Source organism: Pristiophorus japonicus, chromosome 11 (genome assembly GCF_044704955.1).
Source record: "Pristiophorus japonicus isolate sPriJap1 chromosome 11, sPriJap1.hap1, whole genome shotgun sequence".
Lineage (NCBI taxonomy): Eukaryota > Metazoa > Chordata > Chondrichthyes > Pristiophoridae > Pristiophorus > Pristiophorus japonicus.
The window spans coordinates 182,097,808-182,164,900 of NC_091987.1; the positions used below are offsets into that span (position 1 = coordinate 182,097,808).

A 67,093-nucleotide genomic window follows, 5' to 3' on the forward strand; every position below is an offset into this window, starting at 1 on the left:
CAGTGTTACACCCTGTCTGTAAATATGCCAGTGTTACTTCATGTCTGTAAATCCCAGTGTTACACCCTGTCTGTAAATCCCAGTGTTACACCCGGTCTGTAAATCCCAATGTTACACACTGTCTGTAAATCCTAGTGTTACACCCTCACTGCAAATCCCAGTGTTACACCCTCACTGCAAATCCTAGTGTTACACCCTCACTGCAAATCCCAGTGTTACACCCTCACTGCAAATCCCAGTCTTAGATGCTGTCTAGAAATCCCAGTGTTACAATCTGAGGGGGAGAAATTGGTTCATCCCCGAAGACGTGGGGATCGCAGTATGCGATTAACTTGCGCCCATTGTATGCTTTACAGGTAGCACGTTAAATTGGTGTTGTCTGCTCTTTTAAATGATTACTGCATGCAGCCAGCACTCCCCACACTGTTCATTGGCTGCACGCTTAACAGGGGACCCGATATCGCAACTGATTTGTGCTACTTAAAGGCAGCCTAGACCTCTTAAAGCAGAGGTGCATTGTGGCTGCAAGAAGGAGTGGGAGTTTTTTCAAACTGAATCTTTGCTCTAATATATTGAGCAATGTCTGAACATGCGAGAGCGTGTATCATCATCATAGGCAGTCCCTTGGAGTTGAGGATGACTTGCTTCCACTCTAAAAGTGAGTTCTCAGGTGACTGAGGAGTCCAATGCGAGACCTACAGTTTCCGTCACAGGTGGTTGAATGAAAGGGTGGGTGGAGGGCCTGGGTTGACACACGCTCCTTCCGCTGTCTACACTTGGTTTTTGCTTGTTTTCAGCGAAGGGACTAGAGGTGCTCAGCACCCTCCCAGATGCTCTTCCTCCATTTTGGGCGGTCGTGGACCAGGGATTCCCAAGTGTCGGTGGGGATGTTGCAATTTGAGTGTCCTTGAAGCCCACCTGGGGCTCGCTTGCCGTGTTGAAGCTCCGCGTAGAGCGCTTGCTTTCGGAGTCTTGTATTGGGCATGCGGACTATGTGCTCCGCCCAATGGAGCTGATCGAGCGTGGTCAGTGTTTCGATACTGGGGATGTTGGCCTGAGCGGAAACACTGATGTAGGTGCATCTATCCTCCCAGTGGATTTGCAGGATCTTGCGGAGGCAGCACTGGTGGTACTTCTCTAGCGTTTTGAGGTATCTGTTGTATATAGTCCACGTCTCTGAGCCATATAGGAGGGCGGGTATCACTACTGCCTTGTAGACCATAAGCTTAGTGCCAAATTAGAGGTCCTGGTCTTCAAACACTCTCTTCCTCAGGCGATTGAAGTTTGCGCTGGTGATGTTGAACCTCGTCGCCAATGTCTGCTCTTGCTGACAGTAGGCTCCCGAGGTATGGAAAATGGTCCACACTGTCCAAGGCCTCTTCGTGGATTTTGATAATCAAAGGCAGTGCCGTGTGGCGGGGTTAGGTTGGTAGAGGACTTTTGTCTTACGGATGTTTAGCGTAAGGCCCATTCTCTTGTACTCCTTGGTGAAGGTGTTGACGATGGCTTGGAGTTCGGCCTCCGAGTCTTTAAGACACTGCACTTGGCAGAAGAGGTGGAGAGAAGGAGAGATGTCCTGTATCTAAAGAGGGGCAGAAGGCCCTCCAGACAGATGCTTAGGTGGCAGTGGGAACAAGTAACGGCGGAGATCCATGCCAGGTGTGTTGCTCCAAGAACTTGGATGTAGTGCAGGAAGAAGTTTAATGATCTCACATGAGTAGTCAAGGCGAGTGAGTTCACCTTCAAATAGCAAATCCTACTATCTGCACCACTAGCCTCATCCACTGCTCAATTCACAACACCCCCATCACCTACCTACCAGCAATCTCTATCAATCAGTATTCAAACCTTCAATTCATATGTTTTACCTCACATTTAGCCAGTGATGGTTAAGGTGAATGTGCACAAAGGCCCTTACCAAGATGGCGTCCGCATACTTCCCATTAGAAGTGTACACGCGCATCTCTGATGCCATTTTCGAGTTCTAGGAGGGCACGTAGCACCTCAACATCGAGCACGACAGAGCCCAATTTCTCCCCCACTGAATTTCAATGTTACTCACCGAATGTCTTTAAATTCCTGTGTAACACCCTCGTGTCTTACCATTCCAGTGTTATACACTGACTGTTTATAAATTCCAGGTTTGCTCCTTGACTGTATTTATATCCCAGTGTTAAATTCTATAAACTGATGCTCACTTTCTGCTCCCAGCAGCACTGCTCTGACTCTACAGTCAGGAACTACCTCATGAATCGCAGTGGTGTGGTGGTTATGGTGCTGGAGATCAAATCTCACAATGGCAAGGTGTGAAAATCAATTCAATCCACCTGGCAATTGTGGGCTAGTACGAGAAAGATTACCTTGAAAACTGTCAAGCAAACCTACTGGTTCACTAATGTCCTTCGGGGCAGTGAACCTGTCATCTGGCCTGCAGGTGACTCTGTTCCATGCCATATTGTTGATTCTTACTGCCTTCTGACGTAGATTGGCAAACCACTCAATTGTACAAATAATACTAAGTCTACCACCATCTTCTCAAGAAACAAGTGATGGACAGTAAATGCAGCCTTGCCCACATTCTAAGAAGAAATATTTTTATAATCCACTATATGGAACAAGCATCATAAACAGAAAATGCTGGAAATACTCAGCAGGCAGCATCTGTGGGGAGAGAAACAGAGTTAACGTTGCAGGCTGATGACCTTTCGGCAGAACTGGAAAAAGTTAGAGATGTTACAAGTTTTAAGGAAGTGCAGAGTCAGGGAAAGGGGGAGGTGAGGGAAGGAAAGAACAAAACTGAAGGTCTGCAATAGGATGGGGAGGCAGGAGAGATTAAATGACAAACGGGATGATGGTGCAATCTGGAAGAGGTGCAAATGGGAATAGACGAATCATCAACAGCTGCAGTCTGAAAAAATGGGGCAGATGTTAGAATAGAATCAATTTCCCCAGGAGTTGCCCCGTTTTTTTTTTGAGTAACTTAAAAATCGCAAATTTCCCCATTTAACTTGTTCCAGTGTAAGTCAGTTAGTTAGGTTTTTTCCTAGTTTAGTTTTTTTCTCTCCAAAAGGGGACGTGACCAGCCAATTACGCCTGTTTTGGCCATAGAAGCAAATTTGGCCAGCTAAAAGTTACTCCAAACTAACTTAGGCCAGTGTATGTGGCTATTTTTGTAGGCACAGACAAACCTTACCAACATTTAAGAAATCAGCGCAGGTAGCCAGAAATGGGGGTGGGGGGGGGGGGTGGGGGGTTGGGAAGGTGAGTTAGAGGATTCTAAAGCAGTAAACACCTTCACAACATCAGCACAACATCATCAAAGATAAATCAGCTACTGAAAATAGAGCAATCCTACATTGCCGACTGCAGAACGCACCTGCTAGCCCTCCCGCCAGGGCTAGGGGCGGCAGGCATGGATGACTGTAGGGGTGAGGGATTTTTACTTATTACAGTTGTTCTTAAATGTTGTGTGGTCCAAATGGAACATGTTTCAGTTTGAATGTAAAATATCTTTTATTGGATATTTTACAATGCACTTCAACAACATCAACAATAGCAAAGAAAGGCTACACCCATCCCTCACCCACATCTCGGGAAAGTGCACTTCCTCATAAGGTCGGTGATGGTGGTAGTGCGGGGGGGGTGGGTGGGAGCCCGGCTTGGGTCTGACCAGTGTCTGGTGCATGGATTGAAGTGGGAGTGGCATTTGAGTATCCGGCCTTTGTGCCTTATTGCAGCAGCTAGCTCCCTCATGACATCTGCCATCATTTGCACATCCTCTGAAATGCCGCCCTCAGGTTCCATCTCAGTACTGATATTTTTCACGACAGTGTCGCTACCTCATCACACACCCCACTGACGGTCTTGTAAGGGCATTAGTCTCCTCACCCAATGACATAACCTGATTAATATCTGATGAAGGCTGCATCTCAGGAGAGACTGGTTGGCTTCTCCTTCCCTTCGCCGTGGGTCTGCCTAGTGGCACCCCTCCAATGTGAGGCGCAGGCTGGGACGCTGGGGCACTGGGTGTTCCAACATGCATTTCACCACCGCCTCTGGGACCCACATCCTCGGAAGGTGTGAAACCATAGAATGTCACCGCGGAGCTCATAGAGGTTTCTGGCATGTGATGCCCTGTAATGGACTGATCCATATCACGATCAGCATTCTCCCATGAACACATTTCCATGTCCCCTCCTCCCCCCCACCCGCCTTGGTCTGGAGCGCACGCATCTGGATCTTCTGGTGGATCTTCAGGATGTTCAGGATTGTCATCTTCTTCTGCAAAAGACAACAGAACAATCAAATGGTTAGCAGCACAGGAGGGGGCAGGATGGGTGGCATGAGTCGTCTCACGCGTAGCAGGCCAGTAAGCAGATTGATTTGAAGGGCGACGATGCATTTTAATGACTCACACTCACCCTCGTGTGTGGGTCCAGCTTATGTAGAGCTGATTCTTCTTCTGCAGGTGTGGCTCAGCAAGGCAGCAACCCTCTGTTCCAGGGGTGATAGTTGGTGCAGATTTGGCGGCCCTCCTCCTGTTTTAAGTCTTTCCCTTTTGTTGTGGGCCAATTTCTTCTGCAAAGATGAAAATATAACTTTTCACACTGATGGGTAGGACATATACAGATGGTCACATTTACAATTGCAATTCCATTTAAAGATGAAGATATTACTTACGCTCACTATTTGACCAACCTCCTGCCATTTCTTTTTGCACTGGCTTCCCGATCTTGCGGTATTCACCCCTGCGGAGTATTCTTCTGCAACTAGGTTCCATCGTCTTCTCATTTCTTTGGGTGGAACTTTTGTGGGACCACTCTTACTGATATCCAGCTCCAGCCATTTGTCCTCACAGTGACTAGTTTCTCCTCTTCCTCATGGAGGAAATTCTTTGTTCTTGTTGCACGCTCTTACGTCATTCGTCTATTGGACTTACACTCAGGTAATCTTGAAAAATCACAGTTCTCACCTTTCTTCCACCTATGCATCACTCCTTTCCACTCCCTCAGCCACCCAAAATTCACTATTCACACCTTACCTTTATATATTGTCCATTGCCAATGCTGCTGAGGCACTAAGGATGCTCTCCCTTTAATTGGCCAATTGCCAAGCATCCTGCTCCATTGCGCATGCGCACACGCTGAAATGGATGTGCGTCCCCCTGCCAGCATTGGGGGCCCGCCCCTCCCACCGGCTGTGCTGAGCAAGCGCGACCCAAGCTCCGACCCCCGCAGGTTTCTCAGCGATATGCCACGGGACCACAGGGATCCAGTAACGACCAAATTATCCGGTAAGTTTTCAGCGCGTTTTTCCCCCACGCAGTCGGTGTACCACGGCTAACTACGCCACTCTAAGCGGCTGGTGAAATTTGGACCCATAGACTCATAGAATGGTTACAGCACAGGAGGCCATTCCGCCTGTGCCGGCTCTCTGCAAGGGCCCTTCAGCTAGTCCCACTCCCCCGCCCTTTCCCTGTAATTATTTTTTTTCCTTCAGGTACTTATTCAATTCCGTTTTGAAAGGCACAATTGAATCTGCTTCCACTACCCTTTCAGGCAGTACATTCCAGATCCTAACCACTCGCTGCGTAAAAAAGATTTTCCTCATGTTGCCTTTGGTTCTTCTGCCAATCACCTTAAATCTGTGTCCTCTGGTTCTCGAACCTTCTGCCAATGGGAACAGTTTCTCTCTGTCTAGACCCCTCATAATTTTGAACAGCTCTATCCAATCTCCTCTCAACCTTCTCTGCTGTAATGAGAACAACCCCAGCTTCTCCAGTCTATCCACGTAACTGAAGTCTCTCATCACTGGAATCAGTCTTGTAAATCTTTTCTGCACCCTCTCTAGGGCCTTCACATCCTTCTTAAAGTGCAATGTCCAGATCCTTACACAATATTCCAGTTGAGACTGAACCAGTGTTTCATACAGGTTCATCATAACTTCCTTGCTCCATGGGGCCGAATTTGGCCATTGCCTGAAACGAGTCGCATCTACTGTTTTCGAAGTATTCCGGCAGCCCCAATGCATGGGGCAGCCAAACCAGAGAAATTCAGCACTTCGTGCTTTTTTTTTTTGAAGCGGGTCGGAAGTGGCCTCATCATCGGGCAGAAGTGGGGGCGGGGCGAAGTGGCCAACAATAGCAGGGCGGAAATGGGGGCAGGTCTGAGCAGCTGACGCTCGAAGTCATCATCACGCTGGTGCATCATAACGTTTCTCCCCATCAGTTAAAAGAAAGGACCACTGTGAAATCTGCAGCCACTTCAGTGGCAAACACTGGGCCACCAGGCTGTCGGCCCAACTGAACCCCCAACCAAAAAATAACATGGCGTCGCCGGAAGCGGGAGGTCCTCTTTAAGGGCAGCCGTCTCACCAAGCCACAGAGAGTGTACCGACAGCAAAAGCAGTCAGTGGCACCACTCCTGCGAGGCAATTCCGGGAAAGGGGCAATATCCCTACAGTGCTACAGTACAGAGGGACCTGAGGATACTTGTGCATGAAACACAAAAGGTTGGTATGCAGGTACAGCAAGTGATCAGGAAGGCCAATGGCATCTTGGCCTTTATTGCAAAGGGGATGGAGTATAAAAGCAGGGAAGTCTTGCTACAGCTGTACAGGGTATTGGTGAGGCCACACCTAGAATACTGCTGCAGTTTTGGTTTCTATATTTACGAAAGGATATACTTGCTTTGGAGGCAGTTCAGAGGAGGTTCACTAGGTTGATTCTGGAGATGAGGGGGTTGACTTATGAGAAAAGGTCGAGTAAGTTGGGCCTCTAGTCATTGGAATTCAGAAGAATGAGGTGTGATCTTATCGAAACGCATAAGATTATGAGCGGGCTTGACGGGGTGGATGCAGAGAGGATGTTTCCACTGATAGAAGAGACTAGAACTAGAGGGCATAATCTTAGAATAAGGGGCCGCCCATTTATTACTGAGATGAGGAGATATTTCTTCTCTCAGAGGATTGTGGATCTGTGGAATTTTCTGCCTCAGAGATTTGTGGATGCTGGGAGATTGAATAAATTTAAGACATAGAAACATAGAAAATAGGTGCAGGAGTAGGCCATTCGGCCCTTCGAGCCTGCACCACCATTCAATATGATCATGGCTGATCATGCAACTTCAGTACCCCATTCCTGCTTTCTCTCCATACCCCTTGATCCCTTTAGCCGTAAGGGCCACATCTAACTCCCTTTTGAATATATCGAACGAACTGGCCTCAACAACTTTCTGTGGTAGAGAATTCCACAGGTTCACAGTTCTCTGAGTGAAGAAGTTTCTCCTCATCTCGGTCCTAAATGGCTTACCCCTTATCCTTAGACTGTGACCCCTGGTTCTGGACTTCCCCAACATCGGGAAATTTCTTCCTGCATCTAACCTATCAAATCCTGTCAGAATTTTATATGTTTCTATGAGATCCCCTCTCATTCTTCTAAATTCCAGTGAATATAAGCCTAGTCAATCCAGTCTTCCTTCATATGTCAGTCCTGCCATCCCGGGAATCAGTCTGGTGAACCTTCGCTGCACTCCCTCAATAGCAAGAATGTCTTTCCTCAGATTAAGAGACCAAAACTGTGTACAATATTCAAAGTGTGGCCTCACCAAGGCCCTGTACAACTGCAGTAAGACCTCCCTGCTCCTATACTCAAATCCTCTCGCTATGAAGGCGAACATGCCATTTGCCTTCTTCACCACCTGCTGTACCTGCATGCCAACTGTCAATGACTGATGTACAATGACACCCAGGTCTCACTGCACCTCCCCATTTCCTAATCTGTCACCATTCAGATAATATCCTGTTTTTGCCACCAAAGTGGATAACCTCACATTTATCTACATTATACTACATCTGCCTACTCACCTAACTGTCCAAGTCACCCTGCAGCCTCTTAGCATCCTCCTCACAGCTCACACTGCCACCCAGCTTAGTGTCATCTGCAAACTTGGAGATATTACATTCAATTCCTTCGTCCAAATCATTAATGTATATTGTAAATAGCTGGGGTCCCAGCACTGAACCTTGCGGTACCCCACTATTCACTGCCTGCAATTCTGAAAAGGACCCGTTTATTCCAACTCTTTGCTTCCTGTCTGCCAACCAGTTCTCTATCCACATCAATACATTACCCCCAATACTATGTGCTTTAATTTTGCACACTACTCTCTTGTGTGGGACCTTGTCAAAAGCCTTTTGAAAGTCCAAATACACCACATCCACTTGTTCTCCCTTGTCCACTCTACTAGTTACATCCTCAAAGATTTGTCAAGCATGATTTCCCTTTCATAAATCCATGCTGACTTGGACCGATCCTATCATTGCTTTTCAAATGCGCTGCTATTACATCCTTAATAATTGATTCCAACATTTTCCCCGCGACCAATGTCAGGCTAACTGGTCTATAATTCCGTTTTCTCTCTCCCTCCTTTTTTAAAAAGTGGGGTTACATTAGCTACCCTCCAATCCATAGGAACTAATCCCGAGTCGATAGAATTTTGGAAAATGACCACCAATGCATTCCTATTTTTAGGGCCACTTCCTTAAGTACTCTGGGATGCAGACTATCAAGGCCCGGGGATTTATCGACCTTCAATCCCATCAATTTCCCTAATACAATTTTCTGATTAATAAGGATTTCCTTCAGTTCCTCCTTCTCGCTAGACCCTCGGTCCCCTAGTATTTCCGGAAGGTTATTTGTGTCTTCCTTAGTGAAGACAGATCCAAAATATTTGTTCAATTGGTCTGCCATTTCTTTGTTCCCCATTATAAATTCACCTGATTCTGACTGCAAGGGACCTACATTTGTCTTCACTAATCTTTTTCTCTTCACATATCTATAGAAGCTTTTGCAGTCAGTTTTTATGTTCCCTGCAAGTTTCCTCTCATACTCTATTTTCCCCCTGCTAATTAAACTCTTTGTCCTCCTCTACTGAATTCTAAATTTCTCCCAGTCCTCAGGTTTTCTGTTTTTTCTGGCCAATTTATATGCCGCTTTCTTGGTTTTAACACTATCCCTAATTTCCCTTGTTAACCACGGTTGAACCACCTTCCCCGTTTTATTTTTACGCCAGACAGGGATGTACAATTGTTGAAGTTCATCCATGTGATCTTTAAATGTCTGCCATTGCCTATCCACCGTCAACCCTTTAAATATCATTCGCCAATCTATCCTAGCCAATTCATGTCTTATATCATCGAAGTTACCTTTCTTTAAGTTAAGCACCCTAGTCTCTGAGTTAACCGTGTCACTCTCCATCTTACTGAAGAATTCTACCATATTATGGTCACTCTTCCCCAAGGGGCCTCGCACAACAAGATTGCTAATTAATCCTCTCTCATTACACAACACCCAGTCTAGGATAACCAGCTCTCTAGTTGGTTCCTCGACATATTGGTCTAGAAAACCATCCCTTATACACTCCAGGAAATCCTCCTCCACTGTGCTGCTACCAGTTTGGTTAGCCCAATCTATATGTAGACAGTTTCTTAAACGATAAGGGAATAAGGTGTTTTGGAGAGTGGGCAGGGAAGTGGACCCGAGTCCATGATCGGATCAGCCATGATCGTATTAAATGGTGGAGCAGGCTCAAGGGGCCATATGGCCTACTCCCGCTTATGTTCTTTCCCGCGGGCAAATTTCGGGAAGTGGTTGCCGCCTGGCCGGGAAGGGGTCGGCCCGTCCGCGCCGTGGTGGGAAAACAGGAGGAACGATCCCGTACACCGCTCCAAACCTGTACCTCTGCGGATATTCCGCAGCGACCCATTGCCGCCGCTTTCAGGCAGCCACGGACAGGCTTTATAGAAAGGGGCAATTTCAGCCCCTATGCCTCTAGTTATGAATCCCAGGATCCCGTATGCTTTTTAAACCGTGTTCACATCCTGCCGTCACCTTCAATGATTTGTGCACATATACTCCCAGGTCTCAAAAATTAAAATAGAAAAAATTATAATTTAAATGCAAAATGCTACAGTACAGAGGAACCTGAGGGTCCTTGTGCATGAAATACAAAAAGTTAGTATGTAGGTACTGTTATATATGCAGACTATAGCTATACTCTCTGTGTAGTCACTGTATAGTTTCATAAGATAGAGACTTGTTTACTTGATGTACTTTCAATAAGGTTTACACTGTGTATACACTTTGCTGGCACCACAAGAGGGTGCAACTGGTGGTGACCGGGGTTTCTGGTGGCAGAGGCTGTATTAAAAGGTAGCCACCATGCGACTAGCTCACTCTGGAATTACGAATAAAAGACCAAGGTCACTACAATTTAAGTACAACATATTGCCTCTTAGAGTCATTCATAAGTACATTACAGACATAACAGGTACAGCAAGTAATCAAATCAGGAAGGCAAATGGAATGTTGGCCTTTATCGCAAGGGGGATAGAGTATAAAAGCAGAGATGTCGTGCTACAACTGTACAGGGTATTGGTGAGGCCACACCTAAAGCACTGCGTACAGTTTTGGTCTCTATTTAAGGAAGGATACACTTGCATTGGAGGCATGTTCAGAGAAGGTTCACTAGATTGATTCACTAGGAGATGAGGGGGTTGACCATGAGGAAAGGTTGAGTAGGTTGAGTGTATACTCATTAGAGTTCAGAAGAATGAGAGGTGATCTTACCAAAACATATAAGGTAATGAGGGGGTTCGACAAGGTGGATGCAGAGAGGATATTTCCACATAGCGGAAACGAAAACTAGGAGGCATAGTCTCAGAATAAGGAACTGCCCATTTAAAACTGAGATGAGGAGGAATTTCTTCTCAGAGGGTTGTAAATCTGTGGAATTTCTACTCCTCTCACTCATTCCAACCTACCTCCCTCTGAACTTGCAGCACTCCATTCGCTCAGATCTAACCCGAACATTTCCATTAAACCTACTGCAAGGGTGACACTGTTGTTGTTTGCTGAACCATCTTCTACCTTGCAGAGGCACCTCCTCCTACCTCCCTCTGGCACTACTGAACATCAAACTATAATTTCCAAGACTGTCACTGACCTCATCTCCTCTGGAGATCTTTCCTCTATGGTCTCCAAGCTCATAGTCTCCCAACCCCGCTTCTACTTCCTTCCCAAGATCCATAAACAAGACTGCCCTTTTAGACACATTGTTTCAGCTTGTTCTTGCCCCACGGAACAGATTTCTTCCTTTTTCCATCTATTTTTTCTTCCCTTGTTCAGTCTCTTCCCATCTACATCCACGACTCTTCCGACGCCCTCTGCCATTTTACCAGTTTCCAGCTGCCTCCTCTTCACCAGGGACGTTCAATCCCTCTACATCTCCATCCCTCACCAGGACAGATGAGAGCACTCTACTTCTTCCTTGAACAAAGGCCCAACCACGAACACCCTCCTCTGCCTGGCTGAACTTGTTCTTAGTGAACAAGTTCTCCTTTCACTCTAATCACTTTCTTCCAATAAAAGATGTTGCTATGGGAGCTTACATGGGTCCCAGCTATGCCTGCCTTTCCGTGGGATGTGTGGAATATTCTTTGTTCCAGTTCTACTCGGGTTCCCTCTCTCACCTCTTTTTGCAGTACATTGGTGCCGTTTCCTGCTCTCACCCTGAACAGGAAAATGTCATCAACTTTGCTTCCAATGTCCACTCTTTCCTCACCTTCACATGGTCTATCTCCGACTCTTTCCTTCCCTTCCTCAACTTCTCGGTCACCGTTTCTGGGGATAGGCTATCAACCAATATCCACTATTGCCTACTGACTCCCACAGCTACCTTGACTACACTTCCTCCCACCCCGCGTCCTGTAAGGACTCGATTCCATTCTCCCAGTTTCTCCGTCTCCGTCGCATCAGTTCCGTAGCCATGTTTCCAATATGTCTTCCTTTTTCCTCAGCCGAGGATTCCCCGCCATCATGGTTGACAGGGCCGTCTAGTGCCTGTTCCACTTCTGCTCTCACTCCTTCCCCTCCCTCCCAGAACCACGATAGGTTTCCCTGTCCTCACCTTCCACCCCACCACACTCCAGATCATTTGCCAGCATTTCCGCCACCTCCAGCATGATTCCACCACAAAACAAATCTTCCCCTCCCCTCCCCCTTCATCATTATGAAGGGATCTTTCCCTCCGTGACACCCTGCTCCACTCCCCAATCATCCCGAACAACACCTACCCTTTTACCTCCTCCGTTCCCAAAGTCCAGGGCCTCAAACATTCCTTGCAGGTGAAACAGCGATTTATTTGTACTTCTTTCAATTTAGCATACTGTATTCGCTGCTCACGATTCGGTCTCCTCTACAGTGGGGATACCAAACGCAGTGACTGCTTTGCGGAACACTTCTGTTCCATCTGTAAGCATAACCCCGAGCTTCCCGTCGTCTGTCACTTTAATGCTACGCTCCACTCCCACTCTGACCTCTGCCTCCTACACTGTTCAAATGAAGCTCAACATAAGCTTGATGAACAGCACCTCATCTTTCTATTCGGCACTCTGCAGCCTTCTGGACTCAACTTTTGAGTTCAACAATTTCAGATCATAGCGTATGCCACCATTTTTTCCCGACGGCAGCTGTTGATGATTCTGCTATTCCCATTTACACCTCCTCTACATCCATAAGAACATAAGAAAGAGGAGCAGGAGTAGGCCATTTGGCCCCTCAAGCCTGCTCCGCAATTCAATAAGATCATAGCTGATCTGATCCTGGCCTCAACTCCATTTCCCCGCCCACTCCCCATAACCCTTGATTGCCTTATCATTCAAAAATCTGTCTATCTCTGTCATGTATGTAACCAGCATACCACTGTAACCCTTATTCAATTGTAACCCTCATGTAACCACTACATACTGTACATACTTACTAGAAATGCACACCTTGACCACAGGGGGTGTACTTGTGGGAGACACTCCTTACCTGGAGATTCAGGTATATAAGGGGAGGTTCCTCGCAGTGCCAGCACTCCTTGGTCCAGGTAATAAAGGTGAAGGTCACAAAGTGACCGTGTCTGCAGTACGTGCCTCGTGTGATTATGTTTAAGAGTTAAGGACTCAACACCTGGCGACGGGAAACGGGAATCACTGAACCCAGAGGATGGCCACCGGTAGCGCAGAGGAACGTTACTGTGTGGGTGAAGACTGGGACGATTTTGTGGAGAGACTCCAGCAGATCTTTGTCACGAAGGACTGGCTGGGAGAGGATGCAGCTGACAAGTGGAGGGCGCATCTACTAACAAGCTGCGGAACAAAAATGTATGCGCTGATGAAGGACCTGCTTGCACCCCACAAACCGGCCGACAAGTCTTTTGAAGAGCTCAGCCAGCTGATCAGCGAACACTTAAAACCGGGGAGCAGCATACACATGGCCCAGCACCGGTTCTACACACACCGACGTCGGGAAGGGCAAAACATCTCGGACTTCGTGGCAGACTTGGGGCGCTTGGCCAGCCTCTGTAAGTTCTCAGACGCCTTCAGGGGTGAGATGTTAAGGGATTTTTTCATTGAGGACATTAACCTTGCCGGGATCTTCAGGAAGCTCATAGAGACCAAGGACTTAACTCTAGAAGGGGCAGCATTGATAGCTCAAACTTTCATAGCCGGGGAAGAAGAGACCAAGCTAATTTACGCGCGTAGTCCTGGGTCCAACGTGGCGACGGACCAAGGAATTAACGTGATAAACACGGCTCAAGATCTCGCAGTCAGGCAAAGGCATTTTGAAACTGCAGCAGTCAGACAAAGGCATTTTGTAACTGCCCAAGCTGAAACCATCTCCAAGGTGGGCTCCCGACAAGGACAATGGAGAGGGGAGCAGCAATTCAGCCATTAAGGGGACCATTAACACCTGCCAGCAGAGTGTTTAGAAACAACCAAGGGAACAATCAGAGAGCCTGCTAACAGTCCTTTTGTGAACAACAATCTCAGCCAATGCTGGAGATGCAGGGGCAGACATTATGCGAAAAGCTGCAAATTTCAACAGTTCGTCTGTAGGAATTGTAATGCCAGAGGACATTTGGCTAGGGTTTGCAAACAGCCGGTAGCGAGGCTAATTTATGAATCAGAGGAATCAGGCGAGGGGCTTGCAGTGCAGGACAATGCCTTGGGTAAAGCCATAGATGCTGAAGTTCAGCGGGTTCATGTGGCTGACGTCCACAGCTCATACACCAAAACGCCACCCATAATGATGAAAGTTTTATTGAATGGCATCCCGGTGCGTATGGAGCTGGACACGGGAGCTAGCCAGTCCCTCATGAGTGAACAACAATTTGAGAAACTACGGCCACACAGAGCTAGCAGGCCCAAACTGGAACGAATTAATACACAGCTACGGGCATACACCCCATGTGCCTGTTATGGGGCAGCCGAGTGGTCATGCCCCAGAAAGGGAGGGAAACATTCATCAGGGAACTCCACAGAGAGCACCCTGGCATCGTGTTAATGAAGGCCATTGCCCGGTCACATGTATGGTGGCCGGGGATTGACTCAGACCTGGAACACTGAGTTCACAGGTGCACGACGTGTGCCCAAGCTGGGCAATGCCCCCAGGGAGGCCCACCAAGCCTTGGTCACGCATTCACGTGGACTATGCGGGCCCATTCATGGGAAAAATGTTCTTAATAATTGTCGATGCATACTCGAAATGGACCGAGTGCATCATATTAAACTCGTGCACGACATCCATCACCGTGGAGAGCCTGCGCACGGTTTTTGTGACCCACAGCTTACCGGACATTCTGGTCAGTGACAATGGCCCGTGTTTCACCAGCCATGAATTCTAGGAGTTTATGTCGGGTAATGGCATCAAACATGTCCGGACGGCGCCATTCAAGCCGGCTTCCAATGGTCAGGCGGAATGTGTTGTCCAAGTCATAAAGCAAGGCATGCTCTGCATCCAAGGACCCTCTCTCTGCAGTACCGCCTATCGCGCCTCCTGCTGGCCTATAGGTCCCGGCCGCACTGGCTCACTCCTCATGAAACGTACGCTCAAAACGCGGCTGTCCCTCATTCACCCAATCCTGGCAGACATTGTTGAGGGCAAGCGCCAGTCCCAAACCAAGTGCCACGATCATAACTCAAAGGAGAGGTGTATATTAAGCATGCATTAGGACCCAAGTGGCTGGAGGGCGCCGTAATTGGTAAAGAGGAAAACAGCGTCATAGTGGTCAGACTCAATAATGGGCAGATATGCCGCAAACACTTGGACCAAGTAAAGAAAAGGTTCAGCATAGACACCGATGAACATGAAGAAAAACTTGAGATGTCAACCACACCACTGCCGGTGGACGAGCAACAAGGACAATCACCAGCATGCACAGTCCCTGCGGCCAGCCCAGATAGGCCAGAATCACCTCAGGTGACAGAAACGCATGCCAAAGCTCAGCCACCAGAGCCTCAACTGCGGCGCTCCAAGAGAACGTCGATCACCTGATAGACTTAACCTTTGAGTCAAAAAGACGTGAGGGGGGAGGTGTTGTCATGTATGTAACCAGCACACCACTGTAACCCTTATTCAATTGTAACCCTCATGTAACCACTACATACTGTACATACTTACTAGAAATGCACACCTTGACCACAGGGGGTGTACTTGTGGGAGACACTCCTTACCTAGAGATTCAGGTATATAAGGGGAGGTCCCTCACAGGGCCAGCACTCCTTGGTCCAGGTAATGAAGGTGAAGGTCACAGAGTGACTGTGTCTGCAGTACCTGCCTCGTGTGATTATGTTTAAGAGTTAAGGACTCAACAATCTCCACCTTAAATATATTCAAAGACCCAGCCTCCACAGCTCTCTGGGGTAGAAAATTCCAAAGATTCACCATTCTCTGGGAGAAGAAATTCCTAATTTCTGTTTTAAATGTGCAACCCCTTATTCTGAAACTATGCCGCCTAGTACTAGATTCCCCAATGAGGGTAAACATCCTCTCTGCATCTACCCTGTCAAGCCCCCTCAGAATCTATGTTTCAATAAGATCACCTCTCAGTGTTCTAAACTCCAATGAGTATAGGCCCAACCTTTCTTCTTATAACAACCCCTTGATCTCAGGAATCAACCTCCTGAACCTACTCTGAACTGTAAGTATTTCCTTCCTTAAATAAGACCAAAACTGTACGCAGTACTCCAGGTATGATCTTACCAACGTCCTGTACAATTGGAGCAGGACTTTCCAACTTTTATATTCCATCCCCCTTGCAATAAAGGTCAACATTCCATTTGCCTTCCTGATTACTTGCTGTACCTGCATGCTAACTTCTTGCGTTTCATGTACAAAACCCACAGATCCCTCTGTACTACAGCATTTTGTAATAGCTTCCCATTTAAATAATGTTTTTTTATTTTTCCTACCAAAGTGAATAACCTCACATTTTCCCACATTATAGTCCATCTGCCAAATGTTTGCTCACTCATTGAACCTATCTATATCCCTTTGTAGATTCTTTGCGTCCTCCTCACAACTTGTTTTCCCACCTATCTTTGTATCATCAGCAAATTTGTCTACGTTACACTCGGTTCCTTCATCCAAGTCATTAATATAGATTGTAAATAGTTGAGGCCCCAGCACTGATCCCTGTGGCACCCCACTAGTTAGTTTGCCAACCTGAAAATGACCCATTTATCTCTGTTTTGTATTAGTTAGTCAATCCTATATGCACGCTTATATATTACCCCCAACCCCGTGAACTCTTATTTGTGCAGCAACCTTTTGTGTGGCACCTTATCGAATGCTTTCTGGAAATCCAAATACATGACACTAACTGGTTCCCCTTTATCCACTCTGCTCGTTACATCCTCAAAGAACTCCAGCAAATCTGTCAAACATGATTTCTCTTTCATAAAACCATGCTGACTCTGATTGACTGCATTTTGATTTTCTAAATGTCCTGCTACTACTTCCTAAATGATGGACTCCAGCATTTTCCCAATGACAGATGTTAGTCTAACTGGGCTATTAGTTCCTGCTTTCTGTCTCCCTCCTTTCTTAAATAGGGTCGTTACATTTGTTTCTATTGGTGAGAAAGCAGGAATGGGGTACTGAAATTGCATGTTCAGCCATAAACTCATTGAATGGCGGTGCAGGCTAGAAGGGCCGAATGGCCTACTCCTGCACCTATTTTCTATGTTTCTACATTTGCAGTTTTCAAGTCCGCTGGGACCTCTCCAGAATTCAGGGAATTTTGATAGATAACAACCAATGCATCCACTATCTCTGCAGCCACTTCTTTTAAGACCATAAGATGCAGGCTATCAGGTTCAGGGGACTTGTCCACCTTTAGTCCCATTAGTTTGCCTAGTATTTTATCTCTAGTGACAGTGATTGTTTTAAGTCCCGCACCCCAATAGCTCCTTAATTATCAATTATTGGGATGTTTTTAGTGTCCTCTGCCGTGAAGACCGATACAAAATATTTGTTCAAATTCTCTGTCATTTCCCTGTTTCCCATGATTAATTCTCCAGTCTCATCCCCTAAGGGACCAACGTTTACTTTAGCTGCTCACTTCATTTTTATATACCTGTAAAAGCTCTGTCTGTTTTTATATTTCTTGCTAGTTTACTTTCATATGTGATCTTCTCTGCCTTTATTTTAGTCGTCCTTTGCTGGTTTCTAAAAATGTCCCAATCCTCTGGCCCTCCACTGTCCTTTGCAACATTGTATGCCTTTGTTTTCAATCCTTTACTTCCTTAGTTAGCCAGGGCTGGTTCATCCTTCTTTTAGCATCTTTTTTATCTCACTAGAATAAATCTTTATGAAGAGTTATGATATATCCCATTAAATGTTTGCCACTGCTTTTCTACAGTCTTACCCTTTAATATATTTCCCAGTCCACTTTAACCAACTCTGCCTTCATACCTTTGTAATTACCTTTATTTAAGTTCAGGACACTAGTTTGAGAACTAGCTTTCGCACCCTCAAACTGAATTTGAAATTCTACCATGCTATGATCACTCTTCCCAAGAGGATCCTTCACTACAAAATCATTAATGAATCTAGACTCGTTACACATTACCAGATCCAAAATAGGTTTGGCTCCCTGATTGGTTCCACAACATATTGTTCCAAGAAACCATCCTGCATATACTCTATGAACTCTTCCTCAAAGCTACCTTTACCAATTTGATGTGTCCAATCAATATGAAGATTAAAATTGCCCATGATTATTGCTGTACCTTTCTTACAAGCCTCCATTATTTCTTAATTTATACTCTGCACTACAGAGTGGCTATTGTTTGAGAGCCTGTAGACCACTAACACCAGTGACTTCTTTCCCTTATTTCTTATCTGCACCCAAACTGATTCTACTTCTCACTACTGCACTGATCTCATCCTTTATTATCAGAGCTACCCCACCTCCTTTTCCATTCTGCCTATCCTTATGAAATGGCAAATACTCCTGAATATTTCCCAGTCTTGGTCACCTTGCAACCACATATCTGCAATGGCAATCAGATCATACCCATCTTTTGTTTCTTTACTTGTCCCATTATCATCTCCTTTTACCTTGCACCATCATCCCTTTTGTCATTTAACCTCTTCTGCCTTCCACCCTAACACAGACCTTTCCTTCTGTTCTTTCCTCTCCTCCCCCCTTTCCCTGCCTCTGTACTTGCTTAAAATCTGTTACGTCTCTAACTTTTTCCAGAAAGTCATCCACCCCTGAAACGTTAACTCGTGTTTTTCTCTCTCCACAGATGCTGCCTGACTTGCTGAGTATTTCCAATATTTTCTGTTTTTACTTCAGATTTCCAGCATCTGCAGTATTTTGCTTTTGTAAATGGAACAAGCATGCTTGTTGGAAGCAGGAAATGTCAGCACAGTGCACTTCTGATGGCATTTTTTGGAGTAAGATCTGACCAATTAGGAACTATTCGACAGGCTATTTAAAATTTGGAAGTGGGCAAGATCTATGGGGTTGGACGTCCTTACATTTGAATTCTGACAAAATTCCCATCCAAAATGGCGACCTAATTTTTCTAGTTCAGATGCTGAAGAACATGCAATGTATTTCCTTTACTTTCTGATTTTATTTTAAAATTTCAGAATTCATTGTTTTCTTATTTATCTAAACATGTGAATAATATTTTGTGTGTGATACACGATAGAAATAAACCACAATTTAGAACCAAGTTGAGTGTCAATTGTAATGAGTTAAGTGGTAGGCCTCAATTAGTATCCCATTGTCTAATCTCAGCTGTGGATCAGTGGTAGCTCTCTTGTCCATGAGTCAAAAGGTTGTGGGCATATAATCTAGGCTGGTACTACAGTGCAGTATAGTGAGGGAGGGAGTGTTGCACTGGTGGACGTGCCGTCTTTCGGATGAGACATTAATCCAAGGTCCTGTTTGCCCTCTCAGGTGGATGCAATCGCAGCATTGCCAATTCTCACAAGCCCATCACGAGAGGCGTGACTTCGAAGAGAAATAAAGCATGACTCGTGATCTCACGATGGAACGCGTAAATCTTGTGAAAATATGCCGACTTGCGCATCCGTGAAAAAATACGTGATTTGTGTATGGGCAAAAGAAAATATACACCGATTGATATTATTAGTGAAATCACAAACAAGTTCTTTTGCATTTGAAATTTTGCTGAAATGGCTGCCAGAGGAAATCTTTGTGAGGGCATTTACAATGCCATTACAAATAGCGACCAGAGCAATAGATCTTCTGTTCGCTATCATATTTGTCTTAAAATATCTGGGCTAGATTTTTGGATCTTCTCCACTCCGGGCGGTCATCCTCCAGCACCCCGCAGCGATCCTCAGGTCTGGTTGCAACACCGGCATGAGTTTTGATTCTTGCCCGAGGTAAGCCTCAAAGCGCGCCTCGCAATGACCATCTGGGAAATCAGGGTTGTCCAAGCATCCTGTCGACGAAGAGGTAAGTAATGGACTCCTAAGGTAAGTGTTATTGTTTTTTCTTTTAATTTATTTTTGTAATTTGTGTTGTGGTGGTATGGGTAATGTTTTTGTAAAAAGGATCCCCCCGCCCCGGCGTCTCTCGCAGTGGTACCAGCCCAGCCCGGCTCTTTAGCTCGGGCCTTTCCCATCCTAACGCCCTAAGAGAGGTGTACAATGCCTCCCTTAGCGCTGCGCCCCCGGACACAGGGCCCAGCTGCCCAAACTTACTTACTGATGCGCAAACTATTCCTGGGCACTAACTTTCCTGCCCCGTCGCCATTATTGCCCCAAAACATCAAAGATGAAAATCCAGCCCTTGATGCCAGCCAACTGGCCTTTCAGTGGTCATTAACAGGGGTCTTCTCGTAGCAGCTTACAAAGCTGACAAATTTCTGCCTTCTAGTAAACCAGCATTGGCTGATGGCTTCAGCATCTGACCATTCCTAGCTAAATGTGACATTAAAACTGGCTAGGCTTCTGCAGGTTTTAGCCATCAGTTCTAGGTAAGTAGTCCATAAAAGATGCTGAAACTGAAGAGTGAAGTTTAACTAAAGAATATTTCGAACTTGCAAATCGCCTACTGACTGTGTAAAATTCTATATATGTAGTTGGGTTGTAGACATTGATGCTATTTCGGTTTATATTTTGCTTCTGCTTGTAGCATAAACAACATTCCAATAAATTAACAGCTATTTTAACATCTAATTTCAATCTTTCCTGTCTGTTGTACTTTAATTAGACTGCTACAATGAAGAGTAACCTTCATTCCCACAATACAACAGTGACTGCACTTCAAAAATATTTCATTGGCTACAAAGTACTTTGAGACCTCTGGCAGTCATGAAAGGCACTTTCTTTTTTAAACTGGCTTCTAAATTATGTTACCTCGAAGAAGGAAATTAATTGGCCAGAAGTTAACAGCAACAACAGCAACTTTTATTTATATAGCACCTTTAAAGTAGTAAAACATCCCAAAGGCGCTTCACAGGAGCAATTAACAAACAAAATTTGATGCTGAGGCACACAAGGAGAAATTACAGCACATGACTAAAAGTTTTGTCAAAGTGATAGGTTTTAAGAAGCGTCTTAAAGGAGGAGAAACAGGTAGAGAGGCAGAGAGGTTTAGGAAGGGAATTCCAGTGCTTAGGGCTCAGGCAGCTGAAGGCATGGCCGTCAATGATGGAGCAAGAGATCTGAATTGGAGGAGTGCAGAGATCGCAGAGTGTTGCACGAGGTTATGTTCTGGAAAGAGTATGGTCTGCAAGTGATGTGACGGCGGAGCCATCGATCCACCCATTCCTGCTCCTATTTCTTACGTTGTTATGTCAGTAATGAGTTAGTAACGGCCGAATGCACTTCCTGTCCGAGAGCAAAGGTCAGTGAGAGATCGGGTCAAGAAGAAAATATCAACTTAAGATTTCTGTACCAAATCTCATGATTTTAAAGATTTTGTCTCTTGATTTCTGAGCTGGTGGGGTTGGCATTATTGTAAATAATCCCATGGCACTTTTTGAAGAGCAGAGGAGTTCTTCCAGTCTCTTGGTCAACATTTATCGGTCAACCAACACCTAAATCAGATGATCTGAACATTTATTACATTGTTGTTTGAGGGAACTTGCTGTGTGTAAATTGGCTGTTGCGTTTCCTATTACAACAGTGGCTAGTCTTCAAAAGTACTAATTGGTTGTAAAGCACTGAGGTCATTAAAGGCACTATATGAATGCAAGTCTTTCTTTTCTTTCATTATCAATGTAATGCCTTCTCTTCATACTTTGGAAATATTTCTAATGTGAAATCTGTCAGTTCAAAAGCATCAGACATTAATTTTCTCAAATTGTCTTTGCTTTATCTTGGCTAAAATTGCACATAGTGTATTGAGCTCATTTTTCAAGGTGGGGAGAGGTTTAGAGGGAGAGTTCCAGGGAAAGACATGATGCAGCTAAAGGTTCTGCCACCAATGGTGAGGCGAAAGGACTGGGAATGCACAAAAGTCTGGAGTCAAAAGGCTAAAGGATGCAGGTGTGGGTATAAAACTGGAGGAGGTTGCAGAAAGTTGGTTTGGGGTCATGATTTAAGATAACGACAAAGATTCTAAACTTAAAAAGTGTTGGAGGACAGGCACTCAAAGTTAGTTTGTGAAAATGGGGATAATGGGTGAACAGGATTGGGTGCAGAAAAGAGTAAGAGTGGCTAAGTGTTGGACAAGTCAGAAATTATGGAGGTTGGCGCGACAGAGCCAGAAAGAGGGCAATGGAGAAAAATATTCAGTCGGTGACAAAAGGATGGATAAAGGGTTTCAGCAGTGCTGGAGTTGAGGTAGGAACAGAAACAGGTAGTGTTGCAGAGATGGAAACAAGAAGTTGTGGTTTTGGTGTTTGGGGCTCCGGTCTGGATCAGACAGAGGTCAAGATCTTGCATTGTCTGGTTCAGCCTGAATGAGTGGCTGGGGAGGAGCATGGAGTCAGCAAAAAGGAGCAGAGTCTACAGTGGTGGCCAAAGACAATGATAAAACGTATTGTTATTTCTGGACTATCTCAGATACAGCATGTACAATAGAAGAGTTGAGGACTGATTTTAACATCAGGCATCAAACAGGTGGGCAGTGTGTGGAATGCTTGCTTCTTCCTGTTGTTAGGTGGCCCAAGCCATAAATATATATGCTTAACTGTATAACTAATTTATATTAGTCATCATAAACTTAAACTGAGATGCATGGCAGCATGGTGATAGGAATTTTAAAAAGTTTTTTGTAAATCATTTTCAGATGCAGTAATAACCTGTACAGTTTTTGTAAAGAGCTATGACCTGGTAGATTAAATAAAGGCACTAGTGAGGTTTCCTACATTACAACAGTGACCACACTCCAAAAGTACTTCATTGGCTGTAGAGCGCTTTGGGACATCCAGTGATCATGAAAGGCACTATAGAAATCCAAGTCTTTCTTTATAAACAAATTGCCAATCTATATTGGTTTCGGTTTGAAAAAAAACAGCAACTCATAATTTCCTACTAAACCTCATGATTTTTACGAGTTTGTCTCATGATTTATGAGATGGTGGGGTTGTCAACAGAAGAATACAGTACACTTCTAATATATGTATTTAGGTCAACCAATTGTCATCAGAGAAATGGTAAGGTTACTTCAACTGAATTTGTGGTTGATATCTTAATATTTTAGAAAAATAAGCCACATTTATAATTTATCGGAGCCTAGGCAATTTATTATTTATTGGGGCAGGCTCCTCTTTTAATGATTCTAAAGCAGTTATGCTTTACCATAAGATTAAAGTCCCTCTTTGTCCCATGATTCCCCATGGAGCAATTATAGGGGCCATCTTTGAGGAGGGAAATTTGAAATTTAAAAAAAAAAATGAGCCTTCCTTCCACAGATATGTTGGGGAAATGGTACAACAACGATTCAACCTACATAAAACCTATTTAAAAATGATCCGCACTGATTGTTATGACGTAAACTTATCGTGTGTGTTCTTATCTCCAGTTATGTGCAAAGTATTGGGACTGGAGTGCATCATCATCCCCGGCAACCAAATTTTAATTAGATTTTTTATGTTTTAAAGTTTAATTTGTTTTAATTGCCGGAGTTTTTTAGTGTCCCCCTCCCCTTTTATAGGGGGCACTTGGAAAAAAAAATTTGATTTTAGTGCCCAAAAAAAACAACAAAAGAAAATACAAAAGAAAACAAAAAAAAAGGGCAGGTATAAGTGTCTCCCAGATCGGGGGGCACTTGATTTAACTGTTTACTTTGTTCTCCAATCAAAAGAGTGTGCAAAAATTTTTGCAGGCGCCATCTTTGAAGGGGGCAGAGACTCCATGTTGTGCCCCTTGCCCCACAATTCACCAGGCGCCATCTTTGAAGGGGGCATGAGCCTCGCTCCCCCTATGACCTGCTGTCACATAATCTAAAGTACGTACGCTTGCGTTTTCAAATGACATATCGTTCTGAAATGTGCTCGGGCTAACGTTACTGTTTAATATATCTATGTATTTGAACGGCGCAAGGGTCTATTAGAAGAATAGTTTCTGAGAGCATTTAGAATGCACCGAGACCCTGGGACTGAGGTGGGGATCACTTCGGTGACAGAATCCATCTTTGTGGGGGGCACCGGGCCGCGCGCCCCAGATACTCTCAACCCCGCCGCCTGCCCGCTTCCCAATCAGGGTCACACTCCGCGGGGTTATAATCCAGCGCTGGGCGAAGTTTTTGCCTCAGTGAGTGTCGTCGAACGGTTGGGAGCGGGAACCTAATTAAAAGTGGAGTGAAGGCCGCCATTTTCCAGCGGGGGCACGCCGCCTCGCCTCCCCATGTGCTCGGCCAAGGGTGTAACCTACCGGAGTGTGATGGCGTCTGACATCACAGGAAACCTTGACCTGACGAAAGGGGATATTGCTCTGAAGCTCTTTTCTGGTCCGTTGCTTTTTGCGGCGGAATGACGATGAAAGTTCACGCCAGGCCGCCATTTTGGAGCGGGGCGCCGGGCTGAGTGCCGCCCCACAATTCTCCAGGCGAGGCGGCCGCCGCCATCTTTGTGCGGGGCATACGCTTTCCTCCTGCAAATCTGCGGGCTTGTGGAGCGAAGTTAACGCTTATTCGTGGGTGTGAAGCAACGCGAGCGGTTCCCGTGCCGGTTGCGGTGACCAGATTGTTTTGATGAGGTGTAATTACCGCCCAGCGGCGGGGTGCCACTTCCTGCTCTGTGTGGCGACGGCTTGCCCCGCTGTGTCCCACCATGCCCCGGGGCGGGGTGCCCGGATGTGGATGGGTGGACGATGGCGGCGCCCAGCGCAGCGGACTCCCCGAGCCCGAGCTGGCCGAGCGCGGCGGCCTCGGCCCCGCCCGAAATCGCGGCCCCCGCCTGGCCGGAGGTGGTGTCGGCGGCCGGCCAAGCCGCCGCCGACGACTCCCAGGCCCCCGGCTGGACGACCGGCCCGCCGCTACTCGACAACCCGGCGCCCAGCCCCAGCCGGCCGTCCGCCTGCCGCGGCATCTCCTGGACCCCGGCCGAGACCAACGCGCTGATCGCCGTCTGGGGCGACGAGCGGCTCCAGGACGTGCTGGAGGGCAACCTGCGCAACTCGCACATCTTCGACAGGATCTCGCAGGCCCTGCGGGAAATGGGCTACGAGAGAAGCGCCAACCAGTGCAAGGAGAGGATCAAGGTACCCAAGAGACTCTTAACTAGCATACTAACTAGTAACCAGCACTCTGGAGGCAGTGACGAGCAACCAGCGCCTTGCAGCCAGTATTCAGTACCTTGTAACTAGCGTTCTCTGCGTGTTAACTAGTAATCAGATGTTGCAACTTAGTATCCTATAACTAGGGCCAGCACCTGCAACTAACTAATGTTCTACATTCAATAATTAATAATCAAACACCCCACGTAGCAAGTTGCTACCTTACAACTAGTAACTAATACCTGCAACTAACTAATGAAAGACTTGCATTTATATAGCGCCTTTTACACCCTATGATGTCCTAAAGTACATTACAATCAATTAAGTATTTTTGAAGTGTAGTTGTCACTGCTAAATGTAGGACTGTAATGTTCTGCAGTCAGTAACTATCATCCTGCAACTAGTTTATTATAACTAATGCAATTAATACCATAAACCTCATTATTAATCCAGTTTGGGAATTTTATAGAACCGTTCCTCTAGAAAATTGAACAGTTCCTGCAAGTGGTCTCACTCCCTTTGACCTGGAAATGGTACCTACCAGAGTTGCTGGACCAGTCGATTAACAAAGACTACTTTCAGTAATCTATTTCCTTGCTAAATGCACTCTTGATCTGTGCTACACACTCACAAGTTTAATATAAATGTGGCATGTCTATTATGGTCAATGCATCCCCCCCAAAAAAAAACTTGCAGTTGATTCACCATCCAATTGCCCCTTAAATGATTTTATTTTTTTCCTCTATCTTCATGTCCACTCCAAATGTTGATCACACTTTTTTTTGTGAAGCATTTTCTGATATCGCACCTAAGTTTAAACCCGTGACCCCATCTGACTCCCACGTTTTAGTTTGGAATAATTTTTCAGATCTACCTTTTTTCTCTCCTATACTTGTCTCTGTTGCATCCTTCTTGGGCTAGAAAGGCTAGGTTTCTCCAGTCCTAATTTTTTAATTCATTCAACACCAGAAATCAGCCTGATGCCTCTTTTCTGGATTGCATCCAGGACTTGAATGATTTTCACGTGTCACGGTATCCAGAACTGACTGCAGTATTCAAGGTGTGGTCTGACTAGAGTATTGTACAGCTTGACAATTACTACTTCCATGTTTTACCTATGTCGTTAACATGCTATTTGCATTGATTACTGCTGTGCCATGATTCCTTTCAGCTTCACCCACAGTTATTTCAATACCATTAATGTGTGATATTTTTTCTAAATATGTCCATGTTAAATTTCATTTCTTGCTGCTGTGACCACTTCTGTATTTTGTCTCGCTCCTTTTGCAGTTCCTGAGCTTGTGCTTCAGAGTCAGCTGCCCTTATTTTATTATTGTCTGCAACTTTAAGCAGTTTGCATTGCATTTCTGAATCTAAGGTTGTAGGTTCAAGAAGAAACTAGCTTCCATGACCGGTGGACACCACAGGGTATAGAGTGTGTTATAGACGCACGTTGTATTTTTTCTGTTTTATTAACCATATTGTGTAACTGGATTTTTTTTTTGTTATATTAGTGGTGCCCGAGGACACTTGCCACAATGAACTTGAGTTTGTTTGGTGCCATTTGGTGGCAACTTAGTGTTACGCCTATTGGTTCATTTAAAAAAAGGCCCACTGCAGAAACATAAGCACATAATCCAGGCTGGCACCAGTGCAGTACTAAAGTAGCGCTACACTGTCGGAAGTGTCTTTTTAAAGGAGACATTAAATCAAGGCAATGTCTGCCCTCAGGTGGACATAAGGTGACTTTTGGTACTATTCTGATTTTGTTCCGGTGGTCTGACCAACATTTATTACTTAGCCAACACCACTAAAACACATTATCTGATTGGGTCTGTTTCATTGGTGTTTGTGGGACCTTGCTGTGTGCAAATCTCCTGCATTACAACAGCGGCGACATTTCAATGGTACTTCATTGATTCTGAAGCATTTTAGGATGTACTGAGATTGAGAAAGATGATGCATAAATACAAGTTAGTTCTTTCAAGTAATTCATTTTGGTTTGGCCAATATTAATTTTTGATCAAATTTCACAGATAACCAATATATTTAGTTAAATTAAATAAAGGCGAGGCACAAAAGTTTGGCAAATACCAGTGCTATCATTAAACAAGCATACAGTAAGAATAGTTATAATGGGTCAATTAGCCGTTGTAAGGACTTCAGAAGAAATATAATAGCCCCTTTAGTTTTGATTAACAAGTTAATGGTGAGGTGATATCTTTAGGTTTCATATTCTGGTATCAGTATAACATTTATTGAAATGTCTCGGAGGACTTTAAAAAACAGCCTTTTGTCTTATTTGTTATCAGAGAAAGCAAGAACTTGAGTACTGTTCAGGAGAAATAAAAACAGACAGTGGAAACACACAGCAGGTCAGTCAGCATCTGTAAAGAGAATGAACAGTTAATGTTTTGGGGATCTGCTTTCAACCCTTTAATTCATTTGAAGTTCGATCTTGTGACAAATTTAACAAGGTTACATTGCCAAATATAATTGAAATTCTACGCAGACGAATATCTGGATCTATATATTGGTACAAGTATGGATCTCCACTAGATTCTTAATCAGTATAACAACGTGCATTTTCATGCTCAAAGGTTTTCAATTTTTCAGACAAAAGGGAGAGGTGTAATCAAATATAATGGGCACATAATTAATTGGTGAAAATTATAGATAACCTTTCTATTCCCACATTACAACAGTGACTACACTCCAAAAGTACTTCATTGGCTGTAAAGCGCTTTGAGACATCTGGTGGTCGTGAAAAGTGCTATATAAATCCAAGTCTTTTATATTAGTGCAGCAAACAGTAATTTAAATCCATGATCACTGTGATCTGCATACAAAAAAGCATTTTGCTTCTTCGATTAAAAATGAGAACCTGCAAGGAACAGCTTGTATCTTGCACCTCGCTGATCTATTAACCAATGCCCTATATCTCACTTGCCCTCTGCCTAAACTGTTAATTAGTACCCTGCACATCACTATCTCGTCACCTAAAATAGGAAAATAATAAAATAGTGACCAGTAACTAGCTTCCTGTTCCCACCCAGTGGCTTGAACCACTGTAATCCTCCACTTGAAGAATAAACTTGTATTTATATAGTACCTTGCCACACTCAAAATCACTTTACAAATAATGGATTACTTTTTTGGAATGGCGTCACTGTTATGTGAATGAATGAGAAAGTAATCAATTTGCTGATATGGCCCCAAAACTCCCTGCTCTTGTAAGGCTGAGACCTTTTACATCCACCTGAGTAATTATATGGGGTCTCGCTTTAATGTCTCAACTGAAAAATGGCACCTCCAATAATGCAGTTCTCCCTCAGCTCTCTCGATGAAGTGTCAGCTGTAATGAGACTTGAACCTGCAAGCTTCTGACTCAGAGGCAAGAGCGCTGCCAACTGAACCAAGTAACAATTAAACCAGTAACTAGTACCTTGTTTTTTTTTTAATTATTCATTCATCGGATATAGGCATTGCTGGCAAGGCCAGCATTTATTACCCATCCCTAAATGTCCTTGAGAAGATGGTGGTGAGCCGCCGCCTTGAACCGCTGCAGTCCATGCGGTGAAGGTACTCCCACAGTGCTGTTAGGAAGGGAGTTCCAGGATTTTGACCCAGCAAGGATGAAGGAACGGCGATATACTTCCAAGTCCAGATGGTGTGTGACTTGTAGTGGAACATGAAGGTGGTAGTGTTCCCATGCGCCTGCTACCCTTGTCCTTCGAGGTGCCATAATAACCACCTAAACCATTCCGCCGAGGAGCTGTTCAGGCGGGCCAGCGAGGAGGCCCCGAGGTGGGGCGGTGAGGCGAGGCCCGAGGTTGGGCAATGGCGGGACCCCGATTCAGCGGGTCCGGATTTCGGAATATTTTACAGATTCCGGGAGATGACCCTGGCACCGATTGGTCTGATTCCGGAATTCTGAATTTTCGACACTGCACCAGTACCCTGCACCATACCAGCCTGGGCCATACTACCTGTACCAACACCATACATGCATACTGTGTAACTCTCAACTCCTATCAGAGTGGAAAAATAAACCTAAATGCACCCTCTTGTCCAGTCAGAGAATGGTTTGCTGTGGTGCAGGACATTTGAAAGGAAGCTGCAACCACTGTTTAGTTAGTTGCCTTTCGATTCAAAACCTTCCCTTGTGTGGTTTAGATTTGCTGGGTTATGAAAGGAAATCCTCTTTTTGTTAAAGTAAGGAGTCATGAACCTTTAAACAGAAGAGAACAAATATTATAAAAGAATAATACTGATCCTTATCAACTCTAACCAGTGCAAGGTGGTGATAAAGTTAGGACATGGTAAGAGTTTCCAATGATTCTGAGGTAATGTGCACTGTGAAGTGGGGTGCATAGTCCCAGGGTTGAATCAAAGAGCAAGTTATTATTTAAATGAAGAAAGATTGCAAAATGCTGCAGTACAGCGGGACCTGGGGGTACTTGTGCATGAAACACAAAAGGATATTATGCAGGTACAGCAAGTGATCAGGAAGGCCAATGGAATCTTGGCCTTTATTGCAAAGGGGATGGAGTATAAAAGCAGGGACATCTTGCTACAGCTATATAAGGTATTGGTGAGACCACACCTAGAATACTGCGTGCAGTTTTGGTTTCCATATTTACGAAAGGATATACTTGCTTTGAAGACAGTTCAGAGAAGGTTCACTAGGTTGATTCCGGATATGAGAAGGTTGACTTATGAGGAAAGTTTGAGTAGGTTGGGCTTTTACTCATTGGAATTCAGAAGAATGAGAGATGATCTTATCGACACGTATAAGATTATGAGGGGGCTTGACAAGGTGGATGCAGAGAGGATGTTTCCACTGATGGGGGAGACTAGAACTAGAGGGCATGATCTTAGAATAAGGGGCCGCCCATTTAAAACTGAGATGAGGAGAAATTTTTTCTCTCAGAGGGTTGTAAATCTGAGGAACTCGCTGCCTCAGAGAGCTGTGGAAGCTGGGACATTGAATAAATTTAAGACAGAAATAGACAGTTTCATAAGCGATAAGGGGTTATGGGGAGCGGGCAGGGAAGTGGAGCTGAGTCCGTGATCAGATCAGCCATGATATTGAATGGCGGAGCAAGCTCGAGGGGCTGTGTGGCCTACTCCTGTTTCTATTTTTTACGAACCTAACCTTGTGCTGAGGTGATATCGGTCAAAATGGGAGTTGGGGCATTAAAATTGGTTATGAGCTGTTTTTCTGCTGTGGGACAGAAGATGCTGCAAAAGGAGTGTTTTTGAATGATACTTGTTTTTTTAAAGTTAGTTTTTGTCCTCATTTCTACTCGGTACTGAATCAAACAATTTTTGTGTTGAAGAGGGAATCAGTCCCCTCGCCCCGGCCAATCTCTCCTAGCCCTTAGGATATATGAAACTATATATGCCAGATTTCTCAGCCGTAATGTGTGTTGTCTTGGAAATTAGATTTTTTTTTTGTTGGACAGGAACAGAGTGTTCTGTACAACCGCATTCAAACTAGCAGCTCTGAAAATGGAGCAGAGGTGCTACTGCCTGTGAAATAATCAGCATATTTAAAAAATAAATATACATAACATAGTCATCATTAGTTGTTGCAGCACCTACAATTTCAAATTTAATGTGTTACATCTTTCAGAATGCATCAAAACTGTTGAGATAAAAATAAAATCGATCTCATTATACTCCCACTTCGAGCATAACTAGAGGATATGTAAGAGCTGAAATATCTCTTGTTTTTAATTTCCTTTCACAATAATACTGACTTTTGTAGAGGTCTGCAGAAGGTCTACATCATACGAACCATTTGATTGCAATGTTAACACTACAATGACAATTGCTCTAAGTATTATTAGATACCACAATGTCATGTTAGACTAGCATTCCACTGCTAGAAGGTAAATTATTTTTAAATGTAAGCTGTGCACTTCTGTTGTGTAAATAAACTACTGCAGATGACACTGTTGAGTGCCATTTACTCCTTGTGAAGGAGACCAGTATAAATCACTAGTTGTATGGTCTATGTATGTCAAATGAAATAATAACCGAATATACTGGAAGGACACAATAGATTACTGAGCATCTGTAATGAGAGAAGAGGGTTAATGTTTTGTGTGATGACCCCCCATAAGGGGAATGTTTCAGGTGTAGACCTCTGCACCTGAAACATTACCTGGCCTTTTCTCTTCAGAGGTGCTGATGGACCTGGTATGTATCTCCAGCAGTTTCTGCTTTTCATTTGTACACAGAATGGCCGTTGTGTTGAACAGTTCTATAAGCAGTGCCTTGTTCCACTTAATGGCTGCACATAATGCTCTCCAAAGTGGCTCTGCAAGTCGTACCCCAGCCTGACTTGGGCCCAAGCTGCCATTACTTCATCGTTGCTGGGTGAAAATCCTGGAATTAACTATCTAGCACCATGATGGGAGCACAGTACCACAGTGGTTCAAGAAGGCCCATAACAACCTTCTCAGGCCACTTGGGGATTGGCCAAAAATGCACCTTGTCAATGTTGTCCACATCCCCTAGATCAAAACCGTGTACTGTAGCATTGGGTTATCTTACTGGACTAGTAATCCAGAGGCCTGGACTAATGACAGAGAAGTTCATTCAAATCCCACCCTGGTAGCTGGGGAATTTAAATTTAATTAACTAAATCTGGAATAATAAGCTAGTGTCGGTAATGGTGAAACTACCAGATTGTCGTAAAAGCCCCTTTAGGGGAATCTTGCCTGATCTGGCCTATATGTGACTGCAGACCCACAGCAATGTGGTTGACTCTTAACTTCCCTCTACAAAGAAATATAACAACACTGGGAGTACCTTCACCACATGAAATGCAGCGCTTCAAGGCGGCGGCTTACCACCACTTTCTCGCGGGGAATTAGGGATGGGCAATAAATGCTGGCCTTGCTAGTGACGCCCACAACTCGTGAACAAATTTTTAAAAAAGTTTTAATGGGAAATTGCTCCAAATACACACAGCTTCTATGATTTCCATTATCTTGTGTGAGCTTCACTTCCAGACACAACTGTGTGCCATCTCAAAGGGGGCTTCTGCTCTCAAAATGTAGGGGTTTTTAGTCACGGGCGCCCACATCATCATCCTGGTGTGAATATTTAGTTCTGGATTCTGTACGAAGAGGAAATAAGGGTGCAGAGTATGCCACTGTAATTTGCTGTTGATCCTTCCAGCTCCATTCCATACAGAAGGTGGTAAGGGCGGTGGCTATTAAGCAAATTGCTTGGCTTTCTTCTGTCACTATTGTGGGAAGAGTTATCTCCGTCTCCATGGTGTAACACGGTATGATAAATTTGATGTTGCGCAGGAGAGCGATGTCACCTTTTCTGTCTTTCCTGATTTATCTTGGCATGTGTTGGGTGAGCAAGGATAATTCTGAGTGAATCAAGCTTTTTCAAAATAAATCTAAGGCCTGTAATGCAGGACAGCACCAAGCACAGGAGAGCAGGTCAAATCGAACAAGAATGAGTGATTAGGAGATACAAAATTTGGGTTTCCGAATCTGCCTGGTGGGAGGGAGGGAAGACAAAGGGAGGTGAGTTCCGCAGTACTGGGGTCCTGAGAAAGAATGAGTTGTCACGGTGAGATGTGATTTCAGTGCAGTATTTAAAAACTGCTTCTAAGGCCTGACTTCTTTTCATTCCCACACAGACTCTAAAGAGATGCTATAGTCGGGTAAAGGAACGAGGCCGTGGGAAGAGAACCTGTAACTACACGTTTCAGCAACTGGAGCAGGTCTTCGGGCGCGTGCCTGTCGTGTGGGAACCACACACCTATCAGCCTGTCCTTATCGACAGCAGTGGACTCTACCAGGACACAAAGTCGCACACTATTAACCTGGACGAAAGCCGGGAGGCGCAGCCAACTGAGTTGGAAGACTGGGAGATCCAGAAACCGGATTTGCTCATCAAGCAGGAGCTGCTTGTGAACCCGAATCAGGAGCTGCAGGTCTACCAGAAGCCGGATCTCTCGGTCTACCAGGACGCAGATGAGGACGTGGGTGAGCAACCTGTTTGCTTCATACTTGTAGCATAACCAGAGGTTTATAATATCTATGGGATCGCTGGCATTGAAAGGTTCTGTCTGACGTCGCTTCAGGTCTGGTCAGACTTTCTCCAATGTCTCCGTGGGTTGATTTATTGCCTTTGTACGGTACCGAACCATGAAGATCAGGAAGTCACAGTTTTGTCTTGGGAGTGGAGACTCTACACAATCGCGCATCACCACCATCAGGACAGAGGCAATAATTATCGACGCCCATGAATAGGATTGTCAGTAATACTCTCTGGCCACCTGTAACACTGAGTAGGCCTGTCAATACCACCCTGCCTAATCCAAGGGTGTTGCTAAAGCTAATTGTAATGCTTGCTCCTCTGAATGAGATCAACTAAGTCGGCACAGAATAGGGATTGATCCCAAGATGTTTCAGTTACTTGCTAAACTTGAGCTGTAGAGAGGGGTGTCTGGAGCAGCTCTGCATTTTAACCAAACTGGAGTCTTCCCTTCTCTTTTTTTGGTGAAAAATAGACATTGTGAAGGAGTGTGTGATGTGTGTGTGTGTGTGTTAATAGTTGCAACATTCTTTTTCCCTTAATTCAGGGTGCTTCCTCCACCAGCCTTGCTGAAGAAGCGGTTGAATTTATGGCTAGAAGTTGGGTATCGGGTACTGGAGGCCTATGTGTGTCCAACTGGGGTAAAGTTTACACTTCCATGCAGAACCCATCCTGCCGCTCTTTTCCCTTCTATTGTGGCCTCCCTGATCCTGAAGGTGCTGGTTCCTGCAGAAGTACCTTTGAGTTATTGTCCTCAAGTACTTCATCCATTTTTCATATATGATCATACCACCACCAGCAACTGCAAGTTCCCAGCCAAGTCACACCCCATCCCGACTTGGAAATATATCGCCGTTCATTCGCTGGGTCAAAATCCTGGAACTCCTTGCCTAATAGCACTGTGGGAACACCTTCACCACACGGACTGCAGCAGTTCAAGAAGGCGGCTCACCACCACCTTCACAAGGGCAATTAGGGATGGGCAATAAATGCTGACCTTGCAAGCGACGCTCACATTCCATGAATGAATTAAAAAATATCTTGGGTAGTGAATGGCAGCACCCCGATTGACTATGGGAGGCACCATTAGCAAACTTGATCCTGTTCTCGCCTGATAGCCACACACAACAACCTTGGCTAATTTCTTCCCCCTCCCCTCCCCTCCCCAATTCAGTGCCCTGGATTGTGAAGGACATTTCTAGTACTCCTTCATGTCCTTGAATCAGCACAGATCACAGATTGAGCCTGTGAACATCTTAGTGCGAGTAAGGATGATTGGAGGGAAGAGTTATGCTTGTGTGGCAGTTGGCTGTGAGCCCTTTTTAGGTTGTTGAGAGGAAATTAAAAGTATAAAAGAGGGATACCTACCTAAATACCTCAGTTTAAAAAAAACTTTAAAAGGGTCCTACACTTAACAATTCTCTTGACAAGCTTCCCTTCTCCACCCCCCCTCCCCTTCCCCCCACCCCTCCCTCTTCCCCCCCCCCAATCACCACTCTAGTTTTTCTATATAAAATTGTATTTTCTCTGAGGAGATTGTGACGCACAAATCAAATTGGCAGCAGCTTACCCACATTTCTTAAAATAGGTGAGAACACTCAACAAAGTGGTGGCTCCACTTCCACTATGGAGTGCGGGTAAGAATGAGTGCAATTTAAAATAAAACTAAGGTAGGTGTCTCAAATGGGACGTCGGCCCTGGTCAAACCAAACTTGCCAACCTCAGTGAAGCCTGTCTCTGTGGGCCATTTGTCTTTTTTAAACCCATGACTGTTGCAGACTGGGGCTGCTGAGGCAGGTCACCAATGCAAATGTGTTGGTGCCAGTGTTGTAATGTTACATCAGCTGCTGCTCCCATCGCTGCTGCAGCACAAGGTTGCAGAAATTGATACTTTTTATTTTGTCTGTCAGAAATATTCAAGAGCCACCAAAACCAACAGCAAAATGTTACTTTGCGTAACCTACTGTGAGGTGAGTTTCCGAAACGAGCCTTTGAGACAGAAGCTTAATTTTAAACTGTTTCCAGCACACTGATCTACATACATGGAAGCTTAGAAGCGCACCTTTAATCAAAGAAAACATTTCAATACTGTATCTCGTATAGTGCCACAGACTTGTTTGTTTGTCGGAGATTGACCAGGTCACATCACTGGCAGAAATTGTGCCTTTCATTGGCTTTAATACCAATCTATAGCTTCACATGACTAGTGCGAAAATATTGCAAGCTTTATTTGCCTGACAAATGGATTGCCAGTAATTACTCTTTTTTGAGATATGGGTCAAAACTCTTTAGTATTGTGTAATACATTTCCTCTGTGTGTGCTACTCTTAATTCATCACCTCAAATTAAAACGCAAGTATGTATTTCCACAGTAGTGATAAAAATAAAAACTATGATAGAAATCTGAAATGAAACCATAAATCTTCTGGCATCAGCAGTTCCCTCTGTATTCTGGGCTAAAATACTGCAGAACAAAATGCTGGAAATGAGCACGTTGTGGAATTGTATCCTGCACAAAGGTTGACATTTATTGGGTGGGCTCTTTCTCTTCCTTGACATTTTTTTTGGGGGGGCTCTTTCTCTTTCCGATGTGTTGACTGACCTTGCTGTGCTTTTCCAGCATTTTCTTCTATTAATTTCAGATAATCCGGCATTTAAGGCTTATCATTTTGTTTCCTCGGTGGAAACACGTCGTGTATTTTAATAGTTTATGCTGCGCCATGTAATAAAATTATATGGCCAGCATGGTGGATATAAAAGTCGTCATTCCTGAGGCTGAACATGGCCAGTCTGTGAGTTGTCCAGTGACACTCATTCTTTTAACCATCTCGCTCAAAGCCCGTATGGATTTTCCAAAAGGCTTTATTTTATTTTAAACTGATTTCAGCATTATTTTAACACCAAAAAAATGGAACATTCAGATTATCCTCTGCAAAAGTGTGGTTCTAAATTGCACCTCTTGATGGCACCAATAGCTGTAGTGAGTCCAGGCAGGAGGCCCGCTGGTACATTTATCCCCACCAATGCTGTCACTCGGATTTTAGTGAACCGTAATAATGGGCATGAGAAATTTTCATACTGCATCTCTAAAACTGTGGGAAACATCCGGCAGTAAATGCAGTTATAGAATCTGCGTTTCTAAACTTGGGTTTTGTCTGAGAGCATTTTGGCTTGTGGGTGAATTAGTGATGGTGACAGGTCTGTCACTGGTGGTCATGGTAGATTGAGAGGATCACCCACAAAGTATAACGCAACGCTGAAGAGCGCTGGCTTGTTAGATTTTTGCTCTACAGACCATTGGCATAACAGTGCTAAAAATTCCCAGTGACTGCACTGCACCATTTCGTTAACAAGTGTGCCTTTTACAGTTTTTAATATATGGAAATTAACCCCACTAGTTAGGTAATGTGGAGCCCGTGGGTTAGTTAATGTACTCAAGGGTCCTAGGTTTTGTTTACTCAGATTTTGGGATCGCAGTCACTACCTGTGTGTGTGTGTGTGTGTGTGTGTGTGTGTGTGTCCTCTCCTTCCCCTCCCTTGCTCCAAGCAAATAATGTTACTGATTAAAAGTGCAAAAACTGCTCCTATTGATATCACTGCATCTAAATCCATCCATTTTGCTGACTGAGATCAGTAATGATTGGGAAATGGAAACATTCTTGCTAGTGCAGCAGGGCATGCCAGCTTGATGTGTGTATACACTCTGATGCAGGGGAAGCTGTGCATCTGCATCACGTGCAATACCCATGACACCGATGAGGGTACCAGCGGGTCATATTTCTGACACTGCATCTCGTGTATTTGTTGAGACCTGTCTCTCGTGTAATTGCATCTCATTTGGGAGATGTTTTATGCTGTTTCTTTGAGGCGAAGGTTATGTGCACAAGTACATCCTTACTGAAATCCTTATATAGCCGACCCTGGAGTGTTGCGTCGGCAGACAGAGTTCCTTTCAACAACACTTGTTTCTCGCCAGCTGAGGAGAAGAATTATGGCCTATAAGTGGAGTGGGGAAAGCATGGAAAAATGTTATAAACGACTTGGATAAAGCTGCTGTATCAATTTGCAGGAAAGTGTGCATCACTTGTTCTTTTCTAAAGTCGAACAATGGCAAAGAATTCTAATTCAAGAGGAAGTGTAACCTATTGAGTTGCCACTTAATCCTAATTGTTAATACAGACGATATCTGAACAATTACTGCTGCCCCTCAGTTTCTCCCTAGTTTGGAAGCAGAAGAATGCAAATGCCTGGGAGTATCGATGGGAGTATTGAGTCTAGGAGCATGGAGGTCTTATTGCAGTTGCAGAGGGCCTTGGTGAGACCATACCTTGAATATTGTGTGCAGTTTCGGTCTCCTAATCTGATGATGCACATTCTTGCTATTGAGGGAGTGCAGTGAAGGTTCACCAAACTGATTCCAGGGATGGCAGGACTGACATGAAGAAAGACTGAATCGACTAGGCTTATATTCACTGGAATTTAGAAGAATGAGAGGGAATCTCATAGAAACATATAAAATTCTGACGGGATTGGACAGGATAGATGCAGGAAGAATGTTACTGATGTTGGGGAAGTCCAGAACCAGGGGTCACAGTCTAAGGATAAGGGGTAAGCCATTTAGGACCGAGATGAGGAGAAACATCTTCACTCAGAGAATTGTAAACCTGTGGAATTCTCTACCACAGAAAGTTGTTGAGGCCAATTCACTAAATATATTCAAAAGGGAGTTAGATGTGGTCCTTACGACTAAAGGGATCAAGGGGTATGGAGAGAAAGCAGGAATGGGGTACTGAAGTTGCACCTATTTTCTACGTTTCTATGATTGCCTCTTCGTTGACTAGATTGGGCTCCTGTAAAGTGATGATGAGAATAAGGAAGTTATGATGAACCTTTATAAAACACTGGTTCAGCTTCAACTGGAGTATTGTGTCCAATTCTGGTTTGAAGGCCTTGGAGAAAGTGCAGAAAAGATTTACGAGAATTATTCCAGGGATGATAGACTTCAGTTGCATGGATAGACTGGAGAAGCTGGGGTTGTTCTCCTTGGAGCAGATAACATATTAAATGGCCTGCTCCTATTTCTTAAGATCATGGCTGAGAGGAGATTTGATAGAGGTGTTCAAAATCATGAGGGGTCTAGACAGAGTAGATAGAGAAAATGTTCCCATTGGCAGAAGGATCGAAAACCAGAGGACAGAGATTTAAGGTTATTAGGAGAATAACCAAAGGCGACATGAGAAACAACATTATTACTTGGTTAAGATCTGGAATTCACTGCCTCAAAGGATGGTAGAGGCAGATTCAGCTGTGGCTTTCAAAAGGGAATTGAATAAGTACATGAAGGAAAAAAATCTGTAAGGGCTACAGGGAAAGGGCAGGGGAGTGTGGCTGAAGTGCTCTTGCACAGGGTCGACTGGCCAAATGGCCGCCTCCTGTAATCCTTCTATGATTCTAATGGCAGATACGCGGGAAGCTTCTGCACAAATAGGTTGTTGAGCGCTTGCCTTTTACCAGCAGTTTGAAAGCATCAGATTGCAGGGCCCTGGACGCCTGATAGGAGCTAGTATAATATTGAGATTATGTTCTGTAGACTACACTTCTCCTTTAATATTCTTTTGCTCAGGTTTTCTCAAGTTTTAAAATCCGTAGAAATTAGTTATAGTTTTATATGGTAATGATGAGGGAAAGCTGTGGAGGAGCTAATGAACTTGGCCATGTGAGGAAGATGGGTTCACATCCAGCTGTTGCAGCATGCTTTCCTTAATTACTCTCCTGATATTGTCCAATCCCCCCCCCCCCCCCCCCCCAATACTCTGTCGCCCTTATTTCATTCCCTGCTAATGACCACAAATCATGTCAGCATTCTCTAAACGTTGCTTTTGAAGGGAGATGGGAGAGAGTTCTTACAATGTTTAATCTTTCACTTGGTGACAGCTGTCATTGGGAGAGTGAATATTTGTAATGTTCCTCATGTGGAGTTTTTGAAACAGTTCAAAAGTGCTGCTGTGGGTGGACTGGAACAGATTTATTCAGTTTGCCTGAGTGTGTCGGCAGTACCATTTCTTAATTATTGGTCTGCAGAACTTTTTCTCGCCCAACTTCAGGGAGGGTCTGTGGCCAGAATTATGGGTGACAATCTGAGCAGGTATGCAGTATAAACAGGATGAATTCAGGAACGAGGGAGCTGGCTCGTTGCAGACTGCTTCTTTTGGCAGTGGCTCCATTACCTAACCTGGGTCTGAGGCAAAACAGTTGCAACACTGGTGAAGCAGAATGTAGGGGCACGGCTTTTTGTTCTGTGTAACTCTGACCTTTGACATGGGCTGCTGTCAATCTGCTGTATCAGCCAAACTCATTTTGTGCAGTTATATCTTGGCTTCAACAGTCTGCTTATCAGTTGGTGCCATGGTACCAGCCACCTAGCTTGAAAAATGTAACCAAAATAAGGTTTCCTTTTGGAGAAAATGATTCTGAAGATCCAGCTAGCTGTTTTAAAAGTTGCAGGAGAGTTTTGTATGTTGCAGGTTTTGCTATTTCCCAACAGCAAGGAAAGAGACCCGATTTCCACCCCACGGGAAAAGTAGATTGTGTGAACTCACCTTTAATGTGCTGCAACAATTGGTCGATTGTCTCCTTAGGAACCTTGGGTGTTGTTTGTGTGTTCAAGATTTGTATCTTAACTAATTCAACAATTACTCTGTAATCTAGTTAATGATTCACCTCCTCCGTAAGAAAAGCTGCTTACCAACCCAACAAGAGCCGTTGGATTTTATGTAGCGTATCCCATTGAAATCTGTAATTGCGTTGATAGCTACCCCATGCAGCATTTTCACGGGGGACCAGAACATTTCGAGTTTCACCGTCGCAGTTTGCAAGCGTTACCAAAGAGGTAAGTGAGTGTGGAACTGTATCTTTTGGATTCTGAACTGAAGGATTCTCCTGGTGGAACTGAACAGATTTGCTGCTCCATTGCTGGTGACCTGGGCAGCTGTTAACAAGTTTGTGCTGACAGTTTAAAAAAAAATCTCTCGTTGTCGATTTGTAATTTCAAACCCCTTGACTTGTTTACATGGCAGGCATGCATAGAAAAACCTGAGTCCAAGATCTGAGCCGGAGAAGGTATTCAGGCACCTGACTAGTCTTTAGTTTTCACACTTTATTTGCACATTGTGTGCTTCTTTACACATCCTTAAGGGTTAAGAAATATAATTTTTCTGTTTGTTTTCTCCACGCTTCTGGAGGCACTGACATAAATTGGGGTTACACAGGCACCGGCCATTCTTCTTCAACTTAGACAGTGTCAACCAGCTATTCAACTGTGAGGGAATCACAGCTGAAGCAGGTCCTACTTAGACACGTGCATTTTCCAGCAGGAGAAGCAAGATCTCTGGCTTAAGTTTTTTTTCCCCCCCAAGGAGACACAAGCTAATCATGGTGTCCTTGCTGCCACCCTGGCGGAGATTAACTGAACACGGTGTACATATAAGCCGGGACCTTTCTTTTCTGTGTGGCCCAGTTTCACAGTGGATTTTGTCATTGCTAACTTAGTATTGGCAGAACCTATAGTTTTACTACTAGCCTTGGGATTCGCATTGGTCTGGTTTGATTTAATAAAATCACTAATGAATACAGGCATATCATTGGCTTGGCCTCTCTTGTCTTCCTTTAAGACGTTCCTAATAACAAGCATTTAGTGACCCGTCCTAATGTCGTCTCCTTTGGCTCGATGTTGATTTTTGTCTGATTATGCTCCTGTGGTGTGCCTTGGGGCATTTTAATATATTAAAGGTGCTACATAAATGCAAGTAGTTTGGCATGGCTATGTACCTCAAAACTGGAGCTAGCGGAGCCCGCCGCCTTCATTTTTATAAATGTCTGCGGTAATCGGCAGGCGCTGTTCTTTTCCACTTAAGTACGTTGATCTAGATAGCTACAGAGTCCTCCATGTTGTACTCTCAGTATTTCTCATACCCCGGCTATACTGACTTGATGGTTCTGGTTCTGTTTGTGCTGTACCAAAAGACAAATTTGCATTAAAATGTAGTGGACTGTGTGCACGATTGTTTCTTGCATTTCATAAAGGTTAATGGCTATGGAACTTTTGAAGTAAAAGCCGTCGCAGTACCAGATCTGGCATTGTCTGGAGCAAGCATTTTGAGCCGTGTAAAAGAGGGTGAAGTACTAACTAGGTCTGTCACTGGTCCAGGCAGCAGTTTGAAGGGCGAATTAAAATTATCTCGGAAGATCTGTATTCGGCTTACGTACAATTTTCATATTAATTCAAAATCATTTTTGCTTGAGGAAAAATTCAAATTATCCAGTTGTTCAAATTAAGCAATTTAAATAAAATGGTACTGGAAGTAGTTTATGCTTGAAACTTTTTTTTGAATTAGCAGGTGATTCAAATTAAGCAACTTTGAATTATGATATGCCATTTTTTGAGACTGATGGATCTTTCTCTGATTATCAGCATATACATGCATAAATGCAAGCATTTCTTCCCCTCGGGGCAGTGTGAGCAGGAAAGTTAGCAATTTCCTGACCACAGTTATCTCCTGTCCCATTCAGTGATTTTTCCCTGTTTTCTAATGGCAGATCCAAGTTAGCCCAGTGCAGCCTGCTCAGAGCAGCTGCCACAAATCTTTTTTGAGGATAGGGTAAAGCTGGCATGAAAATAGCCCAGAAATGTAGGGCAGGCACAGGATGAGAAAGTGAGGGCACTGCCAGCAGGTGAGCATGACTGGTTTGTGCAGGGAGGGGAAAAGAACAAAAATACTGGAAGTGGAGCTGGAGAGCAGGGAGGTTTAAAAATACAAAGATGGGGAGATACCCGAAGTCAGAAAGGAGGAGGAGAAAGAAGACGGACCTTCAGAGCAAGAGTGAGATGTTGGAAATCTCTCCCCCAGTAATGCTGCAGAGACTAACCCATCGCAGAGTCAGTGAGCAAATCTACAGGCAGGAGCATAAGCCAAAGAACACTTACTGTATTTACTTTTCATCATCATCATCATATCCATCGGAAATGAGGAAGACTTGCTTCCACTCTTAATGAGTCCTTAGGTGGCTGCACAGTCCAATACGAGAACCACAGTCACTGTCACAGGTGCGACCAATAGTCGTTGAGGGAAAGGGTGGGTGGGACAGGTCTGCTGCACGTGCTTGATTTCTGCATGCTCTCGGCAATGAGACTCGAGGTGCTCAGTGCCCTCCTGGATGCACTTCCTCCACTTAGGGCGGTCTTTGGCCAGGGAGTGTCAGTGATTTTATTGATTCAGTGAATCCCATAGAGCGATATTTTGCAATTCTAGCTGAGGCATAAAGGCACTTGAAAGGCTGGATTCGTACCAGATATTCTCATGTTCTACATGACATCATATAGCACCAAATCACAGAAACCCCAGCAACATAACTGGGTTCTATATCAGGCAATCTGGTTGTTGGTACATTCAACCATTCTCAGGAGCTGAGCTTTTTATCCAAGGCAGGCTTCATTTCCTGTAGTCAAAATCCTAGTCTGATACAACACAGAAGGAAGCTATTCAGCCCTTTATGCCTGTGCCGGCTCTTTGAAAGAGCTATCCAATTAGTCCCCCCAACCCCTTTCCCAGCCCTACAAATATCCCCCCCCCCCCCAGTATTTATCCAATTCCCTTTTGAAAGTTATTATTGAATCTGCTTCCACCACCCTTTCAGGCCGTGTATTCCAGACAACTCGCTGCTTAAATAAATTTCTCCAAGATGCCTCTGTTTATTTTGCCAATTACCCCTCAAATCTATCCTCTGTTTCCAGTGGCAGGAGGGTAGGTAACAAGTTTCTCCTTATTTACCCCATCAAAACCATGATTTTGAACACCTCTATTAAATCTCCCCTTCACCTTCTCTGCTGTAAAGAGAGCAATTCCAGCTTCTCTGGATCTCAACAACTTGCAATTATATAGTGCCGTTAACGTAATAAAACATCCTAAGGTGCTTCACAGGAGTGGTTATCAAACGATATTTGACGCATGCCACATAAGGAGTTATTGGGACAGAAGAACAAAAGTTTGGTCAACGAGGTAGAATTTAATGAGCGTCTTAAAGGAGGAAAGAGAGGTTTGGAGAGGGAATTCCAAAGCTTAGGTCCTAGGCAGCTGAGGGCTCAGCCACCAATTGTGGTGATTAAAATCAGGGGTGCGCAAGAGGCCAGAATTGGAGGCAGAGATCACAAAGAGTTATAGGCAATGCTCTCTGTAATTTTGTTTGGCGTCACGTGGCCCCTTTAAGGCGCTGCGCAGGTCATTCGAAATACTGTGCCTGCGCGGTTTTTCTCATTGAAAAGCCAACTGTGTGGTGTCCCCGCGGCCACACAACTTACAGAGAACATTAGTTATAGAGTTGGATGAGGTTACAGAGATGGGGAGGGGCGAGGCCATAGAGGGATTTGAAAACGAGGACATGAATTTAAAATTGAAGAGATTGGCGGACCAGGAGCCAATGTAGGTCAGCGAGCACAGGTCTCCACATAACTGAAGTTCCGCATCCCTGGTACCACTCTAGTAAATCTTTTCTGCGTCCTCTCGAAGGCCTTGACATCCTTCCTAAAGTGTAGTACCCAGAATTGGACACCGTACTCCAGCTGGGGCCTAACCAGTCATTTGTAAAGCACAACTTCCTTGCTTTTGTAACAGAAAATCTGGAAATCTCAATGGGTCAGGCAGCATCTGTGGAGAGAGGGAAACGAGAATTAATGTTTCAAGTCAATGACCCTTCATTAATTCTGTTTCTCTCTCCACAGATGCAGTATTTTGCTTTTGTGTTCCTTGCTTTTATACTCTCTTCCACCACTAATAAAGCCAAAGATTTTGTATGCTTTTTTAATAACTCTCTCAACTTGTTATGTCACCTTTTAAGAGTGTGTATGTCCACCCCCAAGCCCCTCTGTTGCTGCACCCCCTTTAAATATGTAATTTTTACTTGATACCCGTAGCACAGCGATAAAGCATTTGGATAGAAATCATATGTTTAAAGAACGGTGAAATTCAATGTGTTTTATTAATCTGAGTGTTTGTGGGCTACATGTTGCAGTTTATGGTTTTATCTCCCACAGCAACAGATGCTGGAAACCAAATGTAGGAGAATGTGATCTCTTTACAGTCCAGCGATAAAGCAGAAACCTGGTAAATTCAAGCACAGAAGCCAGCATTATTAGATTAATTTATTCAAGGAAATTTGCAATAAACTTAGATTTTAATTTAATATCAGTTGTGCCAAAGTGTCGTCTGTCCGTGCCCGTCTCTGAACATCCTGAATCTAAGATATTATGACCGACCTCTCGTGCATTAAAACAATTTAGATTAAAAATGTATCAATGGCTGGCATTGATTTAACATTAAACCGAATGTATGGTTTATAATATAAAACTTTACTTTTTTGACACGAGGGGAGGAGGATTAAGCCCAGATCACCACCCCTCCCACGGAAATGTGGCATTTCCTCAGGGACAGAGCAGCATTTGGTAGAAATGTGTACAATTTGAAATTTGCTGCCTCCGTTCCTGCTTCTGATTGTACACAGATCCTCATGCAGCAGGAACCAAACTCGGTTGTTTTGTTTTTTTTCTGATGGTTCTGGATTGCAGGTGTAAAGTCAGGCTATTATTCTGCACTTTTTTTAAATTGGATCTCTGCCATTTTGGCTCAAATCAAGCAGCATAACTACGCCATCAGTCTTCTATTTGAACTACTCATTGAACTATTTGACTGGGAGCAGCCATTTTGTGTTTTATCCCCTCTTGAAGCTGCTTTATGTTTCCCATTAGTGGTGGCACTGAGGAGAGGATCTATGCAAAACCTCTGCATAGATTGATACAGATGACCATTTTAAAGAAAGCACAACGGTAAAGCCTGAGAGTAACTAGTAAAGCCACAGATATATCCCTTTATATCGTGAATTACATTCAAGTGAATACACTTCCTCTTTACTGCAGTATGTTGGACCACATTCACATCTGCTTTTCTCTCTTACTCTCTCTCGAATGCAAAACAACTTATTGACATGGGTCTTTAAAGGGGCACTCTGACCATTTGGGGAGGGTAAGAGTCTGAAAAGCGTTGTGTTTATCAACATCAGAGGAAACTTTCTAATTTTATTGATAGGTTAAAGTGGCACTCATCCCATCAGGTGAGACTTTAAACCAAGGCCACGTCTGCCCTCTCGGGTGGACGTAAAGAATCCCATGGAATTATTTTGAAGAAGAGCAGGGGAGTTCTCCCCATTGCCCTGGCCAATGTTCATCCGTCAACCAACATCACTAAACAAAACAGCTTATCTGGTGATTAGCGCATTGCTGTTTGTGCTACCTTGCTGTGCACAAATTAGCTGTTGCGTTTTCTACATTACAACAGTATTTAATTGGTTGTAATGAGCTTTGGGGCGTTCTGAGCTCGTGAAAGGTGCTATATAAATGCAAGTTCAGAAAAGATTAACCCAATGATGTGGCTCGTAAAATGTGCAAGTTATTTTCTCCATTTATATCTCTACAATCATTTCTTCTTGCAGGAGGCGATTAAGGCCTCCAACTCCTGGGCCTCTTACTGATGCCGTGAGCCTGACTGGAGTTGTACAAGGGTAGGCAGCCCATAGTGACTTGGACAGTGACTCTTGAATTGTTTATGTAATCTATCACTGTTGCAGAGACTTGGCTAAAATGAGTTACTTGCTGTATTGAGGGTTGTGGGTGTGAGCTGCCGCACTGCGGGTCTACTACCTTCCATTACACAACAGCCCAGTGTGTCCTCGCCTGTCTGCCTGTTTTGTGGCTCAGCAAGGTGAGTGTTTGGGGAACTAGAACATTTTCCCATTTCAGTCATGTGGTGCCACCATCAAGCACAACCAGATTTAAGTATTGCATGAGTTAGGTGCAGTGTGAAGCTTCCACTACTCTGCCTCCAATTAAATGATTTAACCCTAATCTCAGAAGCACACCTGACACTGCATTTTTCATGTCTCATATTAAAGAAAGAACTTGCATTCTGAGTCGAAAGGTCATGGGTTCAAACCCCACTCCAGAACTTGAGCACCTATTCTAGGCTGGCACTTCAGTGCAGTACTGAGGGAGTACTTCGTTATTGGATGTCCCATTTTCCAGGTGAAACACTAAAGCAAGGACTATTCTGATGGACATAAAAGATCCCGTGGCACATTTTTGAAGAACAGAGTTCTGGCCAACATTTATCCCTCAACCAACATCCCTAAAACTGAGTAGCTGGTCATTCTTCTCAAAGCTGCTTGTGGGGACCTTGCTGTGTGTGCACAACTTGGCTGCTAGGTTTGCCAGAAAAACAATAGTGACTACATTTAAAAAGCTGGGGACATAAAAGGTGCTATTATAAATGTGCGTTCTCTCATTCTGCATACAGCTCAGCATGTCTCTGAAAGTTCCCAAGTGCTTTACATAGTAATGGTACAGCGCCATTCTGTTCGTGGCAACAATTTTGCACACACAAAGCTCCCATAAACAGCAATGAGACAAATGACCACTTAATCTGTTTTGATGTTTGGTTGAGGGATCATTGCTGTGTATGAAATGATACAATGAACTCCGTACTGTGAGCCAGTGACCAGGTGTAACCAGGTCAGTCTTTAATGGCTTCCAGAAGTGAAGATACAAAGGTGAAGTTCAGGTTATATACCGGGCCCAGCACGAGTGTACCTATGACCCTAGTACCTCCAATGGTAGTCCCTCTGTTGGTGGGCAGACCTTATCAACATACATTATATCAGCTTCCCCCCGCCACAGCCCAGCCCCAGTTCTTGGCACAAGTCCATATTTCAAGTTTAGACGGTCCGGAGCCCTTCGCTCCCTGATTGACTGTCTCAGTACAATCCCAGTGCTTTGAGTCTCTCATGACTTGGGGCTGGGCGTTGACAACAGTGGGCCTCTGTACAATTCCAGTCCTTTCCGAGTCTCTCTCAACTTGGGGCTGGGCGTTGACCACAGTGGGTTCTTCTGATGGCTGGACATGAGTTGGTTGGTCGTCTAAGCTCGCAGTGTCTTCTTCCAACTGTTCCGGTTTGTCAGTGTGTCTTAGCTTGATTTGATCAATGGGTTTCCTGCACATCTGCCCATTCTTGAACTTAACCATATACACCCGGTTACCCTCCTGATCCGTAACATTGCCTGGCAGCCACTTGGGCCCTTGACCATAGTTAAGTACATACACTGGGGTCATTTACAGATATGTCGCGTGACACTGCGGCGCGGTCGTGATACCACTGCTGGCGTTGATGTCGGGTTTCGACATGATCGTTAAGGTCAGGATGGACTAGTGAGGGCCTGGTTTTGAGGCCTCCATCAATAGTTCCACAGGCAGGACCCCGGTGAGCGTATGTGGTCTTGTCCTGTAACTGAACAGTATGTGTGACTCTGGTGTCTGCAAGGAACCATGAGTTATGCGTTTCAGGCTCTGCTTGATGGTTTGAACTGCTCGCTCCGCTTGACCATTGGACGCGGGTTTGAACGGGGCTGACCTCACGTGTTTTATGCTGTTGCGTTTCATGAACTCTTGAAACTCCAGGCTCATGAAACATAGTCCGTTGTTGCTGACAACGATGTCTGGCAGACCATCTGTGGCAAACATGGCTCTCAGGTTCTCAATGGTGGCAGTGGAAGTGCTGGATGACATGATCACACATTCTATCCATTTGGAGTATGCATCCACCACCACAAAAAACATTTTACTGAGGAAGGGGCCCGCAAAGACGATGTGGATTCTCGACCACGGTTTGGATGGCCATGACCACAGACTGAGCGGAGCTTCCTTTGGGGCATTGCTTATCTGCATGCAAGTGCTGCACTGATGCACTAAGTCTGAGTCAATGTCAGGCCACCAAACATGGGATCTGGCGATGGCCTTCATCATGACCATACCGGGTAGCGTACTATAACTCCCGTACAAATCTCGCCCTGCCTTGGGAATTAGAACATGATAGTCGGACTGGATGGAAAGCTCATCTTTACGACAGCTGTACGGTTTGGTTTCATCACCCATTTCCTTGGGGATGGTCGACCAGTCCCCGTTAAGAACAGAACGTTTTACAACCGAGAGGGTCGGATCCTGGTTGGTCCCGGTCTTGTCTTGTTGAGCAGTGACGGGCGACCCGTCACACTCAAAGGCATCCATGACCATGAGTAGCTCTGCATACATTGGCGTTTCCACCTCCGGTATGGACAACGGTAACCGGCTCAATGCATCAACGCAGTTGTCGGTGCCTGGTCTATGGTGAATGACATTATAGGCAGATAATGTCCACGCCCACCTCGGGACGACGCGTTGGTATTGATACCTTTATGTTCCGAGAACAACGATATAAGCGGCTTGTGACCGGTTTCCAGCTCGAAGCGAAGCCCAAACAGGTACTTGTGCATTTTTTTTACCCCATAAACACATGCTAAAGTCTCTTTCTCTACTATGCCATAGGCTCTTCTGCCTTGGACAGGCTTCGAGACGCGTATGCAACTGGTTGTAGTTTGCCTGACTCATTGGTTGCTGGAGTACTCAGCCGACCCCATAGGACAACGCATCACAGATCAAAACTAGACTCTTGCATGGGTCATACAGTACCAGTAGCTTGTGGGAACACAACAGATTTCTAGTCTTCTCAAGGCTCTGTCTTGAAGTTCACCTCACATCCAGTCGTCTCCTTTCCTGAGCAGCTTGTGCAAAGGCTCTAATACTGTGCTCAATTTAGTTGAGACGTAGAGCCTCTTCCAGATTGTGCAGGTGCTCGGCGGTGTCACGACCTGTCACTAGGATGTCGTCTTGGAATACCACGGTCTTGAGGACGGATTTCAATAGACTCTCCATGTTTCTCTGAAATATGGCTGCCGCTGAACGAATGCCAAAAGGGCACCTGTTGTAAATAAACAGTCCTTTGTGCGTGTTGATGCACGTAAGTTTCTTTGATGATTCAACCATTTCCTGTGTCATGTAGGCCGATGTTAGATCCAATTTGGTGAACGATTTTCCCATGGCTAGCGTTGCAAACAGGTCATCAGCTTTCAATAGCGGGTACTGATCTTGTTTTGAAATTCAGTTGATCGTAACCTTGTAGTCTCCACAAATCCTGACCGTGCTGTCGCTCTTTAACACCGGAATAATGGGGCTGGCCCATTCATTAAATTCGACCGGTGAGATGACCCCCTCATGTTGTAGCCTGTCTAGTTCGAGCTCGACCTTTTCTCTCATCATGTGTGGGACCGCCCTGGCTTTGTGATGGATGGGCCTTGCGTCTGGGCCTAGGTGAATCTGCACCTTGGCTCTCTTGAAGCTGCCAATTCCCGGTTCAAACAGTGAGGGAAATTTGCTCAGCACTTGAGCACACAAATCATCATCCGCTGATGACAAAACTTTGATATCGTACCATTTCCATTTTATTTTCTCGAGCCAACTCGAAAATAACGATGGGCCATTGCCCGGGACATAGAAACATAGAAAATAGATGCAGGAGTAGGCTATTCAGCCCTTCAAGCCTGCACCAGCATTCGATAAGATCATTCCCTCAGTACCCCTTTCCTGCTTCCTCTCATACCCCTTGATCCCTTTAGCCGTAAGGGCCATATCTAACTCCCTCTTGAACATATCCAATGAACTGGCATCAACAACTCTCTGTGGCAGGGAATTCCACAAGTTAACAACTCTGAGTGAAAAAGTTTCTCCTCATCTCTGTCCTAAATGGCATACCCCTTATCCTAAGACGGTGTCCCCTGGTTCTGGACTTCCCCAACATCGGGAACAATCTAACCGCATCTAACCTGTCCTGTCCGGTCAGAATCTTGTATGTTTCTATGAGATGCCCTCTCATCCTTCTAAACTCAAATGTATAAAGGCCCAGTTGATTCAGTCTCTCCTCATATGTCAGTCCAGCCACCCTAGTCTGGTAAACCTTTGCTGCACTCCCTCAACAGCAAGAACTTCCTCAGATTAGGAGACCAAAACTGAATACAATATTCCAGGTGAGGCCTCACCAAGGCCCTGCACAACTGCAGTAAGACCTCCCTGCTTCTATACTCAAATCCCCTAGCTATGAAGACCAACATACCATTTGCCGCCTTTACCGCCTGCTGTACCTGTATGCCAACTTTCAATGACTGATGAACCATGACACCCAGGTTTCGTTGCACCTCCCCTTTTTCTAATCTGCCACCATTCAGATAATATTCTACCTTCGCGTTTTTGCCCCCAAAGTGGATAACCTCACATTTATCCACATTATACTGCATCTGCCATGCATTTGCCCACTCGCCTAACTGTCGTAAGTCACCCTGCAGCCTCTTAGTGTCCCCCTCACAGCGCTCACCTCCACCCAGTTTAGTGCCATCTGCAAACTTGGAGATATTATACTCAATTCCTTCATCCAAATCATTGATGTATATTGTAAAGAGCTGGGGTCCCAGCACTGAGCCCTGTGGCACTCCACTAGTCACTGCCTGCCATTCTGAAAAGGACCCGTTTATCCCGACTCTCTGCTTCCTGTCTGCCAACCAGTTCTCTATCCATGTCAGTACATTACCCCCAATACCATGTGCTTTGATTTTTCACACCAATCTCTTGTGTAGGACCTTGTCAAAACCCTTTTGAAAGTCCAAATACACCACATCCACTGGTTCACTCTTGTCCACTCTACTAGTTACATCCTCAAAAAATTCCAGAAGGTTTGTCAAGCATGATTTCCCCTTCATAAATCCATGTCGACTTGGACCGATCCTGTCACTGCTTTCCAAATGCGCTGCTATTTCATCCTTAACAATTGATTCCAACATATTCCCCACTAAGGCTAACCGGTCTATAATTACCCGCTTTCTCTCCCTCCCTTTTTAAAAAGTGGTGTTACATTAGCAACCCTCTCGTCCATAGGAACTGATCCAGAGTCGATAGACTGTTGTAAAATGGTCATCAATGCATCCACTATTTCTAGGGCCACTTCCTTAAGTACTCTGGGATGCAGACTATCAGGCCCCGGGGATTTATCGGCCTTCAATCTTGTCAATTTCCCTAACACAATTCCCTGCCTAATAAGGATATCCTTCAGTTCCTCTTTCTCACTAGACCCTCGGTCCCCTAGTACCTTCGGAAGGTTATTTGTGTCTTCCTTTGTGAAGACAGAACCAAAGTATTTGTTCAATTGGTCTGCCATTTCTTTGTTCCCCATTATAAATTCACCTGAATCCGACTGCAAGGGACCTACGTTTGTCTTCACTAATCTCTTTCTCTTCACATATCTATTGAAGCTTTTGCAATCATTTTTTATGTTCCTGACAAGCTGCTTCTCGTACTCTATTTTCCCCCTCTTAATTAAACCCCTTGTCGTCCTCTGTTGAATTCTAAATTTCTCCCAGTCCTCAGGTTTGCTGCTTTTTCTGGCCAATTTATGTGTCTCTTCCTTGGATTTAACACTATCCTTAATTTCCCTTGTTAGCCATGGTTGAGTCACCTTCCCCGTTTTATTTTTACTCCAGACCTGGATATACAATTGCTGAAGTTCATCCATGTGATTTTTAAATGTTTGCCATTGCCTATCCACCGTCAACCCTTTAAGTATCACTCGCCAGTCTATTCTAGCCAATTCACACCTCAAACCACGAAAGTTACCTTTCCTTAAGTTCAGGACCCTAGTTTCTGAATTAACTGTGTCACTATCCATCCTAATAAAGAATTCTATCATATTATGGTCACTCTTTCCCAAGGGATCTCGCACAGCAAGATTACTAATTAGTCCTTTCTCATTACACATCACCCAGTCTAGGATGGCCAGCTCCCTGGTTGGTTCCTCGACATATTGGTATAGAAAACCATCCATTATACATTCCAGGAAATCCTCCTCCGCCGCATTGCTACCAGTTTGGTTAGCCCAATCAATATGTAGATTAAAGTCACCCATGATAACTGCTGTACCTTTATTGCATGCATCGCTTATTTCTTGTTTGATGCTGTCCCCAATCGTACTACTACTGTTTGGTGGTCTGTACACAAGTTCCACTAGCGTTTTCTGCCCCTTGGTATTCTGCAGCTCCACCCATACCGATTCCACATCATCCATGCTAATGTCTTTTCTTACTATTGCATTAATTTCCTCTTTAACCAGCAATGCCACCCCGCCTCCTTTTCCTTTCTGTCTATCCTTCCTAAATGTTGAATACCCCTGGATGTTGAGTTCCCAGCCTTGGTCACCCTGGAGCCATGTCTCCGTGATTGCCAATTACATCATACCCGTTAACTGCTGTCTGCGCAGTTAATTCTCCCACCTTATTCCGAATACTCCTTGCATTGAGGCACAGAGCCTTCAGGCTTGTCTTTCTAACACACTTTGCCCCTTTAGAATTTTGCTGTAATGTGGCCCTTTTTGCTTTTTGCCTTAGGTTTCTCTGCCTTCCACTTTTACTTTTCTTCTTTCTATCTTTTGCTTCTGCCCCCATTCTACTTCCCTCTGTCTCCCTGCATAGGTTCCCAACCATAACAGTAGATCATGAACCACTCCCTCGTACGACACTCTTATGATCACTGGTATGAGCTCTTTGGTGTAGGTAAGCAATTTCGCATTTATCGGACTCCACTTGGGTCTCTGCCTTGGTCTCCCACAGCTTTTCGAAAGTCCTCAGACTCATTATCGATTGACTTGCATCCGTGTCTAATTCCATGGATACCGGCACGCTGTTTAATTTTACCTCCATCATTATCGGTTGGCTCTTTGTTAGGAATGCACGTACGCTATACACTTCCTCCTCGGAGCTCTCAAAAGCCTCAGACTGCACCTCCAGATCCACGCTGGATTGATCATCATCCAATTGGTGTGTAGCATGTTCGCTTGCTCTGCTGTGGACACGTCCACTGAAGATGTCCTGTCTTCGCACACCCTCTGCATACATACTACCTGAAGCGGCACTGATGGGGTTGATGATTGCCCCCGCAACGCCAACATGTTGTGCTCGGATTTGCACTCGATGGCGGGCTTTGAGTGGCTCCCGTTCTCGCATACGCAGTTGAGTAGGCCCTCGATGGCGAACTTTGAGCGGCTCCCGGTCTTGCAGACGCAGTCGGGTAGGCCCTGCCATGTGCATCTCTGCCGGCCGTAGATACAATTTTGTGCACAGTACTTGCCGTGGATTTCCTGTTTTGTCGCGATATCTGCTTCGTGCTTTTCTGCGTGGACATGCAAGCCTGGGCAATGGTGATGACCTTGCTGAGGTCCGGCGTCTCCGCAGCCAGCATCTTATTTGAGATCGCCTCGTGATTGACCCCCATCAGAAAAAAGTCATGCAGCATGTCTTCCAACGCGGGCCCAAATTTGCAAGGCTCTGCAAGACGTCTCAGGTCGGCAACGTTCTGGACGAACGTGCCTACAGAAGCGATATCTGAATGAGGATTCCTTCTGTGGGTTTAAGGTGTTCCCAAACTAGAGCACACAGTTCTTTAATCCTTTTCTGTCGGAAGAGTGGGTGAGAGCAGATTCTTGATGAGTGCATAGATCATGGAGCCACAGATGGTGAGGAGAACTTCCCTGCGCTTCTCTGCATCCTTGTCTTTGATTAGGTCGTTTGCCACGAAATACTGGTCAAGACGATCCGTGAAATCTCTGCAATCCTCTCCCTCATTGAATCTCTCAAGAATTCCAACAGTACTCGATTGTGCTGTGCGTGGGTTCGTATTTGCCTCGTCGCCAGTTGTTGTGTATGAAATGATACAATGAACTCCGTACTGTGAGCCAGTGACCAGGTGTAACCTGGTCAGTCTTTAATGGCTTCCAGAAGTGAAGATACAAAGGTGAAGTTCAGGTTATATACCGGTCGCAGCATGAGTGTACCTATGACCCTAGGACCTCTGACAGTAGTGCCCCCTGTTGGTGGGCAGACCTTATGTACATACATTACAATCATTGTTGATGGTATTGGATTGTAACACAATTCTAGAGGAGGAAAGCCACTGCAAGGTTGGAACCGCGTTAATTCAATGATACATTTGCTAGATCACAGTAGTGATACTTTTTAATTTACAAAAATTTGAGGTAGAAACATTATATTATAACCATCCCTGCTGTATCTGCCTGATAGTTGGCTTGACTGTTGGGCCTAGAACTGTGGAGCTGTGTCCCTGCTGGTAAATGGCCTGCCTAAAGTCCTAGCAAAGATGCACATTTTCTGGCTTCCAATTATGTTATAGTTTTCCAGCCAGGCACTTCTGCGCACATTGGGCTCATTGTTCGAGCTTTAGGGAGTCTTCAATTTGTCACCTACGGCTTCAAGCTCCTTGGGAAAGAACCCGCTGTCCTGTCTCCAGAGAAGGCTGCTTCTTTATCTGCTTGTGGCCTGTTTTGACTTTCCAGCTTGTAGAGTTCTCCCCGGCTACCAGTTTCGGTTTTAAGAGAAAAGCACGTTGGGCCCTTCAGGCAAAGTTCAACTTTCTACATGAGAGAAGGTGGGGAAGGGAGCCGTGGTCTATCTGAGAACCAATGAGATCCAACTAAATAAGCAGTGCTATATCTGTTCTATTTCCTTTGAGTAAGACTGCCTATTTAGTCCCAAGTGTGTATAAATGAACAGGTGCTTCCTGCTCTTTTGTTTTACGATTGTCGAATGATTAAACATGTTGAAGTTCAGTAGCATCTTTCTAATGTTTCCATGTGGTGAAAATCAATCTGCTTCTCTTTTCTACTTGACCTCATTACTCATTTTTGCTGCTTTGCCTTGACTTGCTTGGAATAGCTGTTTCCATTCACTGCATGCAAGATTGTGCATCTGATGGTGTTTACAGTATAAAGTTTAACTGCTTTCCAGCACATGATTGTATTTCTGAGTTACCGATTATAACTGGGCGACTTAAGCTAGGATAATGAAATCCGAATCGTGTAAACCCAGAATGGGAATAACAGGACACATTGTTAATGAGGTACTGCTGCCTGTTAAATGGGAAGTGTTGTCTGGATTATATGCTTCCTTATGACTCATTGAGTTATTTTCCAGTAACCTACTGTTCCTAGATTGGTAAATTTATAGATGCTACATATTTTGTACAGTGCACTAATGAAGGAATTTTATAGCAACAAATGATGCAGTTATGTGATATTATCATTGTCTGACTTACAAAATAATATTTTATGAATTTGAATCTCTGCATTCAGTCTTTAACATCCTGCTCACTTAAATAATAGTTCCTGTGTTTTATTTTGCTGGTGCAGAGATGTTGAGCCAGTAACCTACTTCAGCAGTGTGGCAAGGCTTGGCCCAACAGTCTAACTCTCTTGTCTTTTTTCTGTCGCCTAACTTGTGCTTATATCTTAGTACAGAAATTTCACATGCTCGCCTTAACACTTTACTAAGATCCTAGCAACAACAGTAAAGCGTAATGGTGGGTGTGTGAAATTCCTGTACAATGGCCACTCGAGCCATGAAAAGCAGCCCAGTTACAGATTTCAAACTTGGGTTGTCTGGAGAGAGCATTTTGAGCTGTATAACGCTGGGGTGAAGTGCAGGTCTGTTCTTGGTGTCGGAAAGAATTTGAAGGAATGAATTAAGAGTATCACACAAAAAGCATATTGCATAACATTGAAGTGTATTGGCATACATACAGCGTCTCCTTGAAAATAGCAGTGCAAACATATTAAATACCACCAAGAACACTGGAACGTTATGCACATGTACCGTTCTCCGACAGTAGTTAAACGCCTCTCTCTTGTCAAACTAAAGTTGTCAACTTAGCCACCTCTATTTTTAATCACCGTTCCTCTCTTTTTTTTTCCCTAGAAGAAATGAGTTTTGTGAAGAAGAAGCCACCAGCACGGCGCGATTCTACAGAAAATATGCAGTAAGTCGAATGTAAAACTCTTGCAGGTTACTGGAAGGGGCGGTGGATTTGAAAACATGTAACCAATGAAAGAATATAGAATTCTTTTCCCTGCTCCCCAGATGTAAAATGCCAGTTTTGATCCCTGGTCTGTGTTGCTGGGTGTTACTATTGCCTTTGGTCTAGGAAGTGAAAAAATCAGCCGGGATTTGCACTCTACAGCGATTGCTGCTGGATAGCGAATGTCTGTGTCTGTCAGAGTAAATAAGGTGCAGCTGTGATGCCATTCACAGTAGCATACTCCGCGGACACCCACTGTCTAGCCAACAGAGGAGCGCTGGTGTCCGCGGAACTGCAAAGGTCGGCACCTCTGCCCAACACTGCAACCCAGTGTGGAGAGGATCTCACTTAAGGTGAGGAATGTTGATCTGAAACTTGATGTCAAATTTTTATCTCCTAATATTCCTGTGAAGCGCCTTGGGACATTTCACTACGTTAAAGGTGCTACATAAGTACAAGTTATTGTTGTAAGCACGAGTTTGCCTCTGCAGAGCCAGAGCTGTGCAATGTCGCAACTTCCAGACTGAAGGAGGGGAGATTTGGGAAAGCAGCAGAGCCAGTGCCAGATATCCTGTGCAGTGTCAGACCTTGCTTTGCTCTGTGTGTTGACTCTCTCATTATGTTCTCTTTGTTTAAGCAATCCAATTTCACAGCTGTACGGGACTGAAACTAATGGAGCTCTGTATTTAAAATAGCACACCCGACAGTAGCACCAACTCTGATGAAACCGAGTTGAGAATATTTATAATATGTAAAATTGATGGCGAAAGTTTCAGTGAATGCAATTCCTTTTAGATCAGTTGCTAAAAGTGTATGCCTATCCTGCTCGATCGGGATATCCAAACCTCGTGTGTCAGCCCCTGAAGCCCTGGCTGCACGATGCTATTTACACTTGTTCCTTACTTGCTGGTTTGTCCAGTTTAAATTCTGTGGGCCTGTAGGTTTGGACCGGGCTACTTTTAGAGTTTGTACCTCATTGGTGAATAAATCCTAAATGCTAACTCCCAAGATCTGTTCATAGCTATACAAATGAACGAAAACCTGGAATCCATATGTGGCACCCAAAGCTTCGTGCTACTTACTAAGTGGTTAAAAAGACAAAAAGCTTGGCGCTCGATGCTCAACTTGAAGGATCCTATATTGGCAAGTGATAACATGCTGTCTGGTCAATGCCCCCCCCCTTAATAAAAACTCGTTGGTACTCCAATTCCTATCTCACTCCCTCCTGTGTATTAATTGAAACATTCAATCTGATTGGCCTTATGCAAACTAAATATCTTAATGAATGTGCTTTTATAATAATTACTCCTAAATCAGTATTTTGCCACTTCTCCCTGTGCGGAGGATCCATTCACTACCTAATGTGGCCATCCTTGATTAATATTTAACTGCACTCATTATTATCCAAGAAGCATTCCCAGAGGAGAGCATCTTCAGCTTAGTGCAGTGCTCCATCTAGTGAGGAAGAATTGCCACAATTGTTGGAATATCGAGCAGCTTGGTGGTTGGGAGAATGATGCTCAACAACTTCTATGTGCTTTGTTTGGGGATGCAATGTCCAGGTGTGCAAAAGTCACACTTTTACCTCACCAGAGCCTAGTGGGAGCCTTGACTGCTGAGACGGACCCTGTTGTCAGCCTGCAATCCAACTTTCTAGCCCGATTTTATGGTACATGTAATAATTTGATAGTCGATGGGGAAAACCGTTCCCACTAGCTGGAGGGTGGGTAACCAGAGGACACAGATTTACGATCATTTGCAAAAATGCCGTGGGAGATGAGGATCATTTTTTTCATGCAGCAGGTTATGATGTGTAATGCGCTGTCTGAAAGGGTGGTGGAAGCAGATTCAGTAGTAACTTTCAAAAAGGAATTGATCTATGCTTACGGAAAAATTGCAGTGCTATGGGTAAAGAGCAGGGAGGAATAGGACTAATTGGTCAAAGAGCAGACACGATGGGCCAAAGGGCCTCCTCCTCTGCTCTATGGTTCTTTGCAAGTGTTACAGTCTACTCACTTTCTGCTCACTTTTTTACTATTTCCTCTTTTGAAGGAAGCCGGAGATTCTGCAGGCCCTCACGGCACTGATGGAATCCGTCCAGCCACGATGGCAGGAGATCCAAAGTTACGAGGACCTCGGCAGTACACACGTCACAAATAAACTTGGAATCTTCGCCATTGGTTACAATACGAGGTGGGTCGAGGACATCCGGTATCATTATGCCGAAATCAGCTCCCAGGTGCCGGTTGTAAAGAGACTGAAGGAATATTTAAACCCGGATAAGCCGGAGGGCAAAGTAATAGCTGTCAAGCGTCAAAAAATGAACTGGAAGAAAGTCTACTACAAGCTTTTTGAGATCACTAAAAGCGAGGCGCGCTGTCTCGAGCTGCACTTTGCGTTTGAATGGATACCCATCGCACTTTCCCGAGCAGCCGGCGACAACACTGTACAGTATTTGCTTCCGGGCGGGATCCCGGACACCAACGGGCTCTATGTGATCGGTTGCGAGGAGGCGGAGGGCGAGGTTTTTTCCCCGCGGCGAGATTACGGGGTGCGGGTGCTCCCGAGGGTCTCGCTGCGGCGGGATTCCGGCGGCACCACCGCCGGGCCATCGCTTTTGGAAAACGAACTCACCGACGGCGGTGAGCTGAAGTCGAGAATTCGCTACTGCTACCTGGGCGTGGCGGAGGAGAAGACCATCCGCCAGTGCATACTGCAACACTTTCAACCACCTGTCAAGATGCTGGGCATGGAGACATGTACCATCAACAGCTTCCTCTCTGAAAACTGTCGGGCGGGAGCCATCTCCAGATCGATTTACATCAAATTTATAGAAGTAGAAAAGGAGTATCTCTCTGCAGGCTGCGTGCTTGAGTGTTTGGAAAAAGCCATGGGGTATTCTTTACGATTCACAAAGTAAATCCCTACTCGTAGCGCACGTATTCAATTGTGATGTGCAAAGAGTTCTGCCTGGTCACACTTAAAGCTGTAATAATGTCCGGGTTTTGATTTTGACGCTTCCCACACTTGCCGCACTAAGGATTTCGAGGCCGTAGTGGCTGAGGGAGGGGGTTGGGGGGGAGCAAAATTGAACCACCAGGGTCAAGACATGGGTGGAATGGATTGGAAGCACAAGACAGGAGCTGAAATCATGGAGGAGGAGGTTGCAGTTAATAAGTTCGATGGAAAGAGGTTCGACCCTGGAACGTGAACGTTAGAGCGTTGGGCCCTTAGCAAGGCTTTAACGGTCTGATGTCTTGGCTACAGTCCTAGTGATGTGCGGTGTACTGTACAGTCCAGTTTACAGTCTAGGACAAGAATACCAGCTGTAAGAGCACCTACATGTTACACTGTTCTGGTAGTATATTGGGATGCACACTTAACATGTATTCTGTGGTCTTAGCGCTGTCCAACACTCAAATCCACCAGCCATTCTTGTGGTGATTTCACTGGGTTGGGGGCCAAGCTACTAACTGAGCTGAATGGCAAATGTGCATTTCGATTGGGGTTGGGGAGTTAGAAAGGAGGAAGGAAAAGCTGGAATTGAAAGGGGGCCTCGGTCTGCTGCAAGCATGCCTCTTCTACTGAAATTAGCATTGATCCGGTGGGAGAAAGTCTGTGGATGCTTCACTGTTGTTCAGGAGGCTGTTCTGGAGTAGCCTCGGAGGGCCAAAGTGTCAATCAAACCTCCTTGCTATGACGAGCTATTATTAACCTCCCCGTTAGCAGAAACACGGCCCCGTGAACCTCATTTTATATTGGATCCTGACCCAGCTCCAACCTGCACAGCTGCGATTGTTCTGGCACTTAGTGATGTGCGCAGTGCCTTGAAAATATCCTGGGGGTTGGTTCCAGCACACACTGAACAATTTACTGGGGGAGGGGTGGGGTGGGTGTGTGGGGGAGCAGGGGATGCAACGGAACTGGATGGCTGGAAAGAAAATGTGTGTGAAAGAGTCGAGCCAGAGGGTAGTTGAACCCTTAATGAGGAGAGCCCTGGTGCAAACTACTCTGCTGGGCTCCCTAAGTTTAATGATGAAAGGTGACTGAAGTAACAAGATGGCCCTACATTGGCCATTCCTACCTGGAGCATTTAAAAATCTGTGGTGCACTCCACCTGGACAGGTAACTGATGCAATTTACCAACTTTACACTCGAGTGTAAGCAGCACCCTGGAATGAGATTCAAGGCAAAGCTTCCCAGAATGATTTGTACCTTCGGTGATTTTTCTTTTAAAACAACCTTAAAGTGATCACTTTTTTTTACAATTTTCTTTTCCGATCGGGTTGTATTTATTCATTGTCTTGTAGTAGCACTCGTTTTACAATCGGAAGTAAAATGCTGTGTTAGGACCAAATAGTTTGTGGAAGATTATAACCTCAGTGGTGCATTGCAGTTAGTTACATCTGATGAGCTGCTGTTGTGACTGAGTGTTTCTGCCTGTGTGCATGAGAGTGAAATCCATCGGGGTTTCCAGTGCATTGTGGCTACCTTTTACCCAGTGTGTAGTCACGTCACCGAGGTGGCAGAGGAGAGAAGGAAGGGAGAGGCTGGGGCTTTTTATGTTGCTGTGCACCATGGATTAAACCTACCACGATTGAGTGATATTTGAGATATGTGGGAGCACTTTCAATGTAGAGTTCAAAACAAATTAACTGCCACGGTTTTCCCTCTGCAACGTGGGCCCAGTAGAACCTTTCTGTTTAAAATTTCAAATCATGGCCATTTCCATTAAGTTTTCCTGTTTTTTTTTAAATTGCAGTGCCCCCGTTGGTTTTTAAATTACTGTTGTTGTTCGATGAGCTGAGGCATCTTTTATAGTGCAGTTTTGGAGTTTGAGATACTGTGAGGACCCAGGCGACAGCGTACGAGAGGAGAAACTGCTGCCATCACATTCTGCTCCCTTTGGGCCAGTTATTTTTACCAGAGAGAGCACTGATCTCAGAAATGTCTCAGAATCTAACCCTAGTTTGTCAAAAACATTGTCCCCAATTTGAAAACATTGGGCATCTATAACCTTGTGGTAAAATCCCATGGGAGGCTTCAAATGGGTTATTCATTAGATAGCACTATAGTTACCTTAAAATTCAGAAGTTTACTGTTTTCTGCAGATAGACCGCAGCAGACATGAGCCAAAATGTAAACATTAAAAGGCAGGTCCAATAAAAGAACAGTTCTGTCAATCAAAATATTCATCTTGCAGGCCATGGGCAGAACTTCAGCAATCGCAAAGTTTTATTTCCCAGTTTTAAAAATAATGTGCTTTCATTTCAATAGTATGAAGTTTTTAAGATCAAAGTCTAGGCTTCACTAATAGCTTAGTTGGTTACTCTTCTGCAAACTATAGAACAGACTCAAATAGCTGAGGAAAATCCCATGTTAGATCCCCAGTCTGTGCTGATTCTAGATGGGGAGACAGTAGGAATGTCACAGTTGGGCCCTTTACCAGGTAGAAGGAAAAATCACCAGCGCCTTCGGTTCCTGCTCGTTACTGAAAAGTACATGGTGTCCGGTCATGCCCTCACTGACAATTGATAGCATACGCCATTAGATAGGCTGCAGTAACTAGATCAGGCTAGGTGATACTTCAATTTTATTCCTTCCTCCCATCCTGTGATCAAAAGCTTGCTGTGAACGGTACTTCAAGTTGACGCCTTCAAGTGGGCGCATAGCAAAAAGCCGAATAACTTCGAGAAATCCTTAGTCTGGGCAGTCGTGTCGGGGAAATTGAAGTTTTGGGCATGTAAGGTTATGTGCGACAACAGCTGAAACTTGGATTATATTAAACAAAAGAGCAAGAGATCATTCTTGGTACTCACTCCCACACTGAAGTTTCTCTCAAAAATTGTATCTTTCATTCCTTTCCGATCTGGAGTCCAGTGAAACGCCATTGCACCATGTTATCTGTTCTTCCATTCCTTTTACCCCACACATATGACCCTTAACTTTCCTTGGTGTAGTACTTTAAGGAGAAGGGGGTACTGAAGTTTCATGTTCAGCCATGAACTCATTGAATGGCGGTGCAGGCTAGAAGGGCTGAATGGCCTGCTCCTGCACCTATTTTCTATGTTTCTAAGCAGTGCTATGTTGTAGTCAAAATGCAGCTATTTTAATTTGTGACATGTCCTGTGAAGGATTGTCCAATTTACACTGAAGGCAGGAGCATTAAAACTTAATGGAAAACACCAAGCCCCTTTGCATCTCTGACACAATCAGTTGTTCAGAGTAAACAAGCCCCGAATCTCTCTGAACCCAAAGAAATCGAAATAAGTTCAAAACCTCAAGGTCTACACCCATGCTTTCAGGAAATCACCAGAGCTGTCTGTCCCATTGAAGTTGACACAGAGACATGTTGCTGGGCAAGATTATGCTTGATAATTGATGAAAACGCAATCAATTGTGTTCTGCACCATTTACCATTATCCATCAAACCTGCCAAAAGCGTTGATGCAGTGATTCTTTAGCAAAGTTTCATTACAACCCTTTCTTTTACCCAAGACTTAAAAAAAAAAAAAATTACTGAGGCACTTAATAAACAGATGTCTTCAAGCCATAGCGATAAGTATTAAAGCAAGGGCATGTTGCAGATTTTAATATGCTAATGAAAACTAGGCACAATATAGGATATGTTGGTGAGATGTTGTAGTAGGCTCCCAAGTTTCATAAGAGCATTTTTATTATTGGCTTTTCTATTTTCAAAAGACCTAAAAAAGAGCATGTAATGTATTTATGTGACTGCAGTAGAGTGGGGTACTCGGGAACTTTTCCCCCGGAACTATCACCCAGTTTGAGCCATTGAGTGAGGAGCCAAGACCATACAGTGTTGGTTAGAAGTTTCCAGCTGGCATAGAGCAGCCCCAACCTAGGGGCTATTCTGTGGAATCGCTTTACTGCTGTGGGACAAAAAGGCATGACACTTGAAGTTGAAAACCTAATTTCCAAGAACATCAAAAAGTAATGTCACAGCCCAGATTTTTTATTTTGTTGCTCTACAGAAGGTGACTTCATTGATAAGTGTGGAGCACTCGTATGTTTTTAAACAGTGAAGCGTCCTGAAAATATTGCAGCAGTGCCACTTAGTCAGAAGGTCTTCCTTAGTCAGAAGGTCTTCCTTGACGTTGACGGCCGGTACTGCAGGGAGTTAAGCACGGTGACATTGACATGCCACAATAACTACCCTCTAAACTTTCCGTAAATTTCTTGGCTATTCTGCTAAGTGGTCTAATCTGAAGGCATTCTTATGTCGTCAAGAGATATGATTGTTCTAGTATTAATCACATTTCCGATCTGCTTAGTTGATCTTGCCTCGAACACCTAATTATAATTGCATTAAATAGCAGAACTCAGGGCAATGACTTAACTTCCTCATTTCACCTGAAAACTTATGGAACATTCTTAAATTCCTGTTGCAATCTCGTGGAGCAGTCTCAAATTCTGTAATTGTCTTTCAGTTGGTCAAAGCACCGTGTGTTGGGGAAACAGTTTCGCAGAAATATTAAAGGGGCAGCCTCTCCGCTGTGGGTATATGAGCGGCATTACACCATTCAACCTTAAAGGGTGAACCTTGCTCCGAGCACATTAGATTGCTGTTTCAAATATTTAGCTTTAACAAAGCTGCTGGCTATTTTAATATGAAAAACAAAAAAGTGAAAACACTCAAGTTGTGCTTCAAAAACTCTTCCTGGCCCATGCTTTTTGGGACTGAGGCAATATGTTGCTAGCTACCTGCAGTGATATGAGGTAGAACTTGGGCCTTATTTCAATATCTGATCCTGGATAACTGCAGAGGTCACCTGGACCACGGAGTGATTTTTTAAAAAAGCTTACATTGGACACTAAGTTTTGAAATTATTTATGCCACTTTATGTTGCCCCAAACGAGAGTTTCTATACATTCAGTAGTGCTAAAAATTGCCATGGAAATTAACTATGAAGATGATAAGAATGTTATCAAATTGAAACTGATCTTGAGAGTATGTTATGTATAAACTGAGCAAGATAGTTGAGAAGAAGCTTAATCTGGATCACTGTATGAACCCAGTTCTAGAAAACAATGCAAACGACCTTGCTCAAACGAAGTAGGGCATTCACACAGATCTTTTCACTTTTTAATTCATTCATGGACTGTGGACGTCGCTGGCAAGGCCAGCATTTATTGCCCTTGAGAAGGTGGTGGTGAGCCATGTTCTTGTTCCGCTGCAGTCCGTTTGGTGAAGGTATTCGGATTTCAGATTTGACCCCAAGTGAAACGCACCGTATAATTAATACGAGTCAAGTGCATCCAAATCAAATCCAAATTAGAAATGATTCATCGTCCTTTCAAAAGCAGCTCAATTATATAGATTTGATTCAGTCAAGCTAAAAGTAGTATTAACTCCTTTTCAATTGTCTCCCGTGTGTCCTGAAGGTGATGACTCCTGTCTGGCGTAGTTCTTTTGGTGCCAGTAGACCTCTAGTATCTCATCCGTTCTTGGTTTGCAAACCTAACCAGCGAACACCGGCAGGTTATAACTGGAGGGCGTGATGGTTGAGCTCAAGCTTGATCTCTCCCAAGTGTGTTCACTTTCCAGTAGTGTCACTCAATGGTGATCAAGATGATTTCTTTTTATTCCGCACCCCCCCGGCCCCTCCTTTATCTAAAGGTACTGAAACCATTCACAGATTCTGCTGTTGCCCAGGATATCAGCTAATGAAATACAGCCGAGGAATCCAATCTGGAACCTTGCGGTGTGTATAATTTAGCTATGTATCTAATGGTGTCCTTAGCCACAAGACCATTGGGGGAGTTTCCAACTTTATATTTAGTACCACTCTAGAAGACATCTCCAACGCCTCATTCCTTTGTAAACTACTAAACTCTTCTGTTTTCAGCAGCTATCCGGTTAACTTTATTAATTTTGGTCTGTGATCCCTTTGTTTAGAAATGCAGTTCAGTAAGTGTGCACCCACAACCGAATCACAAACTGTTGGTGAGGAGTTTCACTAGACCACAATTTGGACAGCCTGGAGACATTCCAATCCCACCACAAAAAGCGCAGGACTGCTCTGTACAAAGTATTAGCCAATAAAGGCACTAATGCTTAGGACCCTGAACCTACAGTAATAGTATACATCTCACTTGCTCTCACGGGTCACCTGCGTGCACACAGTGTTGAAACTTGCCAAGGTGCAACATTAAGTTCTCGCATTGTGCAGCCATTTGCAGGTGGAAGTTTTAAGTGCTCTCTAATTTACATAGGACTACTGGTGTTCTCAAATAAATGAAGACCAAATGAAACAGTCAGCAAAACAAAACCCTGGAGAAAATCCCCAGAGCAAGCCACTGTTGGTGACCAACCAAGCAGGCTGAACTGTACCGTTCTTAGTATAGACACTGTTGATCATATAAAGATGAAGATATAGTTAGAGATAACTTTAAACAAAAAAATGTATTTTTTACATTTTTGTGTTTTAATTTTTTTTCCCAAAAAGTTTTATTTCAGATGTTTCTTTGCCTGTTGGTAATTGAGCTGTCTAAGGCTTTAATTTTAAACAAGGCAGCCATTCCTCTTACTGTATAGCTGACCAATGATGCACACGGACAGTATGACGGCCAGATCAGGACAAGGTGTGAAGATGTTTCATCAGCAGTTGGCTGATGGTTGCACTGATGTCCAAGTCTCCACATTTTGTGGTGGAAATAAAACCTAACTTCGAATTTGCAACAAAAAAAACACACGTTTTTTTCCATTTTTCTTAACTGAAATATTATGTGGTATTTATCCCTGCTGTTATTGATTATATTGTAATACTTTATGAAATGATTTATCCTTTTAAGAAGGAAAAAGGCATCTCTGCTGAGTAGCAAATGCTTGTGACTAAAAATAAATATGGATTAGAATGTTGGTTCCAAGTGAGCGAGATATAAGATCTTTTGATTCACAAAATTGGGGACTATAATCCTCACTCACTGCCCCTACTTAAGAATGTTAGGGATTTTCCATTATTTTCAATGGGAACTCCCAGCGGCTTCGGGCTCTTCTGGTGAGCTATGTCTTGTATTCTCTTGATGCAGCATTAAGCTATAAATTATTAGATATTAAAGACCATTATGACTTTATTATTCTGGTTTGTGTGTGGATACCTGGAATAGTGAAACAATACCTCTTAGATTTTACTGTTTAGAAGCTATAAGGGATCATTACATTACAACAGTGTACACTTCCATAACACCTTGAACAGCAGAATGCCACTGGGCGCATCAATGCTCAGTAGGAGTTGGGAGAAGAGCGATTGGAGATGACCAAAGTGATGGTCAGAGAGGTATGTTTTACAGCTTCTGAAAACAGGGAGACAGGTCGCCAACAAGAGGCGCTCAGGAAGGGAATTCCAAAGGGGGTGATGGCTGAAGACTCAGTCATTGAGGTGAAGAGACACACTGCTTTTCACTGCAGATTTCCTTTTTTCTGTGGGATTTTTTTTCGAGAATATTTTTCCTTTGTAGTTATGTGTCATATGTTAATTTGTCTGGTGTTGCATCTTGCTATTGACAAAGGAAGGTGGTTGCTCCCTGGTCAATGTCCTTGCAACTGGGGCAATGATAGGATGTGGGACCATCCTGTGACTGACCACTGATATTTTTCCTCCTCGATGGGAAATGCCATACCTTCCACTTGATATCACCCCAAACCTATTCTGTGGCACAGGGCTCAACGATATTGCACTGCTTTCAATTTCCCACTTTAATTGGCATTGCAAGTTTCTGTTGGTACCCAAACAGTTAACAGTAATTGGAATCGAGATTAGCTGAGAGGCTGACTGGTGATATAGTGTAGCTTTAACCTTTTGCAGAGACTGATAAGTTGTTACGGTGTGACTACCATGCCCTAGTCAGTGAAGTGAGGTGCCACAGTATCAACCAGTCTCCCAAAGAGGCAGAATTATTGACAAAAGAACCAGAGGGGACATGAGGAATAATTTGTTACATGGTGAGTTATGATGTGGAACGCACTGCCTGAAAAGGGTGGTGGAAGCAGATTCAATAATAACTTTCAAAAGGGAATTGGATATATACTTAAAAAGATTTTTTTCGCTGAGCCATGGGGAAAGAGCAGAGGCATGGATCTAGT

The 67,093-nt window shown here is 44.3% G+C and overlaps 1 protein-coding gene and 1 long non-coding RNA gene across 3 annotated transcripts; one reads left to right on the top strand and one right to left on the bottom strand.

Annotated features, from left to right (window-relative positions):
- Positions 1 to 19,075: 19,075 nt before the first annotated feature.
- Positions 19,076 to 24,370, bottom strand: LOC139276401 (uncharacterized). Its single transcript, XR_011595930.1, has 2 exons — positions 24,197 to 24,370; positions 19,076 to 19,812 (listed from the first exon to the last, which is right to left on the bottom strand). It is a non-coding gene; the product is annotated as an uncharacterized lncRNA (long non-coding RNA).
- Positions 24,371 to 24,634: 264 nt separating this feature from the next.
- Positions 24,635 to 59,857, top strand: msantd2 (Myb/SANT DNA binding domain containing 2). 2 transcript variants are annotated; one of them, XM_070894349.1, is made up of 5 exons: positions 24,635 to 25,024; positions 27,352 to 27,414; positions 32,712 to 33,060; positions 55,887 to 55,947; positions 58,039 to 59,857. In XM_070894349.1, the coding sequence occupies exons 1-5, from the start codon at positions 24,635 to 24,637 to the stop codon at positions 58,904 to 58,906; spliced, it is 1,731 nt and encodes a 576-aa protein (XP_070750450.1). In that variant the 3' UTR covers positions 58,907 to 59,857. The 2 variants fall into 2 exon arrangements, with proteins under 2 accessions (XP_070750450.1, XP_070750451.1); XM_070894350.1 differs by lacking the exon at positions 27,352 to 27,414.
- Positions 59,858 to 67,093: the final 7,236 nt, after the last annotated feature.

Coding starts and splice junctions, on each gene's coding strand:
- msantd2 (XM_070894349.1), top strand. CDS start 24,635: ATGGCGGCGCCCAGCGCAGCGGACTCCCCGAGCCCGAGCTGGCCGAGC. Junction 25,025..27,351: donor AGTGCAAGGAGAGGATCAAG/GTACCCAAGAGA, acceptor ATTTGTTATCAG/AGAAAGCAAGAACTTGAGTA. Junction 27,415..32,711: donor ACAGTGGAAACACACAGCAG/GTCAGTCAGCAT, acceptor ATTCCCACACAG/ACTCTAAAGAGATGCTATAG.